The sequence below is a fragment of the Thermobia domestica genome, chromosome 8, assembly GCF_964235325.1.
Source record: "Thermobia domestica chromosome 8, izTheDome1.hap1.1, whole genome shotgun sequence".
In the NCBI taxonomy this organism is placed as follows: domain Eukaryota; kingdom Metazoa; phylum Arthropoda; class Insecta; order Zygentoma; family Lepismatidae; genus Thermobia; species Thermobia domestica.
Genome location: NC_137461.1, coordinates 41,878,867 through 41,942,663, shown reverse-complemented (window position 1 = coordinate 41,942,663; position 63,797 = coordinate 41,878,867). Strand labels below are relative to the sequence as shown.

Here is a 63,797-nt window from a genome sequence, read left to right as displayed (position 1 = left end):
TTATTATTATTATTATTATTATTATTATTAATAATAATAATAATAATAATAATAATAATAATAATAATAATATAGATAACAATCAACCAATGGTGATTGGTGTGTTTTGATTCAACTTTTGTTTTGAGACGATTATTGTTTCCCACCGTAAATGAAATGCCATCATACTTTTGTGCAGTTAACTATTAATCGATTTTATTCATAGTATGTTAATTTTTACCAATGTTACTTCCCTCAAGAGTCGTCTCTGATACTGACGTTGCTAGTCATAACTAAAGCCCGGAATTTATGGCGAAATAAAAGGCCGAAAATAGCTGGCAAATTTTAGGGTTGCCATCTTAACCGATTTTACAGGGTAGGCCTACTACCCGATTATCAGGTCCCATATTCGTCCCCTGGTTAATACCCTCTTAATCATGAAAAACCACCCGCTGTTTTGGATTGGAGAAAAATCTAAGACGACTTTGTTCATAAAGTGTTGTTATATGCAACATGAACAAGTTACATCTCTGTCAATCTTATCGCCATTGAGTTAAATTTGCACTTGCGCTCAGACTCAGACTGTGACCTATTTGCCTAGTGTGCGTGCGCAGAACCGTTTGCTAATAAGGGATTTACTCTAATCAGGGGCGGATACAGGACCGACTTCTAGGGGCGGTAGGTTGCCATACTGCTACTTAGAGCTACTTTTAAGAGCTTCAAACTCTGGGATGGCTTCTATTTATATGTATAAAATAAGAAAGTTTCCTCTTCTGGGGGGGCGATCATCCCGATGGCCTTCTGTATCCGCCACTGGCTCTAATGTATAGATTTTTTTTTGTATTACCTAGTCCCTGTGTTCACCTAATATTTATATATTCAGAAATGTTTGCAAATTGAATACGGTATCAGCATTTTGTTTAGATTAGATTCATTATTATTTTATCTTTTAAAATGTTTATACTGTATTTCATATATTGTGAAACCTTGGTAATTTTGTATGCTAGTACGATTTAGAGTAGCAATCTTTAAAAATGATTAGAAATTTTATAAGAAATGGACAAAGAATCCTAAAAGAGTGTTACCTTCCTATGAAAAAGAAATAGAAATTATTTTCTGTTTCTTAGAGTGAAAACCGCATTAACAATATCTGCCATGTATCACTTGTTTTTTTCTAAACTTGTCTCAGAGATAACCTTACAATTACAGATATGTTACTATAATTCTTACTTTACAATTCCTGACTCGCATATGGAACTTCATAAAACACTAAAAGCAAAAACTAAATTTCTTTTACTTTAGTTTCGTTAGAAAAGTACATTGGAAGTGTCACTTAACAAAGAAATCACTAAAAAAAAAAAAAATGGTCCGAAGGATCCCAGGTCAGTATTTCTTATACACAAGTTCACATCAGTACTTACGGTTTAGAATATCCCGATTTCTTAATTTTAAAATATGACATGCAAAATAAACATCCAAAAATGGTATAAATAAAATAAACAAGCAATCACGAAGTTTGGGGGAAAATAGACACTAAAATATGTAAAAGCTAAAATAGGCTATACTTCTTTTACTAATCGAATAAAATGTTTCATATTACTCTTTGTATTTACCACTTAAAATTCTGAAAAATTGCGCAACAAGTGTAGGAACGGCACCTGACAATTCATTCGCCATTCTTCAGTAGTAACAATGATCAATAACTTAGAAACACTATCTCACACTATCTCTTAGAAACATTTTATTCACACGCAGTTACATTAGCACAAACATTCAAAACACAAGAAATATTAAACTGAAGCAATTTTACACTACACTAGTAGTTTATTTTCACTTACGAAAGGGTTTTCATATTTTTGTTCTCTGAAATTATTAACATCTTTTTAAGATTTTCAAAGAAAAGACTTTGTCTTCTGTCAGAAAGAATTCGCTTTAGACGTGAAAATGATCTTTATCTACAGATGTCACTGGAGCATACTTGAAACATGTAGTCCCTAATTTGGGAACGATCCATGTCACTGTCTACAGTTGTATCAGCATCACCTTCCTTAACACTAGCGATGTCATTCAATTTTTCCAAATCAGGATTAGCACTTACAACATGATCACACTTACGCCGAATGTACTCGCCCTTGTCACCAAGTACAACACTTGGATTTTCAGAGAACTAGCGAGAGTGTTTTCTGTTTTCACGTTTGGCAATAGCATCTGGTAACTTTACAAAATGTGTTGCAATGAAGACTAAGTCCTTTTTTAAGGAATTCTTCTTAAGAAAACTTTGAGCAACCTTAATAGAAGACGCATCATCCTCATCAAAAGTATCAATGATGCATTTGAGTGTTTCAAAGTTTTAGTATAATAGAGAACAGCTGAAATCCATGTACTTCATCTCGTTAAGACAGGCTGTGGTGGAAGCGGAAGTTTAGGGGCTAACTTGCGAAACGCACTTGTTCACGAGGGAGCTTTCAGAAATATATTTTTCACAGTTGACACAAGAAGGTCAACGTCAAGGAAATGAGAACGAACTTCCTCTGCAATTCTATGTAGCGCGTGTGCCAGACAGGTGACATGCAGCATACGTGGAAATCTGGCCTTAAGTATTTGTGCTACACTTTTCATGTATTTAGCTCCATCTGTGACAAAAAGAAGGACTTTATCGTATGTCACAAATTCTAGCCGCAGAATACTCATCGATTTTGAAAAAAAAACTGTGCAATGCCGTGCCAATTACTTTTTCCAGAACTTCTGATGCAATCAAAAATGTTTGTGAGCCTTCTTCCCCTCCCAAAGTTAGAATTATAACGTTCGAAATGAAACTTCCTAGAATATCGCAAGTTTCATCAATTGAAATCCATATATTTTTTTTTAGCAACACTTTTACTGATCATCAATAGTTCTGCTGTACGCGTTGTCAACGTAAGTCTCTCTTAAAGATGATTCACTTGTAACTTTTTGTTTTGTTTATTTCTCGAGGAAACTTTTTCTAACTTCCATAGAGGAATGTCCGCGTTAATTAGAGCTTCACACAGATCATTCGCAAAACTGTTGGTACGCGAAGCGGGATTCGTGACTGTTCCAATGAGATTTTGAACCTTTTCACCTGCTGATTTGCATACCCTTTCAGAACTGTGTTTTACAGTGCTTATATGGTGGGCTACAAAATAACGCTTTTCAGCGGAAACCACAGTTTCACATAACTTACAAAACAGTACAAAACTGTCTCTTGAAGACAGTATGCCCGAACTCACTCACAAACTTTTCCAACTTCTGTTGCCTAGAAAGACCAACTTTCGGCAGCTTGAACTACCGAAATGCACATAAACACCAGTTCTGTATCACGCACGCCTAAAATTCTCAAGAACTGACCACCTGGCTATTTCTTGAAAGTAAGCATCTTCGTTTCCAAGAACCGAACACTGCTTTAAAATTCCAAGAACTGAATACGCACTAGCATCCCCGCCAATCCACTTGTCACATTCCCGCAGATAAGAGTGACTCAGATTTGTGGTATGCTGTCATTCATGAGTAAATAAAGAGTAGTGGGAGAGAAAACCTGTGACAATGTCAACAAATTGATTCTAAATTGTGAAATTATATCTTTCCTGAAAATATAATAAAATTTCAATAATGGCACTTACGGGATTTTGCCATTAACTCTGGCCTTTTGTCATAACGTACTACGTGTTGACAAAAATTCTAAGTATAGCAATGCAACGCAAAAGTGCAGACGGTCAATATAATTATATGTCAACAATTGCTTCCTAAATCGCAAATTTTACATTCTGTAAACGCAAAATGATACGGAATGTGCACACTTGTTCCATACAATATTTTTCGTCCATCAGTTTCAATCACGAAATATGCAGTGATTTTGTATATTTGACCTATTACATCCATTATTTCACTGCTTTTAGTTTTACAAATAAACGTTCTATAATCAAGTTACTTTGCAACATTTTTTAAATGATAATTTTATCCGTAGCATTTCATTTTCCAGCGAGATACCACTTACAATGCTCACCAAAGTAAATAGAAGTTAACGCATTCTCCACTGTTCAATACTGTCTGCGGGCCTCCTTTCGTAATGGTTTGAGCAAATTCAATGTAATCAATACAATATTAATAACAAATACTCCATTAGGCTTCCTCCTCAACAAGAGTACAAATTAGAGTAAGGCATGCCATGTTGAGTATATGAATATAAATATAATATTTAAGCAGAATTAAGAAAAGAAAGTAATTCTAGACTTACTATGCTCGTTAATGATGAGCCAACAGTTCTATTTAATAAAATAATTTCTCCTAATAAATTCAAGGTAGCCGGAGCAGCATATTAGCAATTTTTACTAGAAACCACGAAAGACTTATGTTTGGTATCAAGGACAATATGCTTCGATTAATTAACAATCTTCGACTTTCTCGCCGCTCATAAGAAATATTTGAAAGATAACATAACCCAGAAGAACGCGATTCATGTGCAATCATCAGTCCCAGACAGCAATCTAAACTTACTTCAAGGTTGCAGGGTAATTGAATTGCCGCAAGATCTGCTATACAATACAATTTGCTTGCTGCAACCTTGTGGTAGGCTTGTTAGTTACCGTACATCTGGGCTAGGATTGCTGCAAGCTTATCTTCATAAATGAAACGCAGGTCAAATTATCTCAAGGTAAGTATAAGCGAAACTACCCAATGGCGTGCGTGATTAAGTTAAATGCAAGCAAAAGACACGCACATGCCAAACAAGCCATATTCAACCTTGCAGAAAAAAATAGATAAAACACAAAACAATAAGAAATTCATGCCACAATCCTTGAGTACATCAAAAATATCTATGACATCTCAGCTTGTCCAACAATCGGAGCTAAAACACTGTTTTAAAAAAGTCAAAATAATTATAATCTTAACGGATTTGCTATGATAAGAACGAGGTTTTCCCTTTCTTTCTTTCTTTTGTCGTCTACCCGTTTAAAGGGTTCCACCCTTTCTTCGGGGAAGTGTTGCATTAGGAATGAAGGGTACAAAAATTGTGGTTGATCTAATAGGTTTTCCTTTATTCATTGATTATTTTCAGTAATTAACATATATAGTAGAGATAAGTTCGAACAGGTGACACATAATTCTGATAATACTAACATAAAGGTAAAATGTGCATGGAGTCTATTAGAAATATGAAACAAGAAAATAACAAAATTGTCAGTGCATGAAGACTTTGTGTGTGAATATAATAAATAAGAAAAAAACAGTAACAAGAAACAGTATTCAAAGAAATAATATTTTGAAATGATGATGAAAATTAGAATGAATTTTACTGGAAGCCAAAACATTAGGTTCTGTTAGTGAACGGATGCAGTTATCTTCTGTTCCTGGGGCTATTCAGAAATGATGTAGACAGGGGAGGCCCATGTTAGTTGGTTATTACTGTGCATATGATGGATATATGTAAGATGACACATGGCGTGGATGATATTTGGTAAATATGTCTGCGTTTCGGTCGGCGGGATCCATTTGCAGGTGGTACAACGTGAGAAAGTGTTGGGACGGAGTATCGGCGTTTCGTGGCGGTGCATCATTGTCTCAGTCATAGCATATTATATCCTGAAGCATGGGGTATTGTAAGCCAAAACGTTTCATAGTGTAGCGGATACGAAGCTGCTTTAGATGGGTGAGCAATGGTGGAAAATCTATGATGTCATACAAGAGTCTGGTTGAGTTTCGTAATTCCATAGGCTAATCTGAAAGCATGTCGTTCCATTATAGATAGTTGTTTATAAAATTTGTCTGGAGCTGTGGCCCAAGCTGTATGGCCATAAGTTAGAGTAGTCCTCATAAAGGCTTTTTTTAGTATGAAGGACAGTAGGTAGTCGTAAACCCCATTTGGTACCAACTAAGAGTTTAAGTAGATTTAGTCTGTTCTTGACTTGAATAAAAATTTTCTTATGGTGCGGAGTCCATGTGAGCTTCGTATCAAATATCACCCCAAAGTAGATAAGAAATGACCAAAGAGGAACTGGCGTGTGGTCCACGGGATGTGTAATAGATTCGGGTTGCGAAACACTCTGGATCGTCTACGAGGGGGTAGAAATACGATAGACTGTGTTTTCGCAGAGTAAAATGCTGAGTCACCACACGTGATATCAACGGAAAAATGTATCGATAGTTGGCTGCACTAGTCTGTTGATACGTTGCATAGTGCGAGCTGTTGTGAGAAATGCTGTTGTATATCCGTTAGATTTCCTGAGAACCAAGGTTAAACTTATTACTGTGAAAACTCATGTTAATCCATACAACTCTGACCTGGATCCAAGTAAATCCACAAGTCGGAGTAACTCAAACCCAGCCCAGACGGTGAAAAAATGTTAAGTTTGTTTACGGTAATCATTGTTTCTAGTAAAAGGTATCCGTATGTTAACTTGATGTTTCCTACTCAGCAGTTAAGTCATTCTTAAACTTACGAAGGACAAACAGAATATCAACTGAAACGTTGCCTTATTTGTAATGTGAAGTTCTCGGGATTTTCAAACTTCATTTTTATAATCACTAGTTTTATTCAATTGTTCCTGCTTGCTTCGTAGAGCCATAGATGATTTATACCCTTCATGACCTATGTCATACAACAGAGACAATTATGTTTTCAAAAGCATACATGCAGTATAGTAATTACAAATATTTACCTTATGACGTAAGTTTCTTAACTAACAACTATAATCTTCACTCGTTCACACATTCATGCAATATCGGACAAGATACATATAAACTAGATTAGTTATTGTTTCAGAAAGAAAAACTCGACTAACTACAGTTTTATACACATCTATTACATTTAATAACGTAAAGCGAAGAAAAAACGGAAGCAAGGTAAATACATGTTTAAACTTATAAGGTTTGGATAAACATAGGGATATATAGGTAGATATTCAATTTTACAAATCATATCAAATATTTAGACATATTTCGCTCTACAGAACAACGCACAAGAATTGTCCGTTTAGTACAACTCGAGATTATTAAAACAATAATGCCATGTAAAGCTACTGAAGGTATCTGAACCTTTAGCGTTCAATATTTACAAAGAGACATATAATTATCGTTGCCATTCCCACAAACGTTTCTAAAACAAATTATTTAAGATCTTTAATAGTCTAGTTTTAAAGAGAAAGAGTGAAACTATCAAAACAAGTCCAATTCTCTCGCCGATTTGGTTAACATATACATATGATACATCGTGTCCCCACTTTCATTAATTTTAATGTCCATGCACGATTTAAATTTCATAACTTGAATTTATTCACTATTATGATTCTATGGAATCAATCTTTGCACTTGTTCATAGTTTTTATACATACACATACACACACACACACACACACACACACACATATATATATATATATATATATATATATATATATATATATATATATATATATATATATATTGCTTTATTTCTAACCGTACGCAACGGTACGGCTTACCGGCACCTTTTTAATGAGACTGGAATATTTCGTCTTCTGACTTTGCCAAAACATAACTAACTAACTAACTCTATGGCCTATGGAACCCGGAGGTTCAATGCCGCGTTCACAAAAGCTCTCCACTGACTTCTATCCTTAGCTAACTGTATCCAGTTTCTACTTTGTATTCCAATCACTGCGAGATCCATCTTAATATTGTCCTTCCATCTGCACCTAGGTCTTCCTAATGATCGTTTTCCGATTGGTCTTCCAGTCAAGACTTTGAAAGCGTTTCTACTTTTTTCCATTCTAGCTAAATGACCCGCCCACCTAAGCCTCCTAAACTTGACGACCGTAACAATGTTGGGTAGACCATATAAATTATGTAGTTCCTCGTTATGAAGTTTCTGCCATTCCCCATTCCCGTTCCCCTTGGGTCCGAATATTCGTCCCAGGATCTTGTTCTCAAATACTTTCAGTCTATGTTCTTCCCTCAGAGTAAGTGACCATGCTTCGCAGCCATACAGAACAACAGGCATAATTATCGTTTTGTATATTTTAAGCTTCAAATTCCTCGACAGATTTCGCGACGACAAGAGGTTTTGAACCGAATAGTAACACGAATTCCCTGCTTTTAGTCGACATTTAATTTCTTTGTGATATGATATTCCTCTGTTAATATTGATCCTAGATATTTCAAACTATCCACTTTATCCAAAGTATTATTTAATATTTTAACGCATCTATAATTTGCTGTATTACGGTCCCGACGCACTTCCATGTATTTAGTTTTCTCTGCATTTACTTCTAAACCCATGTCCCTGCAAGCGTTTAATATGATCTCTGCATTTCTTTCTATTGTTCTCCTATCATCCCCTATTAAATTTACATCATCAGCATATGCCATAACCTGGTGAATTCCGTTCAACTGTAGGCCCTGGTTGCTATCTTTGATTTTCCTTATAGCGTATTCCAGAACGAAGTTAAATAATAATGGCGACAACGCATCTCCTTGTTTCAGGTCATTTACGATGTGAAAGCTCGTGGATAAAAATTTTCCGATCCGGACTTTACTTTGGAATTCATTTAAACATATCTTAATTAATCTAATTAGCTTTCTCGGTATTCGAAGTTCTGTAAGAACGTTGTATAATGTTTCTCTTCTAACCGAGTCGTACGCCTTTCTAAAATCAATAAATAGTTGATGTACCGGGGTATTGTATTCCCACTTTTTTTCGAGTATTTAGCGAATGGTAAATATTTGGTCGATAGTTGATCGATTTCGTCTAAATCCACAATGATAATCTCCTATAATTTCATCTGCGTATGGGGTCAGTCTTGCTAATAGAATAATTGAAAGGATTTTATAGGATGTTGACAGAAGAGAAATGCCTCGATAATTATTACAGTCAGTTTTATCGCCTTTCTTGTGAATTAGAACAATGATTGATTCTTTCGACTCTTGTGGCAATTCTTCCTTGTTCCAGATAAGGAGAATGAGTTTGTGTATCTTGTTCCACAATTTTTCGCCTCCAGTTAAAATTAACTCAGCCGGAATTTCATCTACACCCGGAGATTTGTGTTTCTTTAATTTCTTTATAGCGGTTTCTACTACTATTCGGTTGGGTTATGGAATATAGTGTTCTGCGGTGTGTATCACCTTTTCTCCACGCATACTAGTTTTTGGTTGCGTGTTAAGCAAATCATCAAAGAAATCTTTCCATCTATTTAAGATGCTATCCGTGTCAGTGAGAACTGTATCGTCAGATTTCTTTAATATTTAAGCACGAGGTTGATAGCCTTTCTTAAATTCATTGATTCCCTTATACATGTCCCCGATGTTTTTATTTTTACTATTATCTTCAAGTTCCTTAATTTTAGCTTTCAGAAAATCGCGTTTCTTTATTCTAAAAGTTTTAGAAGTTTCCCGCCTGCTATCTGCGAAATTTTGTGTAGTTATTTCATTCGGATTTTGTAGCCAGCCTAATTTTGCCTGTTTTCTCTTCTCTACTAGTTTTATGCATTCCTGGTCGAACCATGGTTTGTTCCTACGTATTTCCGCGTATCCCAATTTTTCTTTTGTTGAAATTCTAATGCTATCTCTAATTTCAATCCAGGTATCCTCAACACTAGTGCACTCCGAATCTTCTAAAGCCGAGAATCTATTCGAAACTTCAATCTGGTATTTCTCTCTTACCTGGCCGTCTTCTAATTTTTTAAAATTGAATCTCTCCGTTTTCGGACAATGAATATTACCTTTATTCAACGATAACCTCTCTCATATTATCGCTGCTACCAGATAGTGGTCAGTGTCACAATCAGCCCCTCTAAACGACCGGACATCAATTATGCTAGATTGCCTTCTATCTACTAAAACGTTATCAATTTGATTGTGTGTATTTCCGTCTGGTGATGTCCAAGTATATTTATGAACGTCGCGATGTGGGAATTTTGTACTCTTCACGATTAGGTTTTTGGATGTTGCAAAGTTCACGAGTCTAACACCGTTGTCATTAATTTCCTTATGCAGACTTTCGTTCCCTATAATCGGTTTGAAAATATCCTCTCGTCCTACCTTTGCAGTGAAATTCCCTAAAAGAATTTTCATATGGTATCGCGGGAGTTGGTCAAATATCCGTTCTATTTCTTCGCAAAAACTGTCTTTTATATCGTCATCCTTATTTTCAGTTGGGGCATGTACATTTAAAACAATAATATCATACCACCTTCCCTTAAGAGTAATAAAAGAAAGTCTATCAGTAACAAATTCAACTCGTTTAATTGCTGGTAATATACGTTTATGAACGAAAAACCCTTTTCCTAACTGGTGATTTTTATTTCCTTCCCCGTAAAAGAACGTAAAATTTCCGGAATTCTCAGATCCATTTCCTTCCCACCTATCTTCCTGAACTCCTACTACGTCCATCCTGTATTTCTCTAACTCACTCGTTACGGATTTTAACTTGCCTGCTCTATAAAGACTCCTAATATTCCATGTTCCAAATCTCATGTCCATTTTCTTTTGCTGAGGTTGTGCCAACTTATCAGTCCTTGTCCGAGGCTTTTGTGAATATTTCTGAACAAGTTACTTTTTTTTTACAGGATGAGGTTGTTAGCCCTACCCAAACCCCCAAGCTGGAGGACCACTCCTAGTCGGCTGCCCGCGACTGCTTATTCAGTATATTCGCATCTAACCTCTATATCTAGAGGCCTTCTCCTCGATCCGCAACTTGAGGACGCGCCATGCCGTGGTGACAGGAACCCACATTACACGGGCCAAATAATAAATATATAGTTTTAGAGTTTTTGTTTTCCTTTTCTTTTCCTTCTTGCTAGTGTAAGAGCTGCAAATTGTTGTTTTTTTCTTGAAGTCAGTTAATTGTATTCAGGGACTAGAAATATTTGAGCCCTTCTGTCTCTCACTCGCTGGTACGTCCTCGCGCCTCCCATTTTCGTTCCTCTCTCACACGATAATATAAACAATGAACTCTCTGAACCGACTAGATTTTCTTTTTTCTCAAAAGATTGACCTCCCACAACTAAATAATCCCAACAAATTTGTATGTCGCTGAAGTTCAAGTAAACTTTAAGACAGTACAAATATTTCTGTTGGAACTGAACCTCTCTACTTTGTCTCCAGAGAAGCCTTTGCTCCGTTCTTGTTTTAATGTAAGCAATTAATTGCTTATATTCATTACTAAAAAGAGTATTAATTGAAAACATACCCTAGATTTTTTTTTCGCAAAGTTTTGTAGAACATTTTGGTAGCATGATTAGTATTCTAAAGAAATATTATGTGAACAATTTAATGTATGTGTGTTGTTATTTAAATACAGTGTTTGTAGAACTCTTGATGTCTTTTGAAAACAAACAATGGTAACTTAATTTCAACGGTTACAAAAAGAGAAAAAAAATATGAAACAAATCACTAAGAAAAATTATTAACATTACGTTCAGTATATTAAAAAATTAAGATATGAGAATCAAATATCTTTAAAGCATCTTTATGTATATCTACTTAATTTTTTTTTTACTTACAAGACTGGCCTGATATGTGAAATGTTACTAGACATTATATTTATTTTGTTAATAATAATAACAATACCCTGAAGGTATGCAACTTTCAGCCATTATGAATCTAAGCTCCTGTGCACCGGCACCTATATTTTTCGAAATAAAACAATATATATATATATATATATATATATATATATATATATATATATGTATCAATAGAAAAAAATAGTCACATGCCGGGTATACAAATTATTGTTGTCGTATGTCGAGATTCAGCTTGTCTAAGTTGGTTCATTAGTTAGTCTATTCTCAATAGATACCCAATTCAAAGAAAGAATATTTCTTACTATGAATACTGAGAGATATGTAAGTACAACTTTAACAATAATTACATATAATTTCAGAAGATAAAAACAGTTATGCGATGAGGTATTATTCTGTAGATAAAACATTACCAGTACTCCTGCCTCAGGTAGATTTTTGGGAAATTTTCAACTGCGTTGTTAAGTGTGTTGACTATCATATCACTATTCACCAATAGCTTCCGCTTACACAAATGGAGAGCAATAATATCGTGGAGATTCCATGAGTACAAAGAAGATGGGGGTTAAATAAAATAGAGCAATTGAGCTTTTACAGTATAATGTTTAGATATTTAAAGGTTCATGCATAATTATCGATAACCTTCCTACCTATTACACCCAAACATGCAGTTAATGTATGTTAGTATATAAGGGTTGGACAAATGGAAGTGTAATATTTCAAAATAATAAAAGAACAACGGTTATTCATATTAGGAGTATACTCTAGATATTCTCATTCACATTACCAACATCACAGAAATAGGCAACAAGACGCAATAGTCGGGTCGAAGGCAACAGGGGAAAACGCTCAAATCCTTCGCTCACATTGAAACGATATAACATTAAATTGTGTTTTATGCTAGTAATACTTACATACATTTATCAATCATCCATATTTTAATATATTCAATCCTATTAAACAGTTTGCCCAGCACACACAATATTTTAAAATTATTTACGTACGTCAACTACTAAAGAAAAACCCGACCAAATGAAATTAGTAATCGCCCAAGGACATATTTTTATGTATTCGTCAACCACACAAAGAAAATATTTAAGACTTAATTGAAAGGGTAGCAAGCAGGCAACTAATAGCTATTATTAAACAAAATTTCTGATAAATTTGAGTTAGATAGCACAGGTTAAAGAACAAAATCTCCATAATACAATAAGATACCATAATTTAAATTAAACGTTCGATTATTTGTAGACCCACAAGTACAATTTACAAATTTTCAACTCTCAGTTGCTTTTATTTACAAAATTAAGTCATGAGTACGACTATTAGCGGGACCCGAAAGCTTATATGTCGAAGCTAGTAAATTTTATGTTAAAAGATATAATTTATTCCATAGATTGTTTCTACTCTCAAAGGAAAAAAAGGCATAAGAAATCATCTAGGGTACAATCCGCTCACGGCTACTATCATCCTATAGACCATCCTGAGTGCACAAATGATTCCTTTCGGAGGTATAAGCTGCGGAAAACATGAAAAAATGAAATTTAAAGGTCCATAGCTTCAAGACTATGCGATCTACCGTAGTTGGGTCTAGATTTCAGTTAGGAACTAATATGTGTCATATACAAAACTACATGTTTCAGAAACCTAAGGTATTCACGCACTAATTTTTATAGAGGAAGTTTGGCTACTGAGCTTGTATTTTGCAGTACTCACCAACTACCTCTATAAAAACTATTGCTCTAGTATCGCAGGATTGTGGAACTTGGATATTTGATAGGGCACACACTAGTTCCTTGTGATGTCTTAACCCAACTACGGTAGGTTCCATAGTGTTAAAGCTATGAACCTTTAAATTTTACTTCTTTTTCTTTCATTTTAACGGCAGCCTGTAACTCCGAAAGGAAGCATTTGTGCACCCTGGATGGACTATACTTTTTTGTCTTATCTTCATGTCAGGAATCACCTCCCAAATTTTTCGATGTTGTTTTGAAACACCCTGTATACACAAAGATAGATAGATAGATAGATAGATATAGATATAGATAGATAGATTACACTGGCTCGACGTCGAGTCGATTCGAGTACCTCCATACTACTGGTCGAGCGCCTTAAGCATTGAACCACGATCACTACGCAGTAAGTGATTCGTTTTTTGTTTGTTTACTACAGGTTTCGTTTCCTCCGTTTACAAAGTTTGCATTCTATTTTTCGTTTCAAAACTTCTTTTGTATTTCTTTTATCGTGGTATAAGTCAGTGATTTTTATCATAGTTAATATTACTAACGTGAGTTCTTAAATCTTTGGATCACAAGTTTGTTTTTTTCCACACCAAACTTCATATATGACAGATGTAATTATCATACTCTGCATTTATTTCAAAGCAGTAGCCATTACCTGATCAAAGACTTCTGTCTGGCACTATATCTTTATATTACTAAATAAACGCGTGTTGCTAACTAAACGATTGTGTAAATATCTCACTGGATATAAAAGGAACTGTATGAGCTCATGTACTGATATTACTTCACACGCAGAGATAAAATTTTACATCTCAAACAAAATATCATCACAGCGTTAATCACAAATATTTCCACTTACACATACTACTTTGACACATATCACTCCACAAGCCCGTATCCAGGGGGGTCTAGGGGGGCCGGGCCCCCCCTAAAATTTTGCTGGCCCCCTAAAATTTTTAGAGTAGGCTTGCAAAATAACTATAATATGGTGATGAACTATCATATGGTTGGATCGCCCCCCCCCTAACTTTAGCCGGGCCCCCCCTACATTTTGGGGCTGGCTACGGGCCTGTCACTCCATATACGAACTACACATATGATTGCATGTTACATGCACATTAATGTAAACAGAAACCTGCGCATTTGTACTATATATGAAAATTAAAGAAAATTTGACCACTTAAACTGGCTCTAGTGGGAAAGGAAGAGAGCAGGAAACTAATTAATCTTTAGACTAGAAAGTTTTACATTTTTGATACTGAATTAAACTGTGTTTAACCAAAGATGGCTGAGGATTCCCCTTTCTTCCTTCTACCCATTGTGCTCAAATGAACAAGTAAGCAAGCCAAAGTAAGCAGGAGTTCCCTACGATAAATTTACTCGTACATTTCTGAAATTAAGTCAAAACCAACGAGCTCCATGCAGGGGTGGATCCAGGACAGACTTCTGGTTGGTTGTCATACTGCTACTTTTAAGGGCTCCAAACTTTGGGAAGGGTTTTATTTATATATATAAAATAAGAAAGCTTCCTCTTCTGGGGGCGATCACTCCGATCGCCCCCCTGGATCCGCAGCGGGCTCCATGTCCTAAAACAAAACGCAAAGATAGTACACGGCAACCTAAACTGTACAGTGTACAGGTTATCCACTTAGTACACAGCAAAAGGTAAGGGAATATATGGAAGATACTCGAATCTCCAACTTTCTGTTTTAACAGACCACTAAAAGACGAAATCAGATTCAGTTTCCACTTGTCACCTGTCCTGAGATGCTTATAATCATAATCATGGTAATCGCTGGATAAGCTTCCATATATACGTTACTCCTGCTCATTTACGTTACTTCTGCTTACTTACGATATTTCTCAAGTTGTCCTGTCTTGTTCCCGGTTTAATATTTGTTCTTATAATACGTTTTGGCAAATATCACCTTATTTCTTCATATTCCCGTCGATTTTAGGAAATCGGTTTCATAGCGACTCTCCGACGTGTTCTTTCCTCAGAAGTTCCTTGGTAATAATATATGTCAAAATGCGCAAAAGCACTGATATCTGGGGCAACTACCAATCACGGCACAGAATTTTCGCGCGGTGTTGTACAAAATCGAATAAAAAATTGCTAAAACCGGACAAACCTGATTCTGTCCAGAATATTGGTATCTCATCGAGCTGAGGGGGCACTTAAGGGTCCTTTATGACTTGGGATTGGGAAAAAATATTTTTAAAAAATATCCAATTCCTAAAATGTGAACTTCCTAGAAATACTAATATATACTTTACAACTGCAAAAATGAGATGCCCTTATTTGGGGAAGAGTTATAGAGAAATTATAAATAAATATAAGAAATTATATCTTATAAACCTACTAAAACTTCAAAAATATTATTAGTTAGATTTAAAGGTAGGTTTTATATGTGAGTTAGAAAATTAAATGCAGTAAAATCTAATTATAGCCTCAAATGTTATGCAGTGTGCTCCAAAAGATATCGGCTTATGGACCAGGATTAAAAAATATATGACGGAAGATATACTGTAATAGGTTGATTACATCTGTATGAAATATTGAAACTATGTTTAAGCAAGTGTATTGGTTATGGAATTACAATAACGTACAATGAATTATCGAAGAATGTAATTATTGCAAACTCGATTATGTACTGTGTATGTATATTTGTTAATATTTCACTATGAAATGTATACCTTGAGTCAGAAACCAGTAAAAATCACCCATAGTCGAAAGTCTCCAATTTTATTTGACTTAACTGTGGAACCAAACAACTGTACACCATAATATATTTCAAACCTGTATAGTTGGTCAAGGAATACATCCATTTTACGTTTGATTCAGAACGAATGAATTAGGTTAAACTCGTGTCACGTGTAATTTTAATCAAGGAAAGAAAAACAAGCTTTAAAAATTGATAAAAACAAATCAATATTTGCTAGAGTTCTATGTATAGTCACGTGCATAAAAAACAGAGAAAATATTGTTCATAAAGAAATGAGTCTGAAACTAAAATAAAAGAATTGAAATCTTCCTTTCTTACTGTTCTAGTGCATGCGTTTTGGACCCAGAAGTACGGGTTGGGCTTTCTCACAGAGATCTTTGAAACTTAAACGCATTGTGGTAGTTCGGATTACATCATATGTTTGTAGATACAGGTCTCATATGTACAGGCATCAACGCAAATCTGTCTCCAACATTGGGGGGGGGGAGTACAGGTAAGAGAGTTCCCATAACATTTTTGTTGTTATTATTTTTAAGCGATGTTCAAAATACTACGAAGTTAGGGAACAATACTGTGGAAGATCAGGGGAACAGAGTTGTCTTCAACATTGGGAAGCGGGCAGATTTGAAAGATAACCTTGGGGGAAGGGGAGATAAGTCTTATATTACGGTAGATGAATCTGATTTCTGAGATGAACCTGTTGTACAAGGCACAGCCAGAAAGATAATTTTCACCGCGTCCATAGCTAGGAAACCGCATGTTGTGATAAGCGACTACGTGCACGTGAGAGATTAAGGTCTAGTATTACATGCGCCAGCGGAACTTCCCTAGTGCTCATAGTAGCATCGTGGCAGTGGTTGAATATTGACGTTCCTATTCCAGCTGCCGCCGCGTGTGAAGTGCGAGCAGTGATAAAGTTTTTGAATGTACTTCAATCATTTCATACCGTCGATTGAAACACATCATCGGCTGAGCAAGAACTGTGTACCTGACGTCATGAGCAAGCATATGGTGCGTTGCTGGTGTAGACAATTTTCAACAGGATGCCACAATATGCATGACGAGCCCTGTAAGCAACCCACATTCATCTCCTGTGATTATTGGGGAACAGTTCCCTCCAGTTCCAAGATTGAGGGAGGCATGTCGCTCTCATTCCTCTCGGAATTTGCGCCAGTGTGTACATGTCTCATGAAAAACCAAGCATCCAAGCGAATAAAATAATAACTATTAAATCTTAACGTACAAATTTCTTCACACACTTCTTGAAAACCTTCAACATGCAGAAGTGGCTGGAGAAGGAAGTCACAAGGTTTTGTCGCTTCAAACTAAAGCTGTTTCTATGTTTTGACTTCACTCACACATTTCATTGTGTTTCATTTACTTCATCTAAACACTTTATTCAGGAGCATTCATTGTAGTAATCATACGATTTAAAAGACAATTCAGATCTCAAAACTTTACTTGATGCATCGAGGTTTCAAACTTGCCCATATGACAAATCTTATATGATTCAAGTGAATTGACTATGAGCCTATGACATTGTGCAATGGGAATACATGTCTATACAATGCGATATTATTGTTATTTATTGAGATGGCTTAATTTGTTTTACCTTCGTACACATTGATTGCAATTTCTTTCTGAAATGTTTAGCAGACTGTACATGTTAGAAGGATCTTTATATAATTCACCTTTATTTAAAATGAATCTTGCGAATTTTTTAGTTTTCGTATTATTTGTTGAAGCAGAACATTTCAGTTAGTTGAAACCAGCAATAGTTTATTTCTGACACGTTTAGTATCAATGTATCAGAAAAAGATACAATTTAACAAAATATTTCAAAATATATTTTAATAGCATTTAAATTATCCAAACGAAAAATCGTAGTTACCATTGACTACTTTCTGTGGCGAATTTGAAAACACATAGATAAATCAAATTCATTTTGGTCAACAGAATGTCCATAATTACAAAGAACTTGGTACGAAATATTCTACAAAAAGATAGCAAGAAAAGGACGTTATGATTCGAAAAAATCACACACCATGTATTTTACTATAGTAAATTGATTTCAGCTCTCACGAAATGATATTTGCATTATATTGCTCTGTCTGTAATTAAAGCAGAAACAAAGCTGAACTCTTCAGCAAGAAATGTGTCAATTTGTGGAAAAGATTTAATAATATGCTATTAGTCTGACGTGTTTGTTTCTAATCATGTCTTTGACAAATGTGTTTACCCAAGATGTTACTTGATATGTGTTTCTAACAGAATACTCAAATGTTACGTTGTCTCTCTACATACATCTATTACTAGCCCAAAGGATTGCTAAGTCTCACCAAGCCATAAGAAACGCAGAATTAAGTCAGTGTTCCGATTTAAGTGACCAATTGTTATTATTCTAGAAGAATATTATTCATTTTGGAAGAAGTCAAATATCCAAATTGAAATAATTTTGAATTTTTCCATACAAAAATTAAGAAATTTTCATTCAAATACTACTACTCCGTTTAATAGTTTAAAAATTGATACTTTCAGAAAGCTGAGCTATATTATACTGCCAATTCTTACAAAATTAATATCACCAATAGGATTTTATAAGTAGCCTAATAAAGCTATTGGTTTACACTGTCCATAAACACGTAGTTGTTTATCATAACACATCTAGCGAGGCGTTCGTAATATTTGTAATTACTAAAGAACAAGTCAAATTACTTTAGAGATCAAAATGTGAAACATTTTCAGATGATGACTTAAGATATAAATAAAAGAATGGTTCATGCACAAGAATAGTAGACCCTTTCAAATTACTGTTTCCTTAAGTAAGCAATTAGAATTATGAAGTTAGAGGAATACAAAGCGCATGGAGTTGCCGAATTGTTATCGCCTCTTATTTATCTCATGAAATATACAGGATATTTGTTTCTCTTTGAGAAGGACAATAAAAGGATAAAAAGAAAATGGGAAACATACTTCCAGGTTGCTTTCTCACTGCTTTTATATGTTCTAATAACACTTCACATAGCATCTTTCATCACGGATGCAGTATTGAAAAGTAATGACTTTAGACAGTTCATTAGAAGTTTTCTCCCTACAATGAGTGCCCTTACTGGATATTATAAACTGTATTATGTAGCAATTCGAAGGCAAGTTTTTTATAAAGCCTTGAGATCTTGGAAGGAAGGATTGAAAACTCATCCGCTTATAGAAGATCTGGAAGACAGAACAATTGAGTACACATACAGAATGTGCAAGAAACTAACGATTGGTGGCTTGATTCTTGTATATATTGTTTATGTTCTTTGGTCACTCAAACCGTTCTTCATCGTAGAAAAAACAACTGTTCAACGTGGTAATACGACAGTCGAAGTTATTCAAAGACATCTAATAATAGACGGTTGGTATCCTTTTGACATATCATCCATGCCGAATTTTATCGCAGTGTACATTGTTCAGGTAAGTAAATAATTATCTTTATAATGGTAACTGAAATTTTATTGGTAGACATGTGATTAGCAAAGCATTGCCATTAACAATTCACTATCTTCTCGTTCTGAAAGCTCCCTCAATCTTTACAATGGTAAGCTAGAAATGTTGTATTTCTGCCCGGGACAAGATATGTTCCGAACCGACCAAATTAACTACACAAGAAGACAAAAATAAAATGTATATAGATAAGAACATTTCCAAACGTTTGGTTGCTTACTAATGCTCAACAAAACAATATCAATTTTAAATTCTATTTATTCTTTTATGCTAGCAATTTAGTTCCCTGGTTAATATACGCATTAGATATAAACTTATAAGAAACTTCTCAGTACTACTATTTTGTAACAATATTTTTACAATCAAAAATTAAATTACAATCTTTTAGAAACTAGAATAAGAGTTTCAAGTTTTGAAAATCTTTGTTTAGAGAAATATTTTCCAAAAGTTCCTTTGGGGAAGATTTGTCAAATATACAAAAATCTTAAGCGATTCTTACACTCGAAAGCTTAACAGATTAACGGAGATGAAATGATAGCCAAGCTTATTAAATCATTAAAAATCGCAAATGATTTTAAGTCTCTTGAATCTAAGCAAACCTATATAGCCTGTAATATTGCAAAATTCTAACGATAGAATTTAAATACAAGATTTATATGTAGCATGTGTGTCACTGCTGCGATTATGTGTTTTACAGTTAGAAAAAGGGAACAACAATATTGTTGCAATCTGCTACTTAAGACTGTATTAATTTTTCATATATTAACACATAACCAAATGAGTCCATCAGAATACAAATTGTCAATTATTAATGAGTGATCGATCTATCTTTTGGCACCATGGCGTTTATTTTTAGATTTTCTTGAAAACTATACATCGGAATTTTACTAAAACATATATCAGTTCTTGAATAGAACTACCGATTGATATACTCTGGGAAATGTTATAGTTAATTAAATGCAATAATTGATCATGATTTTGGCCGTATATTAATAGCCCATATTTTGAAAATATGGAAAATTTGGTTCTGGAATGAAAAGTAATTTTTCACCTCTCGACATGCTTATACTTAGTTTGTGTAACTTCTGTATGTCTTCGTTTATATTAAAATAACGAGCACTAAACGCAACAACTAGAATTTTTGCTACAGTCCTTTATGTAACATCTGTGTATTCAAGGAGTCCATTGTGTGACATTTAGACCGTGAAAGACGGAAATATAAGAGGAAAATATTGATGAAAAAGGTTAGAAAATATATCTTTATTCATTAGAGGTTAAACATGAAAAAACTGATTTATTAGCAAAACTTACTAAAAAAAATTCTTTTAAATAGCAAACAAAATAATAAATTAAATAACAAAACTTAAATGAAATATAGGAAAACCACAGGAAAAGAAAAGTAATCTAATACTATCAATAATAAAAGTTAAATAAAGAAATGACAAATATGAAGTTAGTATTATAATTAAAATAGTACTTGATTATTTCCCCTCCTTCAGTTATTTCATGTATTGAGTGGTCTATAACAAAATAACGCGTAACGTTTAATACATATTTAATCATCGTAATAAAAGTCTCATGTGTCAATGATTGAGATGGCGTTTATCATTACGATTTGAATTATTTTTCGCTAAACCCTTGTATGACTTTAATTTTCTTTCTTTCTTTGTTTTGCAGCTTATCTATGCTTGGTTTGTTTGTGGGCAATTGATAGCATTTGATTTGCTCCTTTGTGAAATGATTTATCACCTGAGTCAACAAATACGTATGTTGAAGAGACTTATAGCGCCTTTTGCTCTTTTAGACTCGGACCAGTTATCCGAGGAAGTCGATGACCACATACAAATGATAGTTCAGAACAAACTTAACCACAATAGCCAAAGATTGAAGTTGGATTCTTTGTCACGTAATTTGGAAAAAGGAGAAGCCAGCATCCAACTTTCGGTGTATAAACTATTTATACAGTTGTCCAAATATCGTTCTGAATTGCTGCCAGAAATGAGAAAAGATTTGATGTCCTCTCTAATTAAGTATTGGGTTGATCGTCATAGGTCTATTATTAGGTATGTATTACTATATCATCAAAGTATTTGAGCTACGGTAATTAACATAAGTTATTAATTTTAAGACAAGTTGTTAGACTAATTATCAATTGGCTAATAAAATTATATTAATCGATTTTAATTGACAGTTATACATACTTTTCACGCTTTTATTATGTTACACACAAAAATGTGAAACACAGATGATACCTGTTTAATTTATGAATAAAATCATTACACACATTCATTTTATATTTTATAAGCACTTAGTGATGGTAAATAATTTGCTCTCGAATTGCCGAAGTATAGGTATTAATTTTATTGAATGATGTATGTATGCTATCTAAATGAGTCCCGTTATATCTCTAACTTAAGTGTACACAAACCACTAAAAATTTTTGTGATTTTCAAAGTTCTTAAAGCATCTATTTATAAGCGTGATTTTCCGCCTGTTGTCATGAAACTTTTGGTTTTCTTGTTAAAGCCGGAAGCAGTATAACATTTCTAATCTAAATAATTTGAGTTTCTGAACAAAAGACGAGTCGGTTACCATAATTTTAATAAATTCTTTGACAGCATGATGTACAGTTTGTCAATCATCTGTGACCTAATACTTCATCCAGGAAACCAGTTTCAAAAACTCTTTTCTCAATTGCAATCTCCAAATTATTTTGTTCTCTGACTTAAATATTGCAAGTGCACCTACCTTTGTTTGAGAATTTATGTCCAACGTTTTAGGATATATTAATATTTAATAATTTTTAGATGTTAACCGCAATTTTCTCTCACAGCCACGAGTGGTAAATTAGATCTTTCGTTTGTAAACTTCCATCACCTTTGATAGTATATGAAACCGAATATATCACACTAAATTTTTAAAATTTCCCTTGTGTCTTTAACTCGATATTCCTTCAGGATTATCATGTCTAAACTTAAATGTAAAAGTGATGATGTAATGAAAACGTTTGATATACAAGGCAAAATACCAAAATTTGTAATGCATCCTATGTATGGTACTTTCAGCCACAGACAGAAGAGGAAGAAATCATTACATGAGTCCATGACATGGAGTTCACCTTATGAGCTTTGGATTTATTAAGAAAACCTCTAGCTCACACAGAAAGTTCAAGGACAAATCAGGCATAACATTTCATTAATACTCATATTACACACTATAATTTTCACCTTGTAATTGTTTGATTCGTGAATGTTAATGAATTTGTTAATGCGAATAAATTTTATTGGTGTTTCTACCTTAAAAATGACGATCTTGAATTATTCTTCTTTGGAACGGTCATTTGCTAGATCGATTATATTATTCATGTGCCCTCTTGTTGGCAGACAAATGAACTTGATCTTTAATACTCTTAAATTTGCGTGTTGATTGATTGGTTATGTGGATATCAAATGATTAGATAGTTGTTGAACAAATGTAGCTTTGCCATTTAGTTCATATAAATGCATTCCATGTTTTTATTTCATTCTTAGGGAAGTTCTTTTGAACTACTTTGTTTTTTCCTTTGCCATAGCAAGATAATCTTTATTTTCTATTAAATACTGCTTGATTCTGAAAATCACATAAAGAAAACAATTTACTTTGTGTTGTAATTTAATTCATTGTACACCTTGTCTCAAAAAGGTTGAGCGCATTCTTTATTGGTGTTTTGAGGCAAAAATTTTCTAAGTCCAGCTTCGGGTATCTTCGGGAAAAAGTAAGCCAGGTTCGAAAATCCAAGCCAGCCTTTGCAACCGGGAAAAAGTTTGCAGATGTGTTTTTCTTCTTTTGAATATAATAAGACTTGTTACCAAGTGTTTAAAAAAGCAACATTGATTGAAATACTTAATGATACAATATTTCGAAACCTTTTATTAATGTGAGCACATGCTTGTTTGTCATTTAGCTTTCTATACGTAATGGAACATTTAAATACGTTAAAGAATCTTTCCATATGTAAAAGAATGCTCAAAGTTAAGAAATATAACATAATTATGGCCTGAGTACTAAAATAAAAGTCAAAGTAGAACAGAAACAGCGTTTGTAATGGATATGAATGTCATAATTATCTTGAGATCCGTTATACATCGCCAGAAGCTTAGTTCTAGAAGTCCTTGTGTTAGCTCATTGGTAAGTTGTCGGATTTCAAATCATAAGGTTGTGAGTTCGAATCCCATTTGGGGCAATACTTTTTTTAAAATTATATTTTCCGCAATGCATGAAAAATTATATAAAATAATTACATTAAAATACATAAGTTGTTTATGTATAACATAATAATTGCAGAACATAGTAATTATTATGTTTAAAATATAACATCTGAGATAATTTTCACAGTAGGTCGGTATTATATAGGAGGATGTAAATACAAGTTAAGAAACTCGTTCAATAGCAATAAATAAATCATGTAGTGTATTTATTTGCAGCTATTTGTCATATAGAGAGTAATTCTCAACATTCATAATATAGAATGTCATTTATGTTCTTGAAAAGTTATTCGATGCATAAACAGAGAGTATAAACAGAGAATCCAAAGTCGGAACGCTCGAAAAAAATTCATGAATCCCAAAGGTCACGTGAGCAGACTGGAATTGTCCTTATGAAGCATGCCACAGCAGAAAGTCTTTACATAGATTTTCAATTCAATTCCTGATATATGCTTTTGCAATGTGGAAGTGGTGATGCCTTGAGTCGCCCTCTCTCGCTCGCTCGCTCACTCTCTATTTATACAGAATATAAAAGTGGATGTATGTGTGTGTTTCAACATAATTCTGATATATCTAGAGCAATTTTAACTATATTTCTTACAGTCTGGAAAAAGAGTACTGTCGGGATACATATCAAAAATGCTAGAAACGGGTCGATATTATTATTGAATCCATAGTTTCGTGGTCGCTTAGGTGAATAGCTCTACTTTCAATTCAAGTCCAATTAAGCTCCCATTAGCACCCAGGGTGGTTACGTAGCGACATAAAGATATCGAAATCAACCGATATTAGAATCGAACCGTAAGTTTTCAGCGCCGCTAACAGTGCGTTTCCCATTAGTCCACATTAGTCCCATTGCCTAGAGGGCAACATATTTGCAGAGTGCAAATTTTAAAACTTGAATAATATTTTAATTCGTTGACAACGACATTCCGTTCTAAAGAGAATTTATGTTTCTTCCCGTGACGTTAAGGGGATCGGGAAAAGTTATGTGTCTTGAAGCAGGATACGACTTTGGATACTCTGTTTATACACTTTCTATATCCGTAGGAATATACTGTATTTCACGAATAGAAATAACATACTGTAATGAGAATATTAAGAAGTTAAATCTGTATGACAAATAGCTGCAAATAAATACACTACATAACTTATTGATTGCTATTAAACGATTTTCCTAACTTGTATTTAACATTCTCATATATAATAACGACCTACTGTGAAAATTATCTCAGATGTTATATTTTAAACATAATAATTACTATGTTCTGCAATTATTATGTTATATATAAACAACTTATGTATTTTAATGTAATTATTTTATATAATTTTTCATGCATTGCGGAAAATATAATTTTAAAAAAAGTATTGACCCAGATGGGATTCGAACTCACAACCTTATGATTTGAAATCCGACAGCTTACCAATGAGCTAACACAAGGACTTCTAGAACTAAGCTTCTAGCGATGTATAACGGATCTCAAGAAAATTATGACATTCATATCCATTACAAACGCTGTTTCTGTTCTACTTTGACTTTTATTTTAGTACTCAGGCGATAATTATGTTCTATTTCTTAACGTTGAGCATTCTTTTACATATGGAAAGATTCTTTAACGTATTTAAATGCTCCATTACGTATAGAGAGCTAAACGACAAACAAGCATGTGCTCAAATTAATAAAAGGTTTCGAAATTTTGTATAATTAAGTATTTCAATCAATGTTGCTTTTTTAAACACTTGGTAACAAGTCTTATTATATTTAAAAGAAGAAAAACACATCTGCAAACTTTTTCCCGATTACAAAGGCTGGCTTGGAGGTTCGAACCTGGCTTACCTTTTCCCGAAGATACCCGAAGCTGGACTTAGAAAATTTTTGCCTCAAAACACCAATAAAGAATGCGCTCAACCTTTTTGAGACAAGGTGTACATGCAAATGAATCGTAATTGGTTATATAATGATTATGCGTTTAGAAAGACAATTTGTTACGTTGTTAAGTTTTGGAACAGCATGTCGAAACCTGCGACAAATTAAAGTCATGTTTTTTATCTTTAAATTGTTGAATGAATTCTTTGAACATATTTGAAAAATGTACCTGTAATTTGATACTCTTGAAGAGTTAGTTCAGATGTTTCAGCTTCAGGTCCTGCGTAAACTTAGTTTTCGTTTTAAGATTAATGATTCAGCAATTTGCGATGACTTATCGATTGGTGAATCAATTAATTCTGACCTTGGAACATTTAAATATCTATTCTATTGTTTTGTTTCCAGGTTTGTATACGATATCCCACTCCATGAAATTAACTGTAAGATCTTTCTTACAATTGATACAGTTAAATGTATAAATTATGTCCTAATTTGTGCTTTTATAGTTCCAATGTTGGCTTTGGCATTTCATTCACCGTACATTAGCATTATATGCATCCATCAGTGCTGGAGATGTTGAAGGTCTGAATCGATACAAATCGTCTTCCACGTAGCACAGCAGGAACATTGACAATGGCCCGTTTTGCCCTGAGACATTCGTGCTCTTACAAGCATACGTAAATGTATACAGTTTACCAGTTTTGCATTCAGAGAGTTTAGGCAGGTTTCAACTCTTTATTGTGTTTCAGCGTTGAGCATTAAGTGTGTTACGCGAATCATATTGCTGACATTTGTGCTAACACTGTGCTGTAAACTAGTTGAGTATCACTGAGTCGTGTTCTATTTTGTCCATTACCTTCACACGCTAACCAAGGTCGTGACGACTTACTCTATTCACGGCACAAGTATTAGGTACTCGGATATTAATAAAGTTTTAATAATATTGCGTGAAAATTGAGCATTTGTAACTGAAAATAGCTACTTTTTCTTCCGAAGTCAGTGATTTAGCAAGTGGTATTTATCTAACGTTCTTGGATGTAGGTCAATTAGTAAGAGGAAGAACAGTACAAGCTCTAAACCATATTAGTTAACATAAATATGATTATTATGTGGGCAGACAGCACAATTCTACGGATCAATACGTTCGTATGGTTTTGTATAATAGTTTCCAACTTATGTAATTTAATGAGTAACTTTACATTGTGCAACATAATTTGTATATTGAAATATTCACGATAGACTCTTTAAAACTTGTTATGTCACTCAACAATTCAATTAACGTATATTGTATTTTTAAAGAGCTGTATGTATTCCTTACAGACTTCTTATTTTCCACTAGTTTTATCTCTTTTGGTTTACTTTATAAAGTGTGATAACGTAATCTTTAACTTCCTGAGAATGTTTTAAAATTAATTTGTTTTAAAACAGTATCCAATGAAATTACAATTGTTGTAATTCAAGTTAAAAAGGAAATAAATGTGCATATGTTACATTCGTTAATGATAATAACATTAGAATAATTTCTGGTAACATTTCTCAGTAGTGTGTGCGGAGACAGCAGCTCACATCAAAATAATTTACACTATAATTAGAAGTACACACAGTAGTTAAGTAGAGATCGTAAAGTTCTTCATCTTTAGTTGTATATCATAATTAAATTGGTATTACTTTAAATGTTTCTAATGGTATGTTTGTTTCTTGTAGATTTACGGGTTCTGTACAGGAAACGTTTGGAACAGCATTAATGCTTCAGATGCAGAATTCAGTGCTAATTCTGAGTCTTTTGGCGTACGAAGCGAGTATGGTAAGAGGTTTTTATTGTAACATGTTTATCATTTGATCTGTCACTTGGCCACTAAGATTAGCTAAATCTTGAAAGTAATACTTAAATTACCGTTGAGTCCAGCTATTTGAACATACTCCGACAAATAAAACTGAAAATACTATATATATTTTTTGTGTAACGAAGAACACCATTACTTGACTTCTTTCATCTATTTTCCTCTACAAACTGATTCACATTAGTAATTCTCGAAACTGAAACTCGTAGGAAGTTCATTGAGCATATAATATAAGATCATAAAGGAATTATGGGTAGGAATTTTGTGTGTACAAATGAAGGTGAAATATATCTGGAGCCAATAGTGTAGATATAGTTAGCATAACATTTAATTTAAACATTCTGTGATTCGATCACGCGTTAGCTTATTAGGTAGTTACGCTATATATTTACGTGTGTGTGTTTCTTTTTCTATCAACTGACTGATGCGCAGTCCTTTGTTAACGGAAAAATCCAAATCTCCGTTCCCTTTCATGAAACAACTCGGATACAGCATAGAATGGAATCATAGAGATCTTGAAAGATAGCAGAGCAGAATACTACACTATACCGGAAAAGGCTTTATTCGGTTTCGTCAAAGAAGATGGAAACGAAAATGTGCTCCGGACTGCATCTCCGAATTGAACTACACATGATATATTTGGGTACCGGTATGGGAACAGTCAGGTGAAGTGTTTAACTTCGGTTCGATAATTTGGAAGCTATAGCGTGAAGGCTGCATCTATGTGACGAAGTGCATATCATTTTGGAGTACCGTGTCATTGCCCGGAAATAGCACTTCTACCATAACATACAGATCGTTCCTAAAAATGGTACATAATCACGAGCAGAGGTATGATTGGTAAGCTTCAGCATAAATTTCTCTGAAAATCAAGATAATGAAGTTCATAACATCTCTGACCCGTTATGTTTCACGGCCGGGAACTGATATTGAGTATCATACGCACTTCTGATCGTCAGCCCGACGTAAACATTGACTTTTCTTAGAAATAATATGAACAATGACTCTCCTAACCATATCACACTTCCTTATTTATGATAGGTTCTTGTTGATGTTAGAAGCGTCATGCTAAAGCGTGGGGGCCTCTTATCAGTGGTTGAGCCCGGAAAAGGTGATGCCTTATGCATTATGTCTATGCCGTATAACTCAGGGTGGGCAATGATGATCGAAAAAGATTGCGGTAGGGGCTAGTTGGTTTACATCGTTAATTAGGCAGCAATTGAACGACGATATTTAATGATAGTACGTTTTAATGCTCGGTGTGACCTGCCACTGAGGATGTTATTCCGTGCACGGACTGTTTCTCTTCATCGATTTTGTTTCGCTGTGAGGTTTGTAAGTCGTCATCCCTTTTGATAAGTCGATCGCGAGACACAGAACATATTTGAGACTTTCATAACGTTCGTAACTCATAAAATAGCTCTAACAATTTAATCCCTTTGGAAATCGGAAAGACTGCCTTTTTAAGTTATGATAGTTTGTTCACTGGATACTACAATTATACTGTACATCTTACGAAATCTGAATATTGCTCTTCCATATCAACCCAATGAGCGTAGCGTTATGCTAGCAGCTGGAGTATGCCAATCCTGAAATCTGACACTGTTCCAAATCCAAATACTTCCAAAAAATTGTAAAATTGTCGTAAAACCGAAATTAGAACTATTCATAGAAATGTTAGATTAGAAATACTTTCGTTTTAGTTTGATATTGTCGTTTGTAAAGGGTTGACAACTAATAAAAGAATAGTAAGTAGCATATAAAGGAAACATGGGCACTTGGGTAAATGATTAATTTGAGGCTAACTAAGGTGTAACATTCATTCACATGTATATACGCATCAGAGTGATGAGCTCCTGTTCAGGTATAGGTCTGTTGATCATCTAATTGGTTGAATATTTTCATGTCCTCAATTTATTGACCAATTTCTGTGAATGTTAATATTTCTTAGCTATGTAGATTGCAACACCTCAATTTTTGGCCTGATGTGATACGTTCAAATCAAGTGTTAAAGCAAGCAAATGCACAAATTTACTTAAACGTTCATAGGTATATAGGAAATAATGCCTTCTCATGATGAACACCATTTTGCTCTCTGTTTCCAACTAGTTTTCAAGTTCACTACCTTACTCAGAAATGTAATTACCGGTGCTAAACTAGAAATAAGTCATTCTTTAACTTAGTGGTGATTTTGTCGTCAAAATAAGAATTACGGTGGTTTCGAGGCCGAGATCACTTCCGAAGATAAGTATCTTTCTACTCTTGTAGTTTACACAACTTCGTATGTACACGAAGATGATGGTGGTTTTTTTACTAAGTGCTACAGAGCTTATAGAGTGGTATCATATCACTGCAGTTTTCCAGATAAATTTAAAGCATTGTAATGCCAAGGAAGTTGTCAATTTTTAAATGCAATGTTTCTACGTTCATCACTTGGTAAAGATATTTAGCATACCAAAACATTTGTATTATTATATTCCCTTCAAGATAAAATTATTTTCTTTCGATCTCACATATAGTTGAAATTTAGAGCACTCTAGATAACAAGACATTCTTCATTGCGGGTTGTGTAGGTTTCCAATAACAATTCAATTCACTATTTACTACAACCCATACTAGTACAGACTTGCAGTATAAACGATGACCAAGATGCAACGTCTCCTAAATATTTTATATCTTCACCCCTGTTTACTTCTCGGATCACTAGCAATAACAATTTAACAGTTTCTCATTTCTTGCACTTGCACTTTTCGGTAGCTTTTTAAAGCTCTTTGAAGAAGTTTATAAATTGTTTATCAAGTGGTTTAGTGATGTGACACTGATACCCAACAATGTTATATACCTCAGGTTATAGAGTGCAATTATCTTGTTATTATTAATATGTTTCTAAGACAGGTATTACAATTTTTGTTTGTTTTTTATAGTAAAATTTTCTTTTGTTATTCACAGGAGAAGCAATTTTCAATGTACTCTTTGGCAATAATTGGATACATTTTCCATTGCCTGTCAAGTGTACTTCTTTTCTGTTATTTCGGTGACCAATTAATTCAAGAGGTAAGTTTTCGGCTACAGTTGTTAGCAGTTTATGTAATTCATGACTTTATACAAGACACATGGAATAGTGCTTTCCTGTGGAGATATCCTTGCTTCAATACTCGATTATCCATGTGTAACACTCATTCTTTAAAGTAACATAATTCACATTGACGCAATTAAAATCTCGCTGTCAAGACATTTTTGGTAACAGTTGTTTCCTATATTAATGATACCTGCACTCACGGTAGGCACACGTGCAAAATTCCCAATTTGACAGGTGAAGTGAGTGAAACTTTAGAGTGGTTTCGATACTTCATCAATGCTTCGACAATCTATCAAAGTGTGAAAATCAAGTTCTCTCTGAGCTTAAGGTGAACTCTAACGGAAACATTTAAAATGTTATTAGAGTTTTATGAGGAAAATTTCTTTTCTCATTTCTCTTTTGTAATGGGATAAAAGACACGGTACTGGCAAGCAGTGTCTCGAATAAAACTGTCAAACCAATTGATGCTCAGGTCTTAAATATGAAGCACTGATCCAAGCAGGTCTGTCACATCAATTGATATGATTTACCTAGTTCGAGTTACAATTTAAAATTCAAGTCTGAAAGGAAATATCGTAACTTGTAAGTGGTGATTAAAGACGCTATTTGACACATGATAGCGAATGACTTAATGAAATTTTCGATGGTGTTCAGATTATGTGAACTTTTTAAACGGATGAGTAGAAACTTTGAAGATGTCATCGTTGCCAAGAAATTTGACTACTGCTGAAAGAAAAAAATCCTCTATAACATTACTAACTTATAAGGAATAGTACGATCCATAAATGACTAATGCTCAATGAGCAAATTACAACATTTTTAGTATGTCTTAAGAACCAAGAGCCAAAGTACTGAGTAGGATGATCCTGACACTGTCAACCAAAAACTTCGCAAGTTAAGAAATCAAGATATTTCTTGTGGCTCTCTCATGAAACCAAAAGACTTAAGCACCGGAAGTTTGTATCTGCGGCCAAACTCTAATTGAGCCATTGCATATGTAAGTTCTGAAAGGTTTGCATTGAGGGATAAAAAATCTAGAACTATCATATCAATTTGTTCTTATTTGGCAGATGTTGCATAAGAATAGTCCAGGACATTACATAATGATTGTTCGGGATTTTTGCAACAAAATGTGTTCGTGTGTTGCAACACCTCACACACGCTCAGGATCCAATTCGGAATCCTACATATTTGAAACGAAATATCCCGCTTTGCCATCTCTGATATGCATTTCCGTTTTGTGAGAACTTTTGCCATGTGGCAACACTGCTGAGATGCTGGAGCGTGCTAAGAGAATGAACAGAGAGTAAAAATGATCTGCGGAGTGAGAGAAATGACAACAAATCGTACGGTGTGAGGTGGACAAGACAAATAAAATATCCTTCACGTAAACAGCGAAGACCATGTCATTCAGGACCCAGACAAAGAATTGTTTGGTCGACAAATAAAGAATGCTACTGGAATAGAAATGCTTTTGCAAGATACGTAGGTTAAAAGAAGCATACCTAGGTCGATGGTAGAAGAATAGGAATAGAAACAAGGAATAGGAAAGAGTTAAAACAAAACATTTGTGGGTCAAAAATGACCCGATCTCCATTGTTAAATAAATTACAATTATTCTAAAACTATTGTTTCGATGTAATATCATACTTATAATTTCAATTGACTATAGGTAACATACTTTATAGATATTTAACCTGTTTCATACCTTGAAAGACTATTCGAGATCGAGAACCACATAACTGATTCGTGATTTGAGTGTATTCATTTGGGAATGTAAAAAGAAAACATACGTAAATTTTATAGCTACGTAATCTTATTATACCTGCGCTGTTTTCAACAACTAAGAAACAAAGCTGTTATAACAGTTCAGATAATTTAATCTCGTAACGATTCAATGCATAAGACAGAGTAGAACAGATATGGCACTTTGTGTCTCATTCGGTAGTTCTCGAAATAATTCTAGTTTTTGAAAAATATCCTTAGAAAGACAAATGGCAAAAAAATTTTTACTGCATCAAAATCTGAGCTATATATTTTAAGGTCGTGCACTCCACTACACACTACCTTGACTGTTTTGAACCATTACATTTCATACAGGATGATCGTTTTATTTTGTGTTTAACGACTATTAAATTATTAAAAATTGATTTTTATATAATGCAATAAGTGTCGATATTCTTTATTTTCATCTTTTGGGGGAAGAAAGATCTCATGCTATCATGTAAAACTATTTGAAATGCTATAAACCGCTGTACATAAACATATTACTTACGTCTTTCAATTGCTCTTGCTACATGAGCACAGTTAAGCACAATAACACTTTGAAAATTATCTTTCGACACTATTGATATACTCTATGACAGGGGGGCGCGGTAGCTCAGTGGTAGAGCATTCACCTCTGGTGCTGGGGGTCCCTGGTTTGATCCCAGCTCGCGCCGTGTGGACTTTGTGGTGGATAAACGCCGTGCTCGTGGGTTTTCTCGGGGCTCTCCCGTTTCCTTCAACTTTCTTCATTCTACCATTTTCACTCATCTCTCATTTCTACCATTATCACCGTCTCCTTTAGTCTAACCGGCATAACCGTGGGACGTTAAACTTAAAGATTTCATTTCATTTTTTTTCCTCTATGACAGTAGCTCTCAAAGTTGGATGCGCAACAACTAAAACTTGAAATGTGTTGTTATAAAATGGAACTCACATCTGTTATGCCAGAAGTATTTTCGTGTGTGTGTGTGTGTGTGTGTTACTAAAAGGAAAGCAACTACAAATTATACCGACGTTTGCAAATTTAAATGTTTCCCTACTTTAATAAATTTCTGGCCTGTAAATATGAAGAGTTGTGTAAAAAGGTATTGCAACATTTGATGCCTTTCCCTACCACTTACTTATGTGAGCAGACCTTTTCTGATATTATCAGTATTAAAACCTGAAAGCGAAATCGTCTTAATGTGGAATCGGAACTAAGATTGATGGTGACAAAACTTATTCCAGATTTCAATACAATTATGGAAAAACACAAAGAACTTGATTCCTTACATTGGGGATCCCACATTTGAGAACATTGTTTAGCAAGTAAATTTCCTTTTAAAAAAAGATTTTCAGTTTTGAAAGTTATTGTATTTACAACTGAAATTTCGTTAATTAAGACACAATCACGTAGCTTTAGAATAAATGCTTATTACATTATTTTTCTTGATCCTTTTCTTGTCAGTGGTAATTGTAATCAGTATACAGTATTTTTAGTAACATGTAAAATTTTATATAGCATTGCAGGGGAGTCCCCAGATCACTTTCCGAATAAACAGAGGGTCACCGTTATCGAAAACATTGAGAACCACTGCTTTATGGTCGTCAAGTTGGCTATGTAATATTATATTTTGAATTTTTCCGAACTTCATTCTCATGTATGTTGAGAACACTTTGGTCTTATTATTATTATTATTATTTATAACTTACTGGAAATCATATTTCCACTTTATATTTTTCAGAGTAATTCCATGTTGCGATCGTTATACGACAGTGCCTGGTACCACACTTCACGTGACTTCAAACATTTTATTAGTATTGCTTCTCAACAGTGTCAGTGGCCATTAAAAATTACAGGACACATGTTTTTCACACTTTCTTATGAATTTCTGGCTTCGGTAAGTAATCTTCTTCTCCTGTTTTATTTTCTTTTTCAGAAAGAATTAGTATATATGATAGGTACTATCTTTGTAATTATATGCAAATTGAATGTCCTCGTTATTTTGCGCCAGGCGTGAGTAAACCGTTCCTCGTTGTATGTATTACGTCTTCATGTGTTATTGGAATAAATATTTTCTTCAACTTAATGATTGTGAAATTAAATTTATGGTGCTATCCAGGCCCGAAACTAGCAACGGAGGTTTTGGGGGCATGAATATGTTAGAGGGGGGCATGAATATGTTAGAGGGGGCTCATTAAAAATCCTCCTTCAAATTGCTTTTTCTATTAATAATAGCACTTTGTATTGAGGTCTGGAGGGGTCACTTAGCCTCCCTCCTGTTGCCGGCCTGGTGCTATCCAACCCTGAAATCGAACCCACGACCACATTTACTCAAGATACACGCGCTTGCTGCTAGACCAGTTGGAAAAGACATTAATGTAATTCAGCAAGTGTTATATTCTTATAGTTTTATCCTTGTGTTCTATTCTGTCAAGAAAATTTGTCAAATTAGGAAAAAGGAGGAAATATATGTTCATTATTCAGTCATTTTTATATTATAAAACAAATGCATAGAAATCAATTTGTCACAACTAATATAGAATTTCACTTTACTTCCTAAAAAGGCAAGTTAATCTGTCTACATATTATATTATGTTCCTACAGTATATGGACAATATTGTTCCTCACTTTATTCAGAATTGTCTAGGCCTGTGTTCTTTCATTAGTCTTAAACCCTATTCTGTCAATGAATGACAAAGACATTCTTTTTTAGAAATGGTATATGTGTAAATTAAATGTATAAAGTTAATATACCAAAAGCACTCAATATTTGAGAATAACAAGAAATTGAGATAAGGTGTTAGCACGTCACAAAAACACGCTATACTATGAGTAAAAAGGTTACACAAAGAGGAAAGCATAAAGAAGAATACAAAGGGAAGTACGAGGTTATGTCAAAAATTATTCGCAATTTAGAAATAATTCTTACATTTTCATACTGCCCTCTGCCCTCGTGTAATTTATTGTTATGTTGTTGTAGTCATACTATGGAAGTTTGATCCGAATTTCTTCATTTGACTTCCTTTTGTTGCAGATAGATCATGGTCGCTCTATTAGAAGTTTGTACCAAAGAGGAACAACGAACCGTGATCCGATATTTGTGGACGGAAGGAGCATCAGTGGCTGCAATTCATCAAGGACTTTCGGCACAATACGGGAAAAGTATCTTGCCACAAAGGAGTCTATGAGAATGCATTGAAAAATTCAAAACTGGTTCACTTGTCGTGTGGCTCCCTCTTCTTGCGACTTCTAACAGAGCGACCATTTAAATGCAGGAATTAGGATCAAACTTTCATAGCATGAAGCATAAGAATAAAATACACGATAACGAGGATAGAGGTCGTTATGAACAATGTGAAAAGAGTTATGCCAAAATTGTGGATAACTGTTTACTTACCCCCTTAAAAATATAATCTTCTGATCAACAGATCCAGGATTAGGGCATACACATCTAAGAACACTTAACACAATACTAGTGAAATGTTATTGGTAAACACAAAAATGAAACCAGTACAATCGTAATTTTCGTTTACAACATTAAAAAAATAAATGAAATGTTTATGTTTCACGCTTATGCAGGTTAGGCTAAAGGAGACGGTGATGATGAGGGATGAGTGAAATGATGGAATGAAGAAAGTGGAAGGAAACGGGAGAACCCCGAGAAAACCCACGAGCACGGTGTTTGTCCACCACAAAGTCCACACGCCGCGAGCTGGGATTGAACCAATTGACCCCAAGCAGTGGAGGTGAACGCTCTACCACTGAGCCACCGCGCCCCCTTACAACATTTTAGTGCAGCAATAATATTATAATTCACATCTTGGTTACCCTAAGTAATATATTAATCAATGCTCTTGTTGTTGATAAACAACTCCGTTCATTCTGTTCATATTAATGTGTTTACTCGTGAAGTAGTTTACTTTCTAATTTTACTTAATTTTTATATACCATCCTTAATGTTGGCGAGATTGAAACGTTGCGTAAAATGTATAATAAACATTAAAGTGTTCCTTCAATCTTTCTTTCAGCTTCTAAGTGTTGTTATGACATACTATTTATTCCTAATTCAGCTAAATTGAAGACAACAATGGAAACGTTGCATATATAACACATATAACAAGTGTTCTACGTGACATGATCGATGATAAGAACGTGCAATGGTAACTAAATTTAGAATTTCCATCTAAGTCATTAAATGTATTCCCTAGTGTTTCTCCAAATACGAAGTTAAACTGTGTAGTGATATTCTTCCAAATAACATTGTATTTCTATCCACTTATGTGGAAGAACAAAATGTTTTATAAATAAATAATGTTTAGTGTGTATTTCACTGTCAATTTCCGAAGGTCTCTCACAATAAATCAAGACTATAAGGTTGGAAGCACGGTGTTCACAACTTGTGTCAGACCATCTCCGCATTACGTTCAAAATTACCAAGCCAAATTTCATATCCAATATTTGCTGTTTGTAAATAAATGAACTTTAAGTATCGGCTAATCTTCATACCTTCAAAAGTGTGCACCTTCAACTCTCTTTGGACAACAAGTGAAATGTTTGCATACAATATTGGTAACAAAATATAGTATGAGTAATTGACAAACACCTTCATTAGTCTGAAATTGGTGTATAAGGGACGGACAAAAGTGTTGAAGAATTTATGGATTTCAGATCTGATATGGGTTATATATTCAGAATTAAATGTTTTAGTTTAATCAAATTTCAACTGTTTTAACTCTACTTCGGCGTTAATAAATCAGATGTAATTATAATATTGCGCGAATAAAATAAAACAGACGACACATAACAATGCATGTGTTGTCTAAGTCTGTCATCTTATTTGCTAAGATATTCCAAAATTTTTCATTTAATAATCAACCAAAATCACAAAGTGCCGTTTGGAGTCATTCTGACACGTAATTAGTGACATACTAAAGAGTTCGACTAACATACGTTTCATGCAGTAGTCAGGCCTTTAGTGTGACGTCAAAACGACTCTCCATAAGGTAGATTGTATTTTGTAAAGGGTTTCTCTAATCAAAATGCTAAGAAAATAATGCATCAAAATAGCTGTTGAGGCTGTTAATATGCCGACGTATGAAATCACTTTTTTTTCACCCTATACTTGTAGTTACTATAAGCACACGTAATCTCTTTTATTTTTGTTGGTGCCGTCCTTCCAAGAAGCCTGCTTGAGAGTAACGGAAATATTAAAATACTAGTTCGATGTTCAATTCTGTTAGAAAAAATCGAAATTCATATTCAATATCTACATTGTATAGGTATATTATATTAGTGGAAATTTGATATACCTATGCACAATGGACACTTAATCTACACTTCGAATATATTTAAAAGTTATATAATAATAGAAAAATATTGTATGTCTGTTGTAATTATTTGTTTTTATGTAGTTTGCATATAATAATGGAAAATAAAAATATGTAATACGTGAATAAAGTTAGGTATAAATTACATCGTATATGAGATTTTGCTGTCGTTCCTAAGCGAGGTTTTTATCGGATAAATATATTAAATTATGTATTCCTGTATTTGTGTGTCATTTTGGTAGAGATAATAAAAACATTTAGAAATATTTTACAAAATTGTTAATAGTTTTTATGTTTAAAAATTAGTTTCCCATAAGTTATTCGTGAAGCAAATGACTCCGAAAATGCCCAGATTTATTTTAAGACTGATTTTAAGGTCGCATAATGTATTTGTATGGGACAAAGAACCAATGACGAATTTCAAGGATATAAAAGACCAACACAAAAGCTCAGTTGCGAATGTACACATGGTTTCATACACGCTTACACATGATTTCATACACGCTTTAATGTGTAATCTAAAGCACTGCTATTCAACCGGGATACGTGAAGATGTTTCTGGTGGTACGTAATCCTAATATAAGCAATATTTATAGAATGATCATAGTTGGAGATTTTTTTCTTTCCAATGGACGATTTTCGAGATGACGTCACCCTCGTCCAATATTTCCAAGTAATCGGTTAATATTTTGAATTTTTTTACACATTTCTCAGTGTGCGAATTATCAGGGAAAATGAGGAGGAAATTTCCCAGAGTAGAACTGAATGTGTCGCATATGTTTTGAAATTTCTCATGTTAATTTTTTTCGGATGTACACTTTATCCTCCTGTAAATTGTATTTTGATTGACACACTGATTTTCCTCTTGTCTGGTCTCTATTTGTCTCCTTTTTAAATCAACAGAACATGTGTGTTAAGCTTAATAAGTTCATCCCGATTTAATTTCTTTTAATCAGCTTCAGAGGTACACAATTGGATGACGAGCTGTGTCTAGGAGTACGCGATTAAAAAAAGGTTGAACAGCACTGATATAAAGTAATAGTTATTTATGGAAATATCCTTATAAACTACAGTAAATAAAAAACAGTACTTAAGTTTTTAATATAAATACAGCTATATTAAGTATTGTAGTGTGCCGATGCTGTGCCATCAGTTGTAGCTCAGAATACTTATCGAATGAACGCAAACAAATGGTGATGAAACTGATGCACAGCACTGTACTTAACTGTAAAATTCTGGTTGAATTTAAATAAAATTCAAATGTTTTAATTTAAGAAAATGACTAGTTGTGGGAAATAAGTGAGAAAGAGAAAGGTTTTAAAGAAGATAAAGGAAAGAGCACTAGCCTGATAATTCCAACGAGGCTGGCGTCGTCTTGGTCATCTGGAACGATGAAGGGTTTGCCCTGGAGGAACCTGGATGTTCTGATATCAGCCAACAACAGGAACTCAATCCTGCTGGACTGCTAGGGGCGTCGAATTCTCTCTGTGATATGTCTCTGCGATAATATACTTCTTCACCTTCATTCCACTATTCTGCTAACAAACTCAAAAGTGTCTGCGGCGATGAACGGGCAGAATGATATCCTTGGGACATGAGGCTGGTTGTTCTCCTACGGTGCAATCCTCTTCTCTCATCGATCCAGCACCTATCTTAACCCTGTGTCGAATACCCCTTGTTGCTGTGTCCTCCTTGGTTTTGTGTGTCTGAAGAATGATGACTTTGGAATTCAGTGAATCGGTAAGTATCAGGCTATGCTTGAAGGTAGGTGGAAATGCAATGAGGAAACTAGTCGGTTTATTAACAAATATGTGTTTACAGAGGCTGTCTGGGAATGTACAACCTTGATAAAAGTTTTCTTCCAATGAATTTTAAAGAGAGTTCCTGATTCTGTAAAATATAGTCGCAATTTAATAAATAGTAGAATTTGACGAAGTAATTTAAAACTTTACACAGTTATCTCACAGTCATGTCACTCTGATTACACTGATACTTCACAGTAGTAAATAAGACCAAAGTAAAATGTTTTGAAATGAATTTCGAAAATCCAAAAACTAACTGCCACTTTGCTCCCCATGCCAGTACCCAGGAATATTACATTATTTCTTTATTGCTTCCTCCCCCCAAACAAGTACACTTTATTAAAAAGTTATTGAATATAAAAAAGTTTAACTTAAGTTGCCATCAACATAAATTTGATACGTAATATACATTGAAAATATCTCGAAATTGCAGACATCCATATATGAGATGCACATTTTCTAAGTTAGTAGCACTAATGACTCGAAGATTTGGCAGGGGCTATTTTGGATTAATGGTAGACGCCTGGTGCTTTTAGTCCTTGGTTCGATTCCAGCTCCCTCCAAGTAATTGATGGACAAACACTGTGCGTTTGGGTTTCCTCCCACTTTTCCATTCCGCCAGTTCATTCGTATCTCATCATCTTCGTCTCCTCTATTCTAACCGACATATCCATGAACAAAGATGTTTTGAATCGAAGAAATATAACATATAACATTGCAAGCGGAGGCAAAGAAATCTAATGTAACCAGACTAAAGACGAATCGTTTACCGCGAAGTGGTCACGGTTCACTGGTCAAGGCGTTTGACCAGTAGTCTGGAGGTTCTTTGTTCGAATCCACGTCCGGGAATTTTTTTACTTTAGGATTTTTATGGCGATTGATCGGCGATAACATACTCGGATGTTTCAATACTTTAACTATCAAATCTTCAGGAATAATAATAGTAATAATAATTATTATTATCTCGTAGAAGATTACAACGTAGGTGCAAATTATCACTCAGGTCATACCATTATAAGCAGAAACGTGACATTTGGAAAGAATATTTCGGTTTTGTTTAGTGTTGCCCACGAGAAGAGGAATTTCTCATCTCGTTTCTAAAACAAACAAAATATGAGAATTTTCATTTTTGATTCGAGACGGGACAAGGCTAACTCAAATTATCGTCCCGCTTTGTAGATGTGAATCGAGACGAGACGAAAAGTATCGTAAACATTTCTCGTCTTGACTCAATTCTCTAAATAGTGTATGTCCATTCTTTGAGTAACAATTGCTCTGTAAACTAAATCTTATACGTTATTTTGTATTTCAGAACTCACTGAATTACGGTAGGTGTATATTCTTTCGTAGCAAAGCTTTTATAATTACATCTGCATATTCTACAATCTAGTTTATTATATGTCTTACTGTTAAATGGCATTCAGTTATTTTTATTACAGTTATTTTCTTTAAAACGTACAGTAGAATACTGTCTGCGTGAAACTTTAGTGGAAAGCTTTGGTTTAAATTTGGATAGTTACAAACGTGTGTCTTGAAGGTACGGAACCCCTTCTCCGAAATCCCTATGTTTAAGTAAGTTTTATTAAATTTTCGGGTAACTTTAAAACTTTTAATTTCATTATTATTATTATTATTATTATTATTATTATTATTATTATTATTATTATTATTACTTAAGTGTTGTTAATTTAATGGTTCACCCTGTCCCACCCAGCTCCCGCCTAGTGGGCATTGTGCTGAATAAACACCGTGTGTGTAGGTTTCCCCGGGTTCCACTTCCTTCCACTTTCTTTATTACAATATTTCTTTAATTCTTATCATCGACGTCTTCTGTAGTTTAGACCATTAGTTAAAAGCAATTTTTTATGCTCTTGTGAATTCAGTATCCCTACCTTATACATGAAATTTGCCTGGAAACTTTAACATTTAGCTAGTTGTAGGGACGTATGCAGAGAGTATGTCCAGATGGTCCTGACACTTCTCTCCAATTCCGACGATTTTGTAATTTTTTTCTAACGCTAAGGGCAATTTTACAGATTTTAATGCAATCTATCCTAATACGGAATTTGTCTCCTATATTATTATTATTATTATTATTATTATTATTATTATTATTATTATTATTATTATTATTATTATTATCTACATTATCCGTAACTTATCTCCATTATATTTGGGTATTCTCGTTTTACAGTTATTTCTAGTAACCTTGAGCGACATGGACATGAACACAGATACATCGTGGACATTTTATGTTTCAAAGGCTCTCGCATCGGGAATCGAAACAGACCCTGGCTACTGAACTATCTGATGGGTAGGGTATCTGGTTCGTTCCCAAGATAAGTAAGCTTGAGAAGGACAACATCGTGCTCGTGGTTTTCTCGGGACACTCCCAGTTTCTCATTCCACCAATTCGCCCACCATAATTCACTTGCTTTAATCATAGTCTTCCTCAACCTAACAGGCAAAATCGAGGGACATTAAAGGTAAAGATTTCATTTTTAAGCTGTTAACTCCAATCAATCCGAATCGAAAAGCAGTTGTATTTTCTATTGTTGATTAGGTTTTTTAAAAAATATGAAGAAAAAACATAGCGAATAGTAATTCCACTCAAAACTGAAACACCAGACTCATAAAACCTTAACCTAAAACGAATCAATTACATATCGTTTGGAACTTTTCCAAAATATGTACGGATTTGTGAAAAGTGCCAATCAGAGTTGGAGTGGGTCAGTGAGTCGGTGTGTCAGTGGGTCAAGTGGGTCGAGTTTTCTGGGTGTCAGTTGACCTTGGGTCAACAGCATGTGACCCACTGCGTCCGACCAACACCGTGACCCACTGCGACCCACCACCCACCATGACCCACAGCAACACACAGCTCACCATAACCTACTGCCAACCAGCACTCACGGACCCACTCTGCTCACTGCATTGTAGAAATCATCTTCTGAACAGCATTTCTTTCGACCCTAGTCATAGAAACTAGAAAAACGTTTCTGATTGGTTGCAGTTTGCCATTGTCCAAACGAGGCCCACAACCAGACTGGCCTCTCCTAAACTTTTCGTGGCCCCTCCAGACCTCAACACACAAAACACAATTTAGATATATGCAAGATAATTTTTAATCAGTTATCTCCCCATAACATATTCATGGCCCCGCCAAACCTCTGTGGCTGGTTGCGGGCCTCGTCCAAACCTTCTGGTGTATGTATTGGGTATTATAGTTGTAATAGAATAAAATTGTCACTTTGTTGAAATTGAAGAAGCAGTTGAGGTTAAATTAGTCATGGTATTCAAGGTAGAACAAAACGATCCCTGTGAGGCCTCTAACCCGAACCTACTACTACTCTTACTACTACTACTACTATTAAAAATACTAACATAGTGGAATCGTATAGCAAACCTGCACACGAATCGTAAGTAAATCACTTTTTGAGTATTATTATTTGTATAAAAATAGAAAAAAAATTTTTGAACCCACACCAAAAGGAATTATAATTATTAGGGCATTGGGATAGTACACTCGGCCACGAACACCACCGGTAACAGTCTCTTGATTTCTTCTGTATTTATATATGCTACGTTGCGAGAAACTGATAACTCCAACTAACCAAAACCGCGTATTTAGCTCTTATGAGTAGGGTCGAGTGTGATTTAAAAATATGCTTCCGAACACTGGTGAATTTGTCTGTTTTACTTTCAAGGCTTACATTTTGCTTTTTCACTTGTTTCTGTTTACTTACCTGAGATGAGTATGTCTAAGTGAAAAAGGAACTTGAGATATTTTTGGAGATTGATATTTGTAATTCTAATAATAGCAATAGGACTTATACTACTACTGGCTTTCGAGACACACAACCTGTGAGTTTTTAGAGGAACTAACTACAGGAAAATATACATTTTTGAATCACAGTAATATATAAATTATTATATAAAAATGAGTGTAACTATGGGTGCCTAATCATTACAGCCAAATTGCAGTCAAATGTAATGAATTTTGGTATATAGTTAGGCCTTAATCCAAAGTTGGATGTTATCAATTGCTTTCATTATAATAATATCCTAAGGGATAGTGGGTATTCGAATTTTTGCTAAGCAAAATTCGGTATCTTACAAGCCGTTCAACTTACGGAGCTGAAATTCAGTATATTAACTCTTTAGTGAAAATAAAAAGAACGTCTCCTACCATTTTAAAACTTCTCCTTTATGGGGAGGATCGGCACTTTCTATATATGGTAAATTCATACTGGATTAGTTTGTAAAAATAATCGAAAACGATTGATATTAGTTGAAAAATAAACAATATCGTGCCTCGCATAATATATCCATATATGCTTACCATCAGAGGCGGATCTAGGTCGCAATTCTGGGGAGAGCGGTGGGTTGTAATACTGCTACTTAGAGCTACTTTTAAGAGCTCCTAACTCTGGGTTTTATTTATATATATAATAAGAAAGTTTCCTCTTCTGGGGGGCGATCGCCCCCCTGGATCCGCCCCTGCTTACCATGAAATTTGTATTATAATAATTGCTAAAGCTTGTTTGTTATATGGAGCGCTTAGAGTACAGGGCAATCAACACATAAAGTTGTGAAAAAAAGTACACATGAAATTTGTAATTTAAGCTTCTGTACGTTGGTCTACTTACTTTGATTTGGTACTTTAAAAATTTCACCTGCTTTTCCACTGAAAAGTATCGATAATTCAACAAAGAAATAACGAGACCAAGATAATTTAGTTGAAACTCATCGTAATTTTATCCATGACAAACATTTTACCATTTTATATCGTAAAGGACATTTCCATCGTTATTGTAACAGTGCGGTGTTTAGCGATTGACAATAGAAATTCAAACTCCGATTAGTTAAAATTTCACAACCTGGTTGTATTACAAGTGTAAAATCTTTAGTCGGTAGAGGAGAGGCCATGAATCATGCGTCAGAGTTGATGATGTGTTTTGGTGGGTAAGTGGTTCATTATGAATGGTGGGTCGGAGCGGATCATAGTCGTGGTGGGTCAGAGTGGGTCTCGGTGGGTGCTGTGTCAGTGGGACGTGGGTCAAGTTTTCATTGATCCCAGCCATCTCTGGGTTAACTGGTTTTGGTTCGGTTTAAACTTGAAACAGAATGTGTCTGTTTATTTCAGGAAACGAACCGTAATTTGGTTGAGTTTTGTTTGAAAACAGACACCATATTGCCAATTTTGAGAATGCGCGTATAAATATTGGAAACGTTCCAAACGATATGTAATGGTTTCGTTTTAGGTTAGGGTATTATCAGTCTGTTGTTTCACTTTTGAATGGAATTACGATTCCCCAAGCTTTTTCCTCGATATGTTTTTTTTTTTTTTGTGAAAACACGTACATACAACAAAACACGTAAATATAACTGTTATTGGTTTGGGTTAACAGCTTGAAAATGAAATCTTTACGTTTAATGTCCCACTTGATTTTACCTGTTAGGTTGAGGAAGACTATGATTAAAGCAAGTGAATTTTCGTGGACGAATTGGTGGAATAGGAAAGTGGGAGTGCCCCGAGAAAACCACGAGCACGATGTTGTCCGTCTCAAGCTTACTTGCCTTGGGAACAAACCAGTCACTCCACTCATCAGATAGTTCAGTAGGCGGGTCTGTTTCGATTCCCGATGGGAGAGTCTTTGAAATATTAAATGTCTTTGATGTCTTTGCGTTCGTCTCCCTGCCGTTCAAGGTTACTGGAAATAACTGTAAAATGAGAATAACTGAGTCTAATAGAGAGAAGTTACGGAAAAAATTTCAATCTTTTTCAAAATTTAAACTTGAATTTTCTGGACTATATTATTTTATCATGACCGAAATCAGTGTTTTATCGTTAATAAAATACTGGAATCGTAAGCCGTTGCAATTGTTACATACACGAGTGTTTCTTGACTGTTACTTATAAGAACAGTCTTACGGTATTGACTTGAGCATTCATTTCGTCAGTTAGGGGTCCGCGGTTCGATTTCCTGCGAGGAAATTCAGAAAAATATAATTTACAATGTTGATATTTCTGATCTATAATAACATTAATAATAGTCAATTTCTCTCGTTCTTACAAGTTAGAGTTGAAACGACTTCCTTCACAGGGGAAAAACTAACATGACGTCATAGTCCTCAATCTCGATTCCTACTGTCTGAAAACTTCGTGTGTTTAGCAAACAATTCATGAATACAAAAGGGTTATTCTTAAGACCTAGTATAAGTCATAAATTTGTCTGAAACGTCATTGTGGAATTGTTTCTAAGTTCTTCCACTCTTAATATAAATAATAATAATATCTTCGTTCGCCATTTTTGCCACGTTCCATATATTCGTTCAACCAAAATTGGTAAATCGGAACTACTATTTTCTTATATTTGTATGTGCCTAGGTATATTTCGTTACAATATTAATAGAACGCAAACATAATCCAATGTCTTTTATCCAATGAAAGGGAGTTATTATGTATCGTGATGAAGACAAATAACATTTAGTTTCTGTTAAGGCATCCAAAGGTTCGAAGTTCATATTACCCAGTAGCTGACACCTTCTTTTCCCCGTCTTTTCCTTCCAAAGTATCTCATATATGGCAATTCATCCTTATAGACGGTCAAAAGCATTTCTTTTTATTTTTCTTAACTTCAGTATGATTATTTGCATTGGAATAGGACGTAATATTGAGATCTCAAATATACACTAATAATAATAATAATAATAATAATAATAATAATAATAATAATAATAATAATAATAATAATCTTTATTTTAGTGCCGCGAACAGCTTTTGGCAAAAATACAGCACGTAGTATCAGAGTATTACATTGCGATGGAATAATAATGCTACTGAAAATAAATAATAACTAAGAGAGAAAGAATGATACTAATATAAAACACAATGTAGATAAAAGTCAGTTAAGTAGAAATAATTCCTTGTCAACGCAGTGAAACTTATCAAGTTCTCCATCCATCTAAAACAACAAAAAGCTAAGAACAGCAGTCATAAAATTACATTTGGCTTAATGTTTCTAAACGTCATTGATTAAAAACTATCAGTCAGATCACATAAAACTTTCACATTGTTTAAAACAGTAAGTCTAAAATGAGCTTAAAGAATATGTCAATCTTTTTAAAATTTCACATTTCCAATTCAGAGGAACTAAAATAATGGTATTTCTTATGCTATGATTTGGTACTTTAAAACCTATGTTTTGTAAACAATATTCACTGATATAAACGTTATCTAGTATTTTTTGCATGCATACTTTGTAAAAATTTTTCGTCTATTCATAAGACTTTCTAAACCCCAATAATCAGTTCAATACTCATAACTATGTGAGTAATAGCTCATTTTCATTTTAAAACATAGAAGTCGAATAAAACATTATTGCACAGATTCAATCTTGTTTGTGAAAGTTTTAGAAATGCTGTTCCAAATTACCGAACCAAATTCTAATTTTGGTCTTACAAGTAATTTATATAGAAATACATACGTTTTATCTCTTTGAAATACAGGCTACTGTTTAAAAATAAAACCTATTATCCTTCTGGCACCTTGTACAATACGATTTATATGATTAGAAAACTTTAACTGACTGTCAAATGTAATACCTAGGTCTTTAATAAAGCTTACTTTCTCTATTTGTACACCGTTGACCTCATATTTACTGACATAATATTGAGTTTTATTGGTGTATGTCATAAATTTTGTTTTCTTGTCTTTAATTTTTAGAAAATTGTTTCTACACCACGTGTTTACTGCATTTCAGTCTTGTTGCAGTAAATAATTATCGAACTCATTGTTGACTAATCTGAACAACTTCTTATCGTCAGCATATAGGAGAATTTTAGAGTATTTGATTTTTTCTGTAAGGCCATTTAAAAATAAAGAAAATAAGAGAGGGCCCAGGGGTGACCCTTGTGGTATTCCGTTTTTTACATAGCCTACACTAGAATGTACAGGTCCGATTTTAACTTTGTATGTTCTGTTTGACAGATAGCTTTCAAACCAGCGAATGTACAAAGGTGACAAACCAATATTTGATAACTTGCTAATGAGATACTTATGACTGACGGAGTCGAAAGCTTTTGATATATCTATGTATATTACATCGACTTGCAATTTATTTTTCTAGAGCGTTATAGGTAAAGTCTCTAAAATGAATTAGATTTGTTACAATTGACTTGCCCTTATAAAAACCATGTTGAGACTCATTTAAGATATTTCTACATTAAAATATATGTGTTTATTGATAATTAGTTCAAATATCTTCGAGAATGCATTGACAAGCGTTATTGATCTGTAGTTGCTAGCAATCTGTCTATCACAAGATTTATATACCGGAACAGCATATACTTGCTTCCACATTGAAGGATATACACCTGTACGTAGTGAAACGTTAAATATATTTGCTAAATTATCTGAAAGTTCTGTTGCACAAGATTTTATTACATAATAAGGAATAATATCTGGACCTGGAGTAGTGTTCGGTTTAATTAGTTTAATTGCTTCCATTACATCTAATTCAGTAACGGTAGGAATTCCGATTAGAGCACTATTACTAACGATATTCTCAGGCAATACCTCTTGACCTACTTCTAAGATAAAAGCTTCATAAAATACACTCTTAAATGCTTCAGCAATATTGACAGTGTCTTGTATTAGCATACCATTACAATTTATTTTCTTTGGTACTTGTTTACAGTCAGCCTTTTTAAAAACGTTCCAAAAATATGAGCTGTTCTTATAAATACTATTTTCTAAACCTGGATAATAAGATTTTCTTGCTTCAATGTATTTCTTTTTCACAAGTTTCCTTAGGTCAGAATGTCTCTGATACCATTCATCATCATTTGTTCTTTAACGAAATATTTAGTTTTTTGTTTATTAGTGCTTTCAAATCTCGCGTCATCCATGGATCCTTATATTTTTGTTTACAACCAATTGACTTCTTAGATACATGCTCGTTAAATACAGAAAAAATTAAATGATATAAATGGTCAGTGGCTTCATTGACACTGTTACTGCAATAATTTACTAAGTTAATTTCCCTGATGCCCCTGTAAATGCTTAGGAAATTTGCTCGTTTGAAATTATATGTATTGTACTGAGAAACTGGACCATATTTGCCACTATCTATAATTTTCCACTCAAACATGAATGGGGGATGGAAGCGATCGACTTTAGTCAGTGGTGGGATGTTAAAATGCATAGAACTGTTATCTATATTTGTTAGCAACAAATCTAATACTCTTCCCGGATTAGTATGATCATATGACTTGTTCTTCTGGCTTAAATTTAAAATATTGCTTAATTCAAATATTTTTCTGCTTTTTTCTTCGAATAATAATTATAATATAATAATTATCAGTTGTTATGTTACCTGAAATCCAATCTATACCTCCTGCGTTAAAATCTCCTAATATAATTACATTAAAATCTTTCAATATAAAAGAACATAGCCAATCACAGTAGTTACTAAAATCTTGAAGTAACATATCAGGAAGGATATAAACTAAGCATAAAATCAATGGGGTAGTCAGGAATTAAAATTTTTGCTATAATAATGTCTAAGGATTCATAAGGGGAATTAAGGATTTCATAAGAATATTCATTTTTTATTAAGAGTAACCAGCCCCCACCTTTAGACTTGTTTGTGAGGGTTAGATTTCTATCTTTTCGTACCACAGTGTAGTTTTTGGAGATTTGAGAAAGATAACAGTTTTACTTTTTATACCACGTTTCTGTTATACAATAAAAATCATAGTTTTCACAGTTTATTTCGTCTGTAAATTCTTTTTGTTTTGTATTCAAACCATTAGAATTTTGATAGTATATTTGTAAATATCTCGTATCCATTGATTATAATAATAATAATAATAATAATAATAATAATAATAATAATAATAATAATAATAATAATATAGGAGTTAAATTCCGTATGAGGATAGATTGCATTAAAATCTGTAAAATCGCCCTTAGCGTTGGACAAAATTTACAAAATAGTCAGGATTGGAGAGGTGTCAGGAACATCAGGACATACTCTCTGCATACGTCCCTACAATTAGCTAAATGTTAAAGTTTCCAGGCAAATTTCATGTATGAAGTAAGGATACTGAATTCACAAGAGCCATAACAAAGTTTGGTTTTAAGTAATAGTTATGGCGGCAAGGCTACAGTAGACGTAGATGATGAGAATGAAAGAAATATTGGAATAAAGAAAGTGGAAGGAAGGGGAACTCGGAGAAAACCTACACGGAAAATTTATTCAGCACAATGCCCATTAGCCGAGAGCTGGGTGGAACAGGGTGAACCATTAAATTAACAACACTTCAGTAATAATAATAATAATAATAATAATAATAATAATAATAATAATAATAATAATAATGAAATTAAAATTTTTAAAGTTGCCCTAAAATCTGGGAAAACTTACTTAAACGTAGGTATTTTGGGAAAGAAATTCCGTACCTTCAAGATACACGTCTGTTACTACCAAATTTAAACGAAAGTTTTCCACTAAAGTTTGATGTAGAGAGTATTCTACTGTACGTTTTAAGTAAAATAACTGTGTTAAAAATAACTGAATATCATTGAACAGTAACGCATACAATAAACTAACTTATAGAATATGCAGATGTAATTATAAAAGCTTTTCTATAATATATACACAGACAATAATGCAGTGTGCTCTGGAATGCAAAATAACATATAAGATTTAGTCTATAGGGCAATTGTTACTTAAAGAATAGATATACACTGTTTAGAGAATCGAGACAAGACGAGAAATGCTTACGATACTTTTCGTCTGGGCGATTCACATCTCCAAAGGGAGACGATAATTTGAGTTAGCCTGTCCCGTCTCGAATGGAAAACGTTAATTCTCATATTTTGTTTGTTTTAGAAACGAGATGAGAAATTCCTCTTCTCGTGGGCAACATTAAACAAAACCGAAATATTCTTTCCAAATGTCACGTTTCTGCTTATAATGGTATGACCTGAGCGATAAGTAGCTCCTAGCTTTTAATCTTATACGAGATAATAATAATTATTATTACTATTATTATTTCTGAAGATTTGATAGTTGAAGTATTGAAACATCCGAGTATTCAAACCTGAATATAATAAAACGTATGTTACCGCCGATCAATCGCCATAAAAAAATCCTAAAGTAAACAAAAATTGCCGGACTTCGATTCGAACAAAGAACCTCCAGACCACTGGTCCAGCGCCTTGACCAGTGAACCGTGATCACTACGCGGTAAACGATTCATCTTTAGTCTGGTTACGTTACGTTCCTTTGCCTCCGCTTGCAATGTTGTATGTTATATTTCTTCGATTCAAAACATCTTTCGTATTTCTTTTATGATGATATAAATGAATAATCTTAGATAAAGTTTATATTAATAACTTGAGTTGTTCTTAAACCTTCGGTTCACAAGTTTTTTTCTTCTCCACACGAAGCTACAGATATCACAGATTTAAGTGTGATACTTTTTATTTGTTTCAAAGCAGTCACCATTATCTGGTCAAAAACTTATGTCCGCCAAGTTACAATTCACGTGTTCTATTGTAATGCGTAAATGTTGTTCATATTTTAATGCAAGAAAACAGGAAGAGGGAGTAATTTTTTGAAGCTTGACGTGCACAAGTAGTTCAAAGATCACACTTAGCATATTTCCAGTTAATGTTTCTTAAATTCGATGTGCGTAGATTCCAATTCGGGTCCAAGGCACCAGTTTTTGGGATTTAACTTTTAAGTGTAGCTTCACTCTTAATACTAAATCGAACCCTAATTTCGTCAGTCAGTGAAATCTCACTGCATACTACAATTTTTCTTCCGGATGTTTGGTGGTTGCCTCTATCATCAAAGATCTACAGGGTAATTTAAAGGAACATGAAATCTTGAAAGTGGTGTTGGCAACACAGGGCGTTTGGTAACACTGAATAACGTACACCAGCCTGTTAACGACACCCTGCAAGTTAGTTATCATGAATCCTTAAAATGATACGCAACGTGCTTTCGCGATCAATGTTTTTTTCAAGAAGAATGACAATGTGGAGGGAGCACGTAAAGAATTCCGCCGTCGTTTTAATTTAGGTCACCACGTTGGTGTTCCATCAGCACATGCAATTTAAACTTGGATACATAATTTCGAGCAAACTGGCTCGGCAATAGAACGAAAACTCTACGCTGTATGTGAACCATGTGTAAAGAAGCTGTTCGAAATGTTGTTATAAGAAGTCCACAAAGGTCATCCATCGTCACTCAGCATCTTTACAGTTGCATAGTTCAAGTGTTCAAAGAATATTACTACAGGACTTGCAATGTCATCCGTACAAGTTGCAGATCGTAAAGGAACTAAAACCCAAAGATCATCTTATGTGACGACAATTTTGTGAATTAATGCTTCAAAATAATATCTTAACCTTCAAAAAATAAATTCTGTATGCATTCTAAAATGGCATTATTTTTACTATTAAATTACAAAAATACCTTTTTAAAACATTGTTTTCACAAACTTATTTAATTTTCAAAATTTCCCGTTTTTTCAATCACCTGTATCTCCCCTATGTATTATTTAATCCACTAAACATAAAAAATTGACCTTATAAATTTGAACCTAGTTATTTCAGACTTTCAGACAAGAATGTCCACAATCAGGGCCGGAAGAATCAGGCTAGGTAACTGGCAGGGGCGCCCAAAGAAAAATTTTCTAGAGGGGAGCTCCTCTCCATGGTTGCTATATTACGCCTGGTATTTCTATTATTTAATATACGTGGTTTGCTATATTACGTATACATTTTCTTGAGCCAGAGGGGGGCGGGCCCCACCCTGCCGTCCCCTTCGGGCGCCCATGGTAACTGGGGATTGCCATGGGCCACGGAGTACAGAAGGCTCCAAAGAATGAAGAAACGGAAGAAGTTCAAAATAAATAATATTGTAGACAGAAATTCTAAAACATTACCGGCGATTGACGGGAAAAAGTCTAAAGATCAGACATCCATTAGTCAATATATCTGGTCGAGTAGAATAAAGTTAAATGCGTCAGTTTAAAAGCTTTTGCTTAGTTCTCGGGGAAATTGGAGAAAAGGAATTAATTTATAAAATTAAAAATTGACGCTGAGAGTAAACCAGTCTACATATAAATGTTAGACGTAATGAAGCATAGCATGAAGTTTTCCATTGTGATGCTGGCAAGATGAGACTATGTCATATCGTTGACAACATATAACCTAAAATTATGGTTAAGTCTTAAACGTTCATTAATACCTTACTTAAACAAAACAAACATTACTTATTAGAGCAAGTTGGCTTAATAAAGTTACATGTTGAAATGTAAATTATAATACAAAGTTTCCAAGAATATCGACAAAAATGAAACTTTATTGCGCTAAAAGGAATGTCAGTAAATGACATATCGTCGCATGAGAACCAGAGGAACTTAACTCCAAAAATTTGGTTTTCGTTCTCTTCATGTTTGGACATAATTTTAAATGTCCAACTTGTTGTAAATGGAACATAACGCCATCTGTTCTCCTTGTCGATCATCTATTGTAATGTAGCTCAATTACCATCTTATTAAAAACACATCTTTCTAAGATTTTTTTTTTTTTTTTTTTTTTTTTTTTGTCTCTCGCCTGTAAACCTATGAAAGTGGAGTTATGTTCATCTGTTCTCATGCGACGATATGTGCTGGAACAGAATGTTACTAATTGTATTTATGTGATTCATATGCAAACAAAAATGCTCTGTAACTTGTATTGTGCCCTTTAATGAAACAGATACTGCAATTTCAAAATAAAATCCGCTTTTCCTTAGTTTTCAGAAATCAGAAATTTTTATTACTTTTTTTGCCTTCCATTTTATATTTGTGGACATGCATTTTCCTACTATAAATCTGACCCTTCTTTTCCTTTTTTTCTTCCCGAATTTGGCGCCCCCTTACTTCGGCCCGCTCCGCCCCCCAAGGCACGGCCGCTGCTCCCGTTTCCTCTCAATGTCTCAGTACACCAATTATTTTGTGAACATTCACTTCCATATATGTTCTTTAGCCTAAAGGGCATTACCGTGGGACTTTAAGAAAATAATTTCAATTTTAATTTTCGAATATTAAAAAAAAAAAAAAGCATATCGGAAATTCAATTTTGAAAAACTAAAACAATTGGCATTTAACAAGATTCGAAAAAGAAATCAGGAAAATCACGTAATTAAAATTGTTGTTAATTTCTAACAAAAAAAAAATATCTGTATAAACGAAAGTGCTATAACGAAGATAAGATAGCGTAAGCTATTAACGTAGCACGTCGTTATGTAAAGTTCCGCAACATCAAGTCGTTAATGAACACATAATTACGAAAACATTCGCTATACGGCGCCAGAGTCTAGTTGATAGTGTAGCAAATATGCTAAAGGACATCGCACTATAATCGTACACGTTGCTAACTACAGCTGGTTTCAAGTGGTGCACAACAGTGTTCGTAGATTTCCTTAATAACATTTCCCTCGACTATCAGAAAAGTTTCCATTTTCTTATCAAATTTCCCCTATTTTTTGAGTGTCCCATTCCATGACAGAAGTTTCGTCGTGATAAGATTAATGTTCTTTTAGTATTGATTTTTACAAATAGATACACACACACACACACATATATATATATATATATATATATATATATATATATATATATATATATATATATATATATATATATATACAGCCAACAATGAATGCAAGTTATGATATGTTGAACCAAGGGTAGCGATCCTTGGGGACCGGAGGACCCCTAGTCCCTCAAATGCTCATGTGGTCCTCAATGTGATTTTATGAATATGTATTGTATATAAACTTTTTGTATTTTTATACATATTGTTATATGTATTTTTATGAATATGCAATATGTGACATAATTTGAATTCAATTGTCATGAAATCCTAATATATTGCTTCTTACACCCTTCTCTGCAACCAAACACATATCTGAATGTGCCCTCCAGGCCCGTATCCAGGGGGGTCTACGGCGGCCGGCCCCCCTAAATTTTCGCTGTCCCCCTAAAATTTTCACAGTAGGCTTGCAAATGAACTATCATACGATGATAAACTATAGTATGGTTGAATCGCCCCCCCCCCCTACATTTTTGGGCTGGCTACCGGCCTGGTGCCCTCCTCAAAGTTACAGAAAAATCAACGCCCATTGATATTGTATTGGTTTATTTCTCAAGAATAAAGAAAAAAATATAAGAATAAAAAAAAATAAAAGTGTGAATCAGTCAGCGCGAGAATTATTATGGATTTTCATTTGTTTTTATCTAAAAAAAATCCTTTTTGCTAAATTCACGTACGAAATTTCCCTCTAAGTGGTATAGCGTTCATCAGTGGTATAGCGTTCATCTCCCGTGCGTAGGATTCGTGGTTCGATCCCAGTTCACATCAAGTGAACTTTGTGATGGACAAACACCGTGTGCTTGGATTTCCTCGGAACTATACCGTTTCTTGTCACTTTCTTAATTCCGCCATTTCATTCATTTCTCATCATCACCGCCTCTTTTAGCCTAACTGGCATTCGTAGCGTTCGGACGTGTGTTAACATCGCTCCAGGAGTCAGTCATCTGTGACAAGATGGGAGTAGATACCTCAACTTGGAGAACTCGGATAGGGTTATTTGTTGTGAGAGCTAAGTTCTAGTGTTTCAAACCTCGTGCAAATTCCGATATTTGTGGTGCTGTGCTTAAACTCTCGTTTTTTGGTTTAATAATTGCAGTGCTACTTGTAATTGGTGGAGTGGAAGTAAATCCAGGCCCTAAATCATTAGATGACTTATACAAAAAGCTAGAAGAAATGGACTCAAAGATAAATGGAATATACAGTGTGACTAATGACCTAAATAATCAGCTGCAAGTAGTGGTGAATTAACTCAATGCTGTTAAAAAGGAGAACGAAGACCTGAAAATTCAGTTGGCTGCTAACAGTGAACTCTTGGACAAATTAGAAAATCATTCAAAGACAAATAATCTAATATTTCGAAACATTGGTGAGTGCGAAGGTGCGGAAACTTGGGAAGAATCTGAGAAACGTGTTATAAAGTTCGTCACAGAGCAATTGAAAGTGGATCTAAACGCAAATGAAATAGAAAGAGCCCATCGTCTAGGTCGCGGACATAACAGACCCATCATTGTAAAGTTCTCTTCCTACAAGAAGAAGAATCTAATATTAAAAAATGCATATCATGCTAAGGGAACCCCTGTCTCAATTACAGAAGATTTCTCTGCCTCAGTTCGTCAAATTCGCAAAGAACTAACTGTCTTTATGGGGGATGCCCGTTCCAAAGGTGACCATGCAAAGCTTCAGTATAACAGGTTAATTATAAATAATAAGCAGGGTGCGAATTACCGGGGGATGAGGGGAATTTTCCCCCTCAATCACATTTTGTTCCCCCCCAAAGAAGTCAGCTGAAGTATCCCCACCAGGGATGCTCGCTTTCTCCCTCAAACTATGCTTAGTATAACTCCAAGTTTCACTGATTTTTGTTATTTCTTCTAAATTTAATCTTCTAGCTGTATTTCGAAATGATCGATGTAAACTGTTCAGTTTTGGTCATTTCTACTTACCACCTAATTACCCACTATTTTCAACGTTGTTTAGTAGAACTATATTATTATGACTACGATTGTTACTTGCAACTGTACCTTCGTACCCTTCAGTTCGTCATCGTTTGTGAATTTGAATGTACTAATTGCGTTTAACAAAGCCAACATATAGATTTATAAATGTTCTTAGCGGTTGGCCAAGAAGAAGTAAACAAATAGCTTCTTCTACCATACTTGGCGAAGTTCGGATATGTCATATTCATCCTCTATATTTGTATCGATTATCATCTTATTTTAATTTTTGTTATAACATGTTATTTCATTTTCCAGTGTACTCTTTGTTAGCACATGGTCTTCATTCACTAGTAGGTTGTGTGTATGCAACTCAAAAGTTGCATTTAATTTGTGATAATTAGCATAGTAATCACTGCTTTTACAGTTTACGGAAATGAACTTTTGAAACTGTACTCAAAATCTGAGATATAGGTAATCTCTCGTAAGTATATGTTAACGTACACGCTGGGGGAGCCTCCTAGTGAGCAGACATGTTAATGAAGGTGATTTTTAGGTGAATAAGCGAATAATTCAAGATTTGTTTCAGCATTTGTTAATACGACTTGTTCTCCGTGTCATTGTCCGTGTCTGTATAAGCATTTCAACTGGAGCGGGTTTTTTTTAAAGTTAACCCTTCATTTTTCCATCTTTTCGCTGTACAGTTTGCTGTCCACGCAATTAATGTTGTTTGAAAAACTTCAGTGTAATGTTTTACTTTATTTGAATAACGTAGCCCATAGTGAATCAACTCATCTTCAACCTAACAGTAAAGTAAGGGAAAGTGGGGTACAGTGAGACACAAAATTTTTAGATCGTTGTAACCTGCTTAATATTTACGCAAACATTTTCAAAAAAAAGTGTTGAACTTTATTGGTATTTCTAGTATACATCAAGACAACAATTGGTTCGATACATGTATATGTAAGTGAGTGAGTGTCACAAAAGCCTGGCAAAGTGTTTTGTCTCACTGTACCCCAACCATGGGGAACAATGAGACACCTCACATATAATGAATATCACCAATGACACTTAAATCTATCTTACATCTAACAAACTGAAGTCCACATTAAAGTTTAAGTAGGACTGTTGTCTTTTTGTTTGCCCATGCATGCTGGGCTCAGGAAGTACCATTTTGATATCTTCTTCAATTACACTCGCTAAATCAGGGACACTTGGAAAAACAAACTTACCAGCTACCTTTTCACTTTTTCTTAAGAAAGAGACCTCGTAAGTCTTTCCTTCGGTACTTTGGAGAACTTTTCCAACATAGTAAACTTTCTTTTTTCCACTAAATTCGACAAGTACGAAACTATTATCACTAATATGATGAATATCTGGAAAACAGTCTGGATCAATAATTGGTATATCTTCGTCAGAAGAAAGTAAATCCACGTCATCATCATCATCTGTTTCTTCAGTGGGCTCATCAAATAGACGCTTGTTGGGTTTATTAGGATTTATTTTGTTTCTAATTTTGCTTCTCCTGAGCTCCAGGATTTGCTTCTCTGGTGTGTCAGTTGCTATGATACTTCTGCCTTTTTTTCTGGAGCTACCCACTGTTTTCGATTTTGATTGCCGTCTCGGATACCCTAGAAATTCTTGAGGGCTTACAATTTTGGGGGGGAATACTCGATTTTCCAGAGAGTAACTTAGACACCGTTTGTGCAGTGTCTTCTCCTGAGTTTCTGGGTGGATCTTCTTCTGTTAGCAATATTATATTTGCTCTTTCAGTAGAAGCTGAAGGTGATGAATCCATTACTGAACTAGGAAGAAAATCTTCGTTGCTGAAAACATGCCTGTCGAACGGATAAATCCCAGTTTTACGAAATGCAGAGGTAATGTTTGAGATAGACATAGCTTTCTCGAAAGCAGTTCCAACACATGATGCGACTTCATAGATTTTCAGAGTATTGCCTGGGTGACGCATCATCCAGCTCTCGACAGCATCAGTATAATAGGAATGAAAAGGTTTGAAAACACCCACGTCTAAAGGCTGGAGACGGTGAGAAGTGTGAGGAGGAATTGTGAGAATAGTAACCCCAGATTGTTTTGCTATATCTAGGGCTTCAACTGATAAATGACTTTCATGATTGTCATAAATTAGAAGGGAAGGGTTTTCAGGAGAACTACCGGAATGTTTAACAAAGTGTTCAATCACCTGCACAAACAGTTCAGTGTTCATCCAACCACCTTTCGCTACCAAACCAAGAGTTCCTGTCGGAGCACAATGAATCATATGTTCTTGAAAATGAACTCTTGGAAATACCATAACCGGAGGCAGAGAGCTTCCACTCGCACTTACAATACAGCAAGTTGTAACCAGTGTCCCTTTCTCTGAACTTTGCACTTGGTTAACCTGTTTGATGCCTTTCTCGGTTGTCACTTTTTGGTGTCTCGGAACAGTACTTGTTGCTGTTTCATCGAGGTTGAATATCCTAGTGCCGTCGGAGAAATTAGGATGTCTTTTATAGATCTCTTCTAAGTTATCAAAAAATTTGTTAACGTTTTCTCGATTAAAAGATGACGCTCGCGACAAGCTACAGCCTTCAGGTGATCGCAGACTTAAATTATTGTGCCGCTTGAGAAATCCCTGTAACCAATCTAGTCCTGCCTTCTTTCGTTCAGTCCAGCTGGAAGGTACCTTTACATTATTTCTAACAGCCATTTGAAATGCCAACGATCTACATTGAATCGTTGAAAGTCCATAGCACATTTTCGAGCACATAACAATGTAATTAACTAGAACACGTTCTTCTTCATCCGTGTACACCCTCCTAACGTCGTAGTGAGGTCGCATTAGAATCTCTGATGTTGGATGTTGACGCTTCTTTCGGACATACCTGTAAATATACGAAAAATACGTTTCCATTAGAATAAGCTTTGATATACAGGGTATTTCAAAACAACACCGACAACGTTTGGGAGGTAATTCCTGACACAAAAATAAGACAAAAGGTATAGACCGATCTGAGTTCACAATTGCTTCCTTTCGGAGCTACGGGCATATAATTTGAAGTACTTACCAACCACATCTATAAAAATTGTTGCGAAAATACCACAGGATTCTGGAACATGGATATTTGGATAGGAGTCTTACTAGTTCTTAAGTGAAGTCTTGACTGACTACAGTAGATTCCATAGTTTTGGAGCCATGACCTCTAAAATTCATTTTTTCATGTTTTCGACAGCCTATAAGATCGAAAGGAAGCATTTGTGCACTCAGGTTGGTCTATACCTTTGTCTTATCTTGGTGTCAGGAATCTTCTTCCAAACGTTGTTGATGTTGTTTTGAAATACCCTTTATATGAAATTACGTTTCATAATTTAAAATTCATTTATTGAGTTGAGTTTAATGTCCCTTTCAGCAACAAGGCTATATGAGACGAGGATCTACTGATTAACGTGGAATCCGAACCGAATAAGCTCCCGCCGGGAATCGAACCCGCGTCTTGCACGCTAAAGGCGCGTACGCTAACCGCTTAACCACGAAGGAGCTCAATTTCAATTATTTATAATAATAATCTGCTGTTCTGTCTCCCTGAAAATCATGACTTCCTTGATTACGAATCGGAATGAAAGTTCGCCCAAAAGTGGCTATTTGCAATACAATATGTTGCTTGAGTGTGAACATCAGAATGATCCGTCAATAAATTTCAAAAATAAATAATTTGCGCAATTATGAACCAATCGGAACCAAACTTAGTACAAACTCGTTATTTACAATAGCTTAGTTGAGCGTAAATATCAACACGATTCAACGAAAGCCTATAAAATGATGTCTGTTTGAAATTTTAAAAATCTACCTGTCCTTTGTGGCTCTAGCAGACTAGTGAAAAACAATATCATAGACATATTCTTAACTTATCGCAATCGACTTGCATTAATCCCAGAATACAAATAAATAAAGAAACATATGTATAAATGTAAGTTACCTGAACAATGTTTGGAAAGCTACTCCCTTGATATTAGCTGCTTGGCGAATGCTGATATTATCATTCAATACAAGATTAACAGCTTTAGACATTTGTTCTTCCGTAAAGGTACCAATATTTGTTTTCCTTGGCTGATGTCGAGGCATTCTGAAATGCAATGCGAAAGAAATCATTAGAATGTAATGATTTTATGCGGTTAATACATATTTTTTTCTAAAACATTAATTTTATTGTAAGTGTACGTAACATGTTACTTTCTCTAAAGATAAAATTAGGCTTTGTTTGGATCGACTTCTTTTTTTGGATTACCTATATTTTCGGTGACCCTGCGACAAATACTGCATCCAGGAAGCATAATAAAGAAATAGAAGTGAAATATTTGGGGACGTATTTTCTTATCGAACTAAACGACGTGGAACCTAAATTACGGAACAGCAATTTAATTACAAATTAGATATGTAAGTTTTATTTACTTTTAGAGTAAATATAGCATCCAAAACAGAAGTAAACTTTTCGTTATTAGAAAGAAAAAGGCCAATTAACAAAGAAAGAATAAACTGTATTAATTGGGGTACAGTGAGACACGTCTCACTGTACCCTTTTTCAGTTTGTCTCATTGTACCCCTATAGCTACCTGCAGTTATTTTTCATATTCCAGTGCTTACAGAAAGGAAGATTTTTGAAGTAACTTGGACAATAAAATACTTTATCCTCCAATGCAAAATAATCTTATGGTTTAAAGTCTGATTCGTCAAAAGATTATGTTTTCTATGCTGTGTAAGAGAACACAAATAATTTACTTTTCTTACCTGAAAACTGATGAAACGCAGCTGCTCACAAACCACCTTCAGCAACTACGACGCAACTAGCATAACAAAGTACGATCGCTGTGCGCATTATTTGAGGCTCATTGTTGCAACCTTCTTCCTATAAATTATTCACAAAATCCGTATGTCTCACTGTACCCCAGTGTCTTACTGTACCCCCTTTTCCCTTAATTTTTAAGTGTTGACTTTCCGTGCCCATCACGGAATCGATATTTGGAGAAAAAAGTCTTGATGAGCACAGCTTTAGCGGGAAGTAGAAGCACAAGCTCGAAATTTGAATTGAGAGATTTTAAATATTTGGCCTTCGATTTGACCTTGATGTGAGAAATCGGGACCAGCAACAATCCATTTCTTATTTGATAGGCTAATATCTAGATTTTCTTAAAAAAAAAATGTCCGGTTTAACTGATAATTTTAGTGGTTTTCACAAGACTGAAGTAGGTTTCTTTTCGCAACCTGTATGTATTAATGCAAAGTGGAAGCTTTCAATATGAGTGGAAAAATTAACATATGCTTGTGATCATGGCTATCGCTCGAGCCGAATTATTAACTAAATAAACCTTAGAGCTACGGGGACAAGAGTGAGTACAACATTAAAACACGTTCAGAAAGGTTTAGTGGGGTGTGTGTATGTCACACAATATATATGTCCATAGTTATTGTCGGTAGATTTATTAAATTAATAAATATCTTATTTATTACACATGCCACACACACACACACACACACACACATATATATAGGCATAAGGTCTCAAGGTAAGGCATTTATTGTCTCATTTTGAAATTTGAACCTTCAGACTATGTCCTTTGGCCTAATTTTACCCCCCCCCCCCCAATATAGGTTATCTAATTCGCACACTGATAATAAGGCATTTACTCTTGAAGAACTGCAACAAAATAGTGCGACGCCATCAAAGCAGGAGGAAATTCCGAAGAACGTAAATACTGAATTGGCAACACCACCAGTGGTTAACCAAACCCCGATTTCAGTGAGTGCATCCACCTGTGCAGAAATGCCATCGTCCGATAACAAAAGAGGAAGGAAGATCACCCGGGCGAAATTGCCTTACCCCCAAAGAAGCAGAGTGTGACTAACAAAGGAATGCAATGAAACATGTCGTAAGTTATCTACATCTGTTCTCGAAGAAATGTGTTTGTGTAGTTCAAAAATAGCAACTGGTCTTACAAATAATAAAGACTCTCTAAAAATATTCTATCAAAATGTTCGTAGCTTACGTGGTCGAACATATGATTTCTTTTGTGGTGTATTAACTAACAATTACGATGTAATTGTAATCACTGAGACATGGATTAACGAATCTCATTATGATGCTGAGTTATTTTATAACAGATATACTGTGTTGAGACAAGACAGAAACTCTGTCGAAACCTGTAAAACAAGGGATGGGGGTGTTCTTACTGCAGCCCAAGTAAATATTGCATGTTCTTATTGGACAGTTGTGATGATACTTATGACTGCTTGATTGCCAAAATAAACAGTGAGGGAAAAACCATATATATTTGTGTTTTGTATTTTTTACCCGGATCTAATATTGAATTGTATAATGATTTATTTACTCGCCTTGAAATTAATTGTCCTCAAGGTTGTCCTGTTCTCCTGCTTGGTGATATCAATTTATCGGAAATAAACGGTACGGAATTTAATTTTGAAACAAGCTCTTCTAAATGTAAGAATTTATATGAATTTATGTCTTATTATAATTTGCAATCATTAAATAATGTGACGAACGAAAATAATCGTACATTAGATCTGGTTCTGTCTAATATAACGAATATAGAAGTCAGTAGGGAATATTGTTCACTAATTCCAGAAGATGTACACCATCCATCCTTAGTAATAAACGTGATGCAGCAGGGGACCGCGAAGATTAAAAAGAAAACTAATATATCAGGATATAATTTTAGGAAAGCTAATTTCTTAGAGTTGTATCTTGAATTCTCATCTATTGACTGGAACTGCCTGAAGAAATATGAAAACGCCAATGACCTAGTTGATAATCTCTATTATATTATTTATAGTGTATTTGACAAGTGCGTGCCACTTAAAAACAACTCAAGAACAGCTTATCCGTGCTGGTTTACAAATGAAATTATCAAAAAAATCAAAACTAAAGCAATGTATCATAAAAAATACAAATGTAATAAAAAAGTAAATTATCTCAATAAATTCAATGAATTGCTTAGGGAAATAAAGAAAGAAATTAAGCTGGCATACAGAGCATTCATACAAGATTCTGAAAATAACATTAATAATAATGCTAATGAATTGTGGAACTTTTTTAAAAAAATAAGACTAAGCATCTTCTTGGGGGGAAATTAAATTATGAGGGACTCGAACTTTATCATAATGATGAAATAGCCAATGCTTTTGCACAGTATTTCTCGTCAGTATATGTGACAGATACAGGTTTCACTGACATTCCTACGAACAATTTATTAATTTATGTAAGTAACAAACTAGAGTCACTTACCATTGAGGAAATCACTCAATCTGAAGTAGAAATGGCAATCAAAAAATTAAAGCCCAGAAATGCTGTTGGCCCTGATGGAATACCTCCATATATCGTAAAGGGTTGTATAGATTCATTTACATATCCGCTAAGGATTGCATTCAATCTCGCTTTAAAACATGCGTTTTTCCGGATAAATGGAAATCATCTATAGTTTGCTCAATACCAAAAACCAATGATAAACACGAAATAAATAACTACCGACCTATATCAATTTTACCTACTTTTGCAAAGATATTTGAACAAATCCTATACCGACGGATAATTGACCACATCCAAAATGTAATCTCACCATATCAACATGGCTTTATCCCAAACGAATCAACAACAACAAACCTTGCACTTATCACAGACTTTATAGCAAATTCGTTATATGTAGGATGTCAGGTTCATGAAATATATATAGATTTTGAGAAGGCATTTGACAGAGTCAATCACAAGGTACTATTACATAAGCTAGGCGAATATAATTTCTCTTCTCCCTTGATCAAGTTCTTTTCTCTGATTATATTGC

General features: G+C 34.4%; 1 protein-coding gene across 1 annotated transcript; it reads left to right on the top strand.

The window, feature by feature from the left end:
• Window positions 1–18,798: 18,798 nt before the first annotated feature.
• On the top strand, window positions 18,799–55,263 carry LOC145692104 (odorant receptor coreceptor-like). The gene is made up of 7 exons (XM_081767398.1): window positions 18,799–19,416; window positions 21,124–21,509; window positions 27,262–27,361; window positions 30,348–30,452; window positions 33,969–34,124; window positions 40,669–40,684; window positions 55,112–55,263. The coding sequence occupies exons 1-7, from the start codon at window positions 18,799–18,801 to the stop codon at window positions 55,261–55,263; spliced, it is 1,533 nt and encodes a 510-aa protein (XP_081623524.1).
• The last annotated feature ends 8,534 nt before the right edge of the window (window positions 55,264–63,797 follow it).

Coding starts and splice junctions, on each gene's coding strand:
- LOC145692104 (XM_081767398.1), top strand. CDS start 18,799: ATGAAGTTAGAGGAATACAAAGCGCATGGAGTTGCCGAATTGTTATCG. Junction 27,362..30,347: donor TGGCGTACGAAGCGAGTATG/GTAAGAGGTTTT, acceptor TGTTATTCACAG/GAGAAGCAATTTTCAATGTA. Junction 30,453..33,968: donor GTGACCAATTAATTCAAGAG/GTAAGTTTTCGG, acceptor TATATTTTTCAG/AGTAATTCCATGTTGCGATC.